We start from the raw sequence: 64918 nt of genomic DNA, 5'->3' as shown, positions 1-64918 counted from the left end.
TTTCGAAAAGTAGTCCACAGCGACGATTATGAAGCGGCGTCGACGCGGATTATGAAGCGGCGTTCAACTGCGGGAAAGGTCCCAAGATGTCTACCCCCATTTGGCGAACGGTATTGCAGAACTGACCGGATGATAAAAGGTGGCCGGCCTGCCTGGGACTCGGGCGTAAAGTTGACAGGATTCGCACGACTTTGCTAGTGCCTCACAGTCTAATTGGATCGATGGCCAATAGTAGCCGATCAGCATTATTCTTCTTGCCAAGGCCCGGCCCCCTGATGGGCAGAGCAAAGTCCGGAATGCAGCTCGGCCATCACGAGTTTGGCCTCAAAGCGGGTTAGACATCTCATCAGCGGCCCTCCATAAGACCGCCGGTAAAGGCGATTGTCGACTATCTGGAAACGGGGGCTCGCAGCTTTACTTTCCTGGCCTCTGCTCATTCTCTGGTAAGGTCCCGGTCTCTAAATATGAACGGAGGTCGGTGATCCAATCATCCGTTTCCGCATCGACCGGTATCACGGGAAGCGCATCCACGCAAGCAGTCTGCAGCTCTTCCACCCGGGCGACCTTCGATATATATCCGGAGCCTCGTGTGATAGTCGGGATAACATGTCCGCATCCGCATTCTCGGCCCGTGGAATGTGCTCGGCTATGCAAGCGTCGAACGATCCCATAATGGATAAAGCGTAGTCGCGGTACCGGGCTAGCCGTTCCCTTTTGTTTCGAAAGCGCCGGTGACCTGTCCGACGACTAGGGCTGAGTCAGTCCGGATCCTCACATGCCGAGCCCCAGAGAGCGGGCGCGTCGCAGGCCAGCTATGAAGGCCTCGTACTCCGCTTCATTGTTGGTCGGTGAGAAAGCAAGCGACAGGGCGTAGTAAACTTTGAAGCCTCCCGGGCTGGTAAGAACTATACCAGCGCCGGCCCTGCTTGCAGCTTGACCCATCTGTTGCAATTTCCCATTCCACCGGGGCATCGTCGGAGGTCACCGGGGTGGTGCTGTCACGTGCTGAACATTCTACGACGAAATCTGCTACGGCTTGTCCTTTGATGGCCGGTCTCGGCGTGTATTCGATTGCGAACTGGGTCAACATCATTGCCCACTTAATTAACCGACCGGAGGAAGTGGTCGTCCGGAGTATGGCCCCTATCGGTTGATCGGTGAGCACCCGGATCACCCGGCCTTGAAAGTATGGCGTTAACTTCTTCGCGGTCGTGTACAACGCGAATACGACCTTCTCCAGCCGGGTATACCGCAGTTCAGGGCCCTGGAGAGCGTGGCTGATGTAATAAACCGGGCGTTGCACCCCTTCAGGGTCGGTTCGGCAGAGCACTGCGCTGATAGCGCGGTCATGCGGAGAGATAAATCTGCAACTCTTCACCAGGTTCCGGCCTGGACAACACTATCGGTGAGGCCAAGTACTCTTTCAAACTTTCGAAAGCCCGTTGACACTCATCAGTCCACATGAAGGCGGATGTCTTCTTCAGTGTCTGGAAGAACGGGTGTGCCCGCTCAGCAAGTTTCGAGAGGAAGCGGCTCAGGGCGGCCAGTCGACCAGTTAGCTGTTGAACTTCTCTAACCGTGGCCGGCGGCCTCATGTCGATTATCGCTTCACTTTCGCGGGGTTCGGCTCGATTCCTCTCCTTGTCATCATAAACCCGAGAAACTTCCCGGTCTGGACTGCGAAAGTACATTTGGCCGGACGCGTGGTCATACTTATCTTTACTCTTTACCAGCATGTCATCGATGTAGGCCTCCATCGTTTTACCGATCAGCTCTCCGAACAAGGTGTTCACCATTCTCTGGTAAGTTGCACCGGCATTGCGGAGACCGAACGGCATAACTCGGTAGCAGTATAGACCGTCTGGAGTAATGAATGCTGTCTTGGCTTCGTCCTCTTCGGCCATCATCACCTGGTGATAGCCCTTGAAAGCGTCCATAAAACTTAAGAGCTCTGCGCCTGCGTCTCGTCGACCATCTGGTGGATACTCGGGAAAGGGAACGGGTCTAGCGGGCACGCCTTGTTGAGGTCCGTATAATCCACGCACATCCTCCAGGCTGGGGGCTTAGGGACGAGAACTACGTTTGCTAACCACTCGGGGTAGTGAACCTCCCGTATGTGTCCGGCCGCTACCAAGGATTTCGTTTCGGAGCGGACGAACTCTCGTCGGACGCCAGGTGCCTCTGCTTCTGCTTGACCGGTCGGGAGCCAGGGCGTACGGCTAACCTATGGCATATTGTCTGGCGGTCGATCCCAGGCATATCTTCCGGTCCCAGGCCAGGATGTCGGCGTATTCCCGAAGGACGGCGATGATTGCGGTCCGTAAATCTGGCGATAAGGCCGAGCCAATCTTCACAGTACGTTCCGGTTGAGAGTCCGATAGCGGTACCAACTCGACCTCTTCCGACGGTTCGGGACGTTCGACTCGGGCGTCTCCCTTCTTATTGATAGTGTTCACCCGGACGTGCTGGTATCTTGTTTCTGTACAGCCCGGACATAGCATCGCCTCGCCGATTGGGGTCTCCTCTGACCGTGCCTACACCTTCCGGAGTCTGGAATTTCATACATAGGTGCGGCATTGATATTATCGCGCCGAGCTGCGATATCCCCGGCCTGCCTAAGATGGCGTTATGAACGCACGCCAAGTCAACGACGACGAACTCCATGGTCACCTGGAGCACTCGGGACGGTCCCAACCTCTACGGGCAGTCGGATGACTCCTTCCGGATGGACCATTGCTCCTGTAAAACCCGAGAGCGGTGTCCTGACAGGCATTAACTGGGACCGATCTAACTGAAGCTTTCGGAAGACGTCTAGGTACATAACATTCACACTCGACCCGTATCCACCATGACTCTCTGTACGTCGACGCCGTTGATGTCTATGTTACCACCAACGCTTCGGTCGTGCAGTTGGGGCTGCTCGGCAAGTCACGATCGGTGAACACGATAGGCTCCACTTTCATCCTTTTTCTCCGGATTTGACTCATCGACTAGGCCACGTGTAGATCTCGAGCCCAGTTACGCCGGTTTCAGCAGTGTCGCCACCTTCCGGTCCTCCGAATATCACATGAATAACTTGCTTTCGAGCGGCTGCCGGAGGTTCCCTATCGAGGTCGGGGTCTTTATCTTTCTTGTCCTTATCTTTTTTGAAATCTTTCCTCCATCCACGCCGGTTCTTCTTCCTCCTTTTCGCGAACTGGGCCAATTCTCCGGTTTGTAGCAGGTTGCTAGATCGGCCAGTGGGTCGGTCAGTTCCTTCTCACGCTTCCATTTGTTGAACTCCGCTCGGACTTGACGAGCATTCCACGCGAAAACCAGGCGGACGGGTTGGTTTACGGCGTCTATGGTGACGAGAATCCGAAGAAACTGACTCTCGGCGCCTCTTCTTGGGCTGGAGGTGGCCTGGAACTTGAGGCGCTCAAACGCGACAGAGCAGGTCGACGCGCCGATGTCGGTTCTTGTAATCTAGAGGAGATCGGTCGCCTCTCAGACTGCGCCCTCCTAGCGGGCGAGTGGGTGGCTGCAGCCTCGATCGTCGTAGTATCCGGATGAGGGACCGGCGGCTGAGCGTGCAGCTGAGTGGGCGGTGCCGGCTGGAACGGGAAAGGAGGGGCATAAGGTGTCGGATAGAAACGAGGGGAAGTGGTCCACCAATGAGCGGTCGGATCAAGCGGGTATGGTGGGTACTGGTACGGTATCGGTCCGACCGGTATAGGGAATGCTTGGGGAGGGTGAATCATGTTGACAGGATCAGCCGCCGGCGGATTTATGGTATTGCTCGGGTCGCCTCTAGAGCTAAGGCGGGAACGTAGGTCGGAAGGTGCCTCCTGCTCTGGATCCGCAGCGGCAAAATAATCCATATATGGGTACATGCTTGGAGATTGAAGTTGGGTAGAACGGAACTCGGCTTGTTACTTCGGTCCCCACGGACGGCGCCAAAATGATACGGTATAATACGGAATAGAATATTCGTATTAATATATGGTAGAGTATAGGGTGGAATACTCTAGGTGTGACCGAGCTTCGTGACAGTGGGTCAGTGGCTCCCGGTCTCTTTAGCTACTGTTCAAGAAGAAATAGCCAAAAGTCCACCTCTCTACATTAAACGCGCCTTTTATAGCGGATTTGGCCAGGCCTACTCCGGTCTGGCTGCATGCAGGACGCGTGGCGGACATGCACCGGTCACGCTATCGGTCCAATGCGCTTACGATAAGTGGATGTGAGACCCCTACTTCGAATCCCGCCAGGGTTGCCGCGGCGGCCCGGAGTGTAGTGTACAAGGCTCGGCAGACTGGGAATAGAATCTAAGGGCCTGGCTGAGTCCTTACTCAGAGAGAGAGATCGGGATACGGAGACCGGATTTTATCCCTATCAAAGCTAATAGTTAATTTATCAAACATTTTTTCTACAATAAGCTAATATTATCAACTAGTCAAACCCATTACCCATCCAATCAACTAACAACTATTTACCAAATACATCATGCTTGTGCCAGGTAAAACCTCAAAATGGTAGAGTCCATGCAAACCCCATAGCTTTAGTTAAGTTGTAACAAACATATATATGTCATTTCATCACACTACATAGCTATTATTATTATTATTGAACAATTTTGTACGGAGTATTATGTAACACAAATAGCCATTGACAAATTAGACATTATAAAAATATGTTGTTGTTTTCAAAAAAAAAAAGAAAAAATGTTGTTCCTAAATACTCAAGAATACCTAATACAAGCCCTCCTCATGGGCAGAGCTATTCCCCTCTTAAGAATAAAAGAACCTACCAAATAATGGAATAGGTATATTCCTAAAAATGCTATTTCATACCCTATTTGCTCTCCTATCCAATTTTGTCCATTTCTCCATACGGCCATTTTAACAAACAAAAATTGCAGAACTGAAGATTCTTAAACTGCAGTCAGCAAAAGCGACATTGAAAGGTAGGTAGTAGGGGAACCTTTTGAAAAAGAATGTGTTTTTGTCCTATTTCACAATATGGATAAGAAAATAAAATACACAGAAAACAGGAACCGATTGATTGCTGGAAATTATACCATGTACCAGGGTCTACCTTGCATTGTGAATCTTGGTCCAAAAAAAGTTTTTCAGCTTTATATCCATAGTTGACACCGTCTGTACCTATTATGTGTCAACAATTATAAAATTATTTGTTTACATGTACAGAAACTGTTAACTGTAAATACAAAATGTGTTAAATGAAGGTACATAATTTTTATATCAAATTCACAATGCAATATGAACTTTGGTCTATGGCATAACAATTGCCACCGTATCAAACCAAGAATCAATCAAAAAAATCAAATTGGACTAAAGAATTTGCTATTGGAATTTGGGCTAATAAAATAGAGTTTATATGGGCTCGTAAAAATAACGTAGTAGCAAATCGTTATTGTGATGGTGTTTGATTTGATGTTGGGCTAGTACCCAATCGTGTTTAGGGGTTGGCATTTATACCCATTATAATTCTAGACCATAGATTTAAATGTTGATTTTTTTTATATTTAATATTCACTTTTATATACTGAGAATTCATTTTTAATATATTGTATAGTATAATAGTACATACATTAAAAATTAATTTTTTGTATATTAAAAATAAATATGTATCAACAATTCGCTTTACAATGTGGATCATTGTTCACAATATGATTTGTTTATTCTTACAGTGTCATATTTAAAGCGATATATATAGGCACACTCCTTTGAGTGAACTAGGAACTAATCAGAGCTATCAATTTAGAAAGAATTAACGGATTTTAAGAAATTAGAAAAAAAATGTAGTGGCTTTTTTTTTGTAAATAACTATAACTTTAAAATACAATAGTAACACTATAAAACACAACTTTCAATGCTATAGAGTGCAACTAAGCAAAAATATAGAGTGAATCTATTGGAAAATATAATAATGTTGTGACATTTTAATATATAATGTACCTGAGTATTCAAAACTAGTTAAAGCTAGGCATCTAAATATGCAAAGCTCTGCATCTTAAGGTGCAACTTTATGCACTCTTATTTGTAAATTTATGCACCTTAGTATTCAAAATTATACACCTTAAGTTACAAAGTTATGTAACTTATGTTGTAAAGTTATACACCCTAAGGTGCAAAATTATCATCACCTTTTTAGTCATATATGTGTTATTGGTCTTTCTGATTTTATTAGTATTCATATCTTTTTCTCATTAGCCAAAAAAGAATTGGCTATGCTGCTGTCTTTCATAATCATAATATATATAAGAGCTAGACTAATATGTTCCATTAGCCAGGCCAATCGTAGTTTGACTAGTTTCCTTGTTTATATCCCCAAAATCTATTTAGTGCACACGCATTCTAAACCCTCTTTCTCAACACATGATGAGCACACAATAAATGATATTAAACTCGTGACTACATTGACTTAGTAACACAGATTAATGAGCCAAGTTTACGAAAGCTAAGATATAACTATTTTTAGAGTTTATTACCGAAATGGTCCCTCGACTATTGCGAAATTACCAATTTGGTCCTCGACAATTTTTCATGCCCAATTTAGTCCCTCGACTTTAAAATTTTTAACCAATTTGATCCTTCGTTTATTTTACCGTTAAACATCCGTTAAATCGGGATCAAATTGGTAATTTTGCTATAGTCAAGGGACTAAATTGGTAATTTTTCAATAGTCAAGGGACCAAATCGGTAACTAATTTTTCACTAAAATGGTCTCTTGACTATTGAAAAATTACCAATTTGGTCCCTTGACTATAGCAAAATTACCAATTTGGTACCGATTTAACGGATGTTTAACGGTAAAATAAACGAAGGACCAAATTGGTTAAAAATTTCAAAGTCGAGGGACTAAATTGGACACGAAAAATTGTCGAGGACCAAATTGGTAATTTCGCAATAGTCGAGGGACCATTTCGGTAATAAACTCCTATTTTTATTATAATTGACTTTTTTTTATGATACTTTATAACACTACGTGTAGTAAGTTATACATACTATTTTTTTCTCTTACTTTGCTACAAGTACCCATAAAAAATGATTCAATTCCATGATATACAAACACTTTAAAAAGATTCAAAAATAAACAGCATGTAATCATATTTGGATTACAAATATATTGGTCTTTATCTATACCACCATAAAATTAGTCAAACTTCAAAGTGTATCCAAAATGGTACACTTTTGGTGAATTTAGGCCTAGCAATGCATATTTAAATGGTTAAGTAGGTATCTAAGTTATTCATTTATTAAATTCAAATCCCACCTTATATGTTATACGATATAGACGTTATTTTTTATTATTACTCAAGTGCAATCCCAATATGAAACAGGTTAAACCAACCAATTCCTACTCCCCTGCTTCTAGTGACAAGAGGGACAAAGAAAGCAGGCTAGGTAAAAGTAAGAATCTTATAATTATTAGTTCCACATTTCTTTTAGTAAAAGATGATGATCGTTAAAGATGATGACTTGGACATCCATTAAATTTAATTTTGTCCCTTTATAACACACACGCATACACTGATATATACACATATATAGAGATAGATAATTGACTCTATGTGCTTCATATTAAAGAATTATTCGTCAAATTTTATATTAGATAATAATCAAATTTTGTTGGCATAACTTGTGCCAAATTCATATTAGTCTTATAGTGGTAGAGATATCGAGTGCCATACATAAAAGAAAAGAAAAGGAAACAGCTCCGACTAGGGGTGAGCATAAAAGGCAAACGGGGTGAGTGAGTGGGTAGAAGTGTAGAACATGATTTTTGTACATAAAGGTCACATGTTTAATTTTTACCAACAATCTCTCAACCGAGACCCGCGAAATGTACCTAATACACACAATTGGATAGTGGCTGCAACTTTTCATTTTCACCCAAAAAAAAAAAGTCAATTTACTCAATTTGCATAAAGTGACTATGATAAATTTTTGGTTAGCTATTGGCTTATTGGATCTTAATGGTTATAAATGTAATCGATATTTAAGCTTAGGGATTTGTAATAATTGATTTTCAATTAATTACTAATTATGAAGTTAAAAATGTTAATTATTTTAATTTTTTGATCAATTATGTCTATGTTAAAAAAAATTCAATTATTAATTGAAAATTGACAGAAACCAACCACAGTATATCCTTAATTAAATTTTTGTAGCACCGAAAAGCATCACGATAAAAAATGTCAACTTATACAGTAGAGGTCATTATTGCTTTCCAAGTATATCTTGATTTCTCTTCTGATGCTACCAACACTCCATTTAATTTCATCGTACTTACCCCATAGGGGAGTAATTTTTTTTTTATTATAAAAAAATTACCATTTTTTTTAAATAAAGTACAATTTTTGAGACATTATTAACAAAAAATCATATTAATTAAATAATGGTTCGTTAGGATTTTTTTTTTTTGGGAGTAGACCTAATCGTCCAAGTTTGGTTTGATGTAAGGTAGCTATAGTATAGTATACACATTTAAGAGTGATATTTAGTTTTTCCAAAAAAAAAAAAAAAAAGAGTGATATTTAGTTTTCCCATTATAAATGCATGAATGTGACAACATAGTATTTGTTTGTTTGTTTGTACGTAGGTTGATGTTGATCTGAGTGGTTGACCCCTACAGGCTCCATCTCCATCCCAGTTACAGTATTTTAATTTATTATCAGCCATGCTTTGCTTAATTGATAGATCCTTCATTTTGCATATATATATATATATATATATAGCTTTCAAGCTAAGCTAAGACAGTTATGTAAATGAGGGATAACGAACTGATTAATTAGTGAGTAACTAGAAAGGAAATGCAAACTAATTTGGACGCCATAGCTATGCAAGTGTTTGGGTTATCATTATATATGAAAGATCTAAAAAAAAAAAGATGGAAATATTTTATAGAATAATCTAGGAAAAAAAGATGGGAGAGAATATAAATATAATAAGAAAATAAAGACTTGAAAAATGTCTTCCAACTAAAAATTTAAGAAATTTTTCGTCAAATTGAGTATTTTTTTTATTAATTAGAATGAATATTTTCTTTGACTTTATTTTCTGTAAATATCGAAACACAAGAAAATTCAAAAAATAATTTAATTTCTAGAAATTATTTTTTTCAAATTTTCAAACGGACCCTTTTACAAATTACCGATAAATAAGAATTATCAATAACAAGAATTAAAATTAAGCTATTCAATAAATCCCCGTTAACCTATACTAAAGTATTTTAACTATGTGTTCACATGGTTGTGATATGAATTCTCATTTGACTTCCGAATACAATTATTTTTTTCCCCATCAAAACAAGGCAGGATTGTGTTGTAATCAAGCAAGATCCTCATATATATCAGTCATATGTTTCCATGTAAGCATTATTTGTCCATGTTAGTTACGTTATCGGAGGGAAAGCTAAGCTACATGCAATGACAAGTATATAATGATAAATCAATATATTATATATCATCATGGTTTGATCCACGACGTTGGTGCTTTCATAATACGGTACTCACTATCATCATAACATAATATGTCTTAAGAAATTTTGGAGTTTAATTTGTTGCCTTATTGAATTGGTGGGGACGGGTGATTATGAATGATGAATCTTCAATTCTTTTTTTTTTTATTAAATTTTGAGTAATGCGAAAAATTCACAACCATTATTTAAAGATATGTCTTAAGTAAATCTCATATTATAATCTTAGTTGATAAAGAATTTATAGATAAATTAAATATATAGGTTATCTATTACTGACCGACTCAAATAAAAATAAAAGCTAATAGATTGTTATTGTTAGAGTCAAATTAGGGTTAATGAATGTTCAATTATGTACCCTTAGCTTCTCGTAAAAGGAAAGACAAAACTCTGATTGCATTTATTAATTAATTGCTTTCTACTATACAATCTTACCTACGCCCCCACGTTTTGTTTCCTGCGAGAGACATGCATGAGTGGGAAAACAATTTTATTCAATCATATCATATATATGTACACACATGTACGAGATTATATAAACATATATATATATATATATATATATATATATATATATATATTAATTGGTTGAAATAGTTGTAAGAAATATATGCATATGAATTATTCGTAGCACTCAAACAAAAAAGCACCGACAGTAACCATAATTAAGACAATCACAAGTTTTTTCAATTTAATACATGTTTGGTTCACGTAATAAATTTTAAAAGAATAAAAGTGTTATCCCATAAGGATTGCAATAGATAAGGAATATAATATAAATTATATTTCATTGTTTGGTTTTACTGAAAGAATAAACTTTAAGAATTGTATTACTGATTGATTTAAGGAATAAAAACAGAAAATATATTCAAAATGGCATAAACATCCTTCGCTACATAGTTTTATATATGCAATTTAGAGTTAAGAACTTGAGATTTCAGATTTGGTTAATATTGCGATTTAAATTGTATAATTTTTCGTATTTTACTTTAATTTTAAGAATTATATAGGTTTGACAATAATGGTAAATAGAGTATGCCCTTGTCTAGTTGTCTATTGCCGTCCCTAGTGAATATTTTCAAAATAGTATTCTTTTTTTTTTTTTTTTTTTAACAAGACTAGACTCAAAGTCATTTATAATTTTCTTTTATACTCCATAATATTTACCACTGTTGCAAAAATTCTACCTAGGCACCGATTAATCGGCACCTAGGTGCTAGGCGCTGGCCGGCCGCCTAGCGTATTACCATAATCGGTGGTCTAGGCGGCCGATTAGACCGCGTAGGCGTTGATCGCCTAGTCGGCTGATTAGCTATTGTTTTCTTCTTTTCTAATAGGTTATTATTTTACTCAAAACGACATCGTTTCGAGCAAAATAACCTTAAATTGTTCAAACTCTAGATGTTTTTTAAGTTAATATTTAATATTTTAGTATTAACTATTAAAGTATTAAATAGTTTATAATTATCAAGTTTAATTTTAAAAAATAAAAAATAAAAAATAATTTAAAAAAAATACATGGGCGCCTATACGCCTCTCGAGTGCCTAGTGATTTTTTCAAGCATGATATATATTTACTTAAAATCTCTTGCATTACAATGTTGTATACTTTACCAAGTTGTAGATTGTGTTTTGTAAGTTCTACTTTTTATATGTATAGTATAGTACCTCTAGCAAAGTATAAGAAACATTTATAAAACATAATATTGTAAAAACTTCCCATATATTTACTTATTTATTCGTTTATTTGCACAAGTGCCTCTTGTACCCTTTACAAGCTAAAAGAGTTATAAGAAATGTTTTGATATGAGTTTGGATGGGGTACTTCGATGAATAAGTACAAAAAAATAAATTTGACAATTATAAGAAAATAAGTGAAGAAAAAAATGTTTGATTAATGAATGGTGCATAATCATAATATAAAATGAACTAACCTAATGGATAACTCAAGTGGCAAGTGGGCTTTCTCTGTAGAAAAGAATTTTTGGGAGAATTCAGGTTTAATCCCCACAAGTGACGATTCCCCTGGGCCAGTTCCTATGCCTCCCAGAACGAACGCGGTGGGCCTGAACCGTTAAACAGACAGAAAAAAAATATATGATGGATTTACTTTAAAAAAATAATATAAAATAAAACACATAATATTCTTTGTGAAGTTTATCTCTCCTTTGTAATTTACATATTATACACACAAAAATAAAGTTTATCTAATGCATATCATTAGATACTGATTATAAATTTTTCTTTTATCGCTCAATAAGAAAATGAAACATAGTACTCCGTATAATTATCCATATTGATGGGACATTTGAGAGTGGTAATTAAAGGTTCGAATTTCCTAGACATATAATGTATGGTTAAAGTACGAGACAGCAAGCAGTTGTCAATAAAATAATATAATAATATATAATAGTCAATAAAATTGTGACATTTATGATGGGTGGGCAATGGGTATATGGTAATAATCAAATAATTCCACCATACCATATCTTCATAGATCCGTACCTTTATTATTTTTATTTTATATTTTTGTTTTTTAATGTTTGTTTACCCCCACACCCTCAAAAGAAATTATGAAAAAATGACAAAATATACTTATTAGTATTTTGGTTTCATATACTCTATTGTCATTAATTTATTTATTTTTTTTAAATCTTATTTGTGAATAGGTTAACAACCTTGAAGATAAGTTATGTGTACTGTGTGCATATATCATACCTACATCATAAAAATAAATATTATTACCTATTAAGGGATACCAGAAAATCATGAGTAGTTTGAACTACCCATTTGTTTGCCTCCATCAGCCATAATATTCCATGAATGTAGCTTTTAACCTAATAACTACATTTAATCATGACATAATAGCCCTAGTGTCTTTAATCACTTGGGGCTGGTTTGTTCACATTTGAACTTTCTTGCCCACCTTTGATGCTAACTTATGTAGATTGGATAACATCAAATGCGAGTGTCTTTAAGAAAAACTTCACATTTTAGAGTATTTTTTGAATGGAGTGAAACATGTCCTTGTAGTTGATATTGTCGATATGTACTGATGCTGGCAATGTTTTAATCATAATTTCATGACATGAAATTATGATTAAAACATTGCCAGCATCAGTACGCGCGTATCGACAATATCCACTACGAAAACATGTCTGCATAGCAATTTGATGTTATTCAGTCTTTTCTTGAATCTTTTCTTGAAGACACCTGCTTTGCATAGCAATTTGTTTCTCTATGGTCATAAACAATGCTACATCTTAAATTCCTACTTATGACTGGTTTAAATGCTTAATATCATTTATTATGTGCACAAAAGGATCCTTGTATTTTTCAGTGTGATTTTCTTCATAACCAGATCACTCTCCAATTCAATATTCTTGTAACATCTATTTGAACACAATAGCATACTATGATAAAACATCAGATCAGTTGTTATAATGCATTATTTTATGTTTTGTTTTGCAGTGCAATACATAATGGATATTTAAAATGACTTGAAAGGAATATTTGTTGTTTTTTTTTCTTTATAAAAGTGTTGGTGCCATGAAATGTAGTGGAGGACCTCAGTATTGATTCAAGTTAAAAGCAAATCTACTGCATGCACCACTCCTCTTTTTTAAAATCAGTGTTATCCAATGAACTTTTTTGGTACATGATAAGAGGTAGACCTCCTCAACTTTAAACATTAAAAGTTTACATTTTAATTGTGAATATTTTTTTAATGAAAAATTCTACAATCTTTTGTATTCTATAAAGTTATGTTCTCCTATATTATATACATATGATAAAATAAAGCAAAAAGTATAACTTTGTAAAATACACGCCTTTATAACATGTGATTGTAAAATTTCAAATTTCTTTATTTTTTATTTTTTATAAAAGGTACTCCATATTAATTTTATGTATATACTTGGGTACATGGATTGTGTTATTTAGTACTTGTAATTTTTTTTTTTTAAGTGTACTCATAGTTTCCATCGTCGGACAGAGTGATTAATATAATCCCCTCGTTGAATTGTAGACACCTCTTTTGGGTGGGATTGGCTTGGAGATTTAACCATACTTTGTACTTGTAATTGATCGTTATAAATCTATTAATATATTTACCTCTATGTGGTCCTTTGCGCCACAAGAAGGATTTCACCCAAAATGTATTTTCAAATAACAATGGTGAGTTTTCACATAAATCAAAGAATTAAGATGTTATACTCGTAATTTTATACTCATTAGTACTTATGGAATCATTGTGTACTAGAGTGACTTTTACTTCGTCTCAAAAAAAAAAAGAAAAAAAAAAGAGGCAACTCTCAAGCAGACACTCTCGAGTAGAGACTGATTAGATTAGTCAATTACAACCCATCATGTCACACAATATTTACATTCACAATAGTATAATATTAATCTGAATACAATATGAAAAATTCTATAATATCAATCCATCATATATACCTTGGCGTGAATTGGTGGTTTATTCTGATTGTCAAAAGGTTTGTCTTATGCCTGAGTCGTCCCCAACAAATTACTCCTACGCAGGTTGTGTGATTAGTGAGTGCTTACAACTTAAACGACACTTTGATTCTGTGTCTTTTCCCTTTGTTAGTAGATCAGATAATAAGCTGGCTCATGCTTTAGCCAGGACAGCGAATTCACAATCTGATCCTTGTAGTTGGTTTGTTATTATCCTTCTTGTATTCGACATTTGATTAATGATGCTTAATATTAGTTCTCGTGGTTTATTTTTCAAAAAAAATAAAAATTCATCATACCTAATAAAATTATGTAATGTTTTTTTTCACTCTTATAATTACCACTCCTTATTAACTGATTAAAATATGAAAACTTTTTATTGGCATGAATTATTACCAATAATACGAAGATGGGCATACATGATTCTTTATGGAATCACACTCTTCTGTGAAGTATAATAAATTTTATTTTCATCCTCTTTCGGTGATAAAAATGCAATCGTGCAGAACCGCCGTTCTTGATGAATCATCATCTATCTCTCAAAAGATCAAATCTTTAGTGGTCTTAATGCTACAAACATTTTCCATTTTACATGTTTATACCCCTTTCCCCCGCCCCACTTGTTACAGTGGAGGAGTGAGAGGGAAAGTAGCACAGTGTATCTCTGAAACCAAACATCTTTTATTTCGGCTCATTCTATAAAGACCTCATCGTTTTCTGTAAAACCTACTTTCATTGATTACCCTTTAGCTTCAGACAAGCAAATAGGAGAATGGGTTCATTGAGAATTCCCAGAAAGAATGTCATTTTCCTGTGTGTCTGTGTTCTTCTTTCACAGATTGCTCTATGCCTTTCTTCCAAGGTATATTGCCCTTGCAACTTGCATCATTCAAGAACACACTTATAATTGTGTGTTTAAGAGTCTGTGATGATATTTAAGGTTGTTTTTTTTTTTGGAAATAATTTTAAGGTGGTTGTTGTTTTTGTGAATTTTAGGTGTATGTGGTGTATATGGGAAGAAAAGGGAGTGATGATGATCCAGATGATCTTTTGAAGCAGCATCACTATATGCTGACTACTGTTCACAGAGGAAGGTAATTTCTTGTTCTTTCTGCTTCTGGGATTTTGCTTCTCTGATCATCTTTTGTCATAAAAGTTTGTGTTTTTGGTTTATCTGTGTGTTGTATTGATTTTGGCTAACTTGACTTGTGATTTTGTGAATGGACTTGTTGATGGTGCAGTCTTGAAGAAGCCAAGGCTTCTCATGTGTATAGTTATAAGAATGGTTTTAAAGGCTTTGCTGCCAAGTTGACAGAAGAACAAGCCTTTGAAATCTCCAGTAAGTCCCCTTTGGTTAAGTACCTAATTCAATTGAGAAATAAGCAACTAAGCAAGCTCTCTATGATTTTAAATAGTAAAATTTTGGTGATATATTTGTGCTTTATGTTGGATAAATGCAAAACAGAAATGCCCGGTGTGGTATCGGTATTTCCTAATAGAAAGAGGACCCTGCATACGACTCGTTCGTGGGATTTCATGGGGTTAAGTAGTCATGACAGAATGGAAATTCCGGGCTTTTCTACCGAGAACCAAGTTAATGTCATAATTGGGTTTATTGATACAGGTGACCTCTCTGTTCCTTTACTTGAACTTCTTTTGGTTAGAATAATAACATGTAGTCCTTGGCCAATGTAGAAAAGAAGAAGAGTGTTCATCGATTACTGTCATTTAGACTAGGGCTACATATACTTAATCATGGCTACGCTTGTCGTGGTAGAGGGAAAGATATTTCTTTTAGCTCTCTTTCAGGCTATGTTTATCATCAATTGTTATTGATCTCAATCTAGCTCCTTCGTTTACTTGGCTTGAAAGAAGAAGAAGAGTGTTGATTAGTTGCTGTAATTTAGACTAGGGCTGTGTATACTTGAAATAATCTTGATTCTTGATTACACTTGCTGTGGTAGCAGGTCTGAAACAAGGGGAAGATATTTCCTTTAGCTCACCGTCAGTCTGTCTCTATCGCCAATAATTATTGATCACAATCATTTTAAAAACATGGGACAGCTTAATTAGATTTTTAGTAGTACTATTTCAACCTATAGTTTCTATGACATTTTATGTTTGCACTGTTACATTATCCACATGACACCGACTAAATTAAGGCCTGAAATATTTTTTTTGAGTACTACTGACTCTGTTACAATGTAGTATCTGTTCATAACTACTTTCTCAACCTACTGAAGCACAAAGAGTCAACAGTTGCCTCCACTGAGGCTCGAACCGACTAAATTAAGGCCTGAAATGTTTGTTTAACAGTCAAATGTTTTATTGTACTATGGACCATAAATGAAATGTTCCCTGCCCGAGATTTTTGGTTCATCTCTACTATAGTATTGCTATTTTAAGTCTCAACCCTTCTCCCACGCTTTCTCCAAAACAGGGATTTGGCCCGAGTCTCCCAGTTTTAGTGATGCTGACATGCCTCCGGTGCCTGCTGGATGGAAGGGGGAATGCCAACCAGGGGAGGCGTTCAATGCATCGACATGTAACAGGTTTTTGGTTGTTGGCTTTTGCCTTCCATTTCTTGGGGATTATCGATTAGTTAAGTGAATGCGAAGTTTGAGCAATTATTGGCTTTTGTAGGAAAATAATTGGCGCTAGATATTACTTGAGTGGCTATGAAGCCGAAGAAGAAAGTTCTGGGAAGACCATAACCTTTAGGTCAGCTAGGGACAGTAATGGCCATGGCAGCCACACGGCTTCAACAGCAGCTGGTCGCTATGTAGCGAACATAAATTATAGAGGATTGGCATCTGGAGAAGCCAGAGGCGGTGCGCCTATGGCCAGGATAGCGGTGTATAAGACGTGTTGGATATCCGGTTGCTACGATGCAGATATGTTGGCGGCATTTGATGATGCAATTAGAGATGGGGTTAAAGTCCTGTCTCTATCTTTGGGTCCAGATGCCCCTCAGGGAGATTATTTCGATGATGCTATCTCTGTGGGGTCGTTTCATGCTGTAAGACACGGAATAACCGTGGTTTCCTCGGTTGGAAACCAAGGAGCTGTGGGATCAGCGACTAACGTTGCTCCTTGGTTGGTTACAGTTGCCGCTAGTTCAACTGACAGAGAATTCACGTCGGATATCATCCTTGGGAACAGAACTCACTTCACGGTAACAACAGTCTTTAGATGCGTGTGAATTTAAAGATTAACTGCGATGTTCTTATAGATCTCTTGGTTATTGGAAGGGCGAAAGTCTTAGCACTCATCAAATGAATACGTCTGCAAGAATCATTTCTGCTGCTCAGGCTTTTAGTGGATTCTTCACTCCTTATCAATCCAGGTGAAGCGAAAGGTACTTGGCTGTTTGTGAAATTTAGATATGTATCCATTGAACAATAATCTAAAGTTGTTTTTTTTTTTTTTTTTTGTGTCTCCAACCCTTTCCACTAGTTACTGCTTGGAGAGTTCTTTGAATAGAACCAAGGCCGAAGGGAAGATTCTTGTGTGCAGACATGCCGGAAGCTCAACAGAGTCGAAGCTTGCAAAAGGCTCGGTGGTTAGAAAGGCTGGCGGGATTGGGATGGTTCTTATAGATGACGCAAATAATGATGTTGCCATTCCCTTTTCAATCCCTGCAGCAACTGTTGGGAGACGGGTTGGCAATAAGATCCTTTCTTACATTAGGAGAACACGGTTAGTTAGTTTAACAGAGCTGTCAAACTGCTTTTCATTCATCATTTTTGGATGTTAGTTCTTACAGTAATAAAAGCATGATAGTGGATATGAAATTGACTTTCAATTCATAAGTTGTTCTATTTTCTTACCTCTCTATATTCACACATTTCCCTAATTCCAACAGCCAGCCTATGTCGAGGATTCTCTCTGCTAAGACCGTTATAGGAACTCGAGCTGCTCCTTATATGGCTGCCTTTTCTTCAAAAGGCCCTAATTCTGTAACTCCAGAAATTTTGAAGGTAACGCACATACCCCTGAACCTGCATTTCATGCTCAAGCTTTTGAAACGATCTTTATAGTCATGGCGCTACAGTTCAACGTTCCTGACTTGTTTTGCAGCCCGATGTTGCAGCTCCCGGTTTGAATATCCTGGCAGCTTGGTCTCCTGCAATTTCAAATATGGATTTTAACATTCTTTCTGGAACTTCAATGGCTTGTCCCCATGTAACAGGGATAGCAGCCTTGGTAAAAGCTGTGCATCCATCGTGGTCTCCTTCTGCAATCAAGTCTGCAATCATGACAACAGGTTTTATTTTTATTTTTGGTTTGATATAATGAGTGATTAAATGTATCAATAATTACCATCTATAAAGAATAACAGTTAGAAATAACCTGCATAGGCCTATTACTGGGAATGCTATTCCATTCCTGGCCTATTCCGCGAACCAAACGTGCCATAAGTTCTTTTAGATTACATCTAAAACTCATGGTTGTCAATGCAGCCACTGTTATGAACAAGCATCGCAAACCAATCACAGCAGATCCTGATGGAAGAAGAGCTAATGCATTTGACTTTGGTTCTGGCTTTGTTAATCCAAGAAGAGTTCTTGATCCCGGTTTGGTCTATGAGGCACACCCAGTGGATTACAGAGCCTTCCTCTGCTCAATCGGTTATGACGAGAAAACACTGCATTTGGTCACGGGAGACAACAGCACTTGTGATCAAACACTATCATCACCATCTGCACTCAACTATCCATCAATTGCAGTTCCACACCTCAGAAACCATTTTTCTGTAACCAGAACCGTGACAAACGTGGGGAGGCCAAGAAGTGTATACAAGGTAATAGTATTCCCTCCAAGAGGAATCAATGTGACTGTTGTGCCTAGAAGACTAGCCTTCACTCACTTCGGTCAGAAGCGCAAGTTCACTCTGAATATCACAGTGGCTGCTCCATCACAAGGCTATGTTTTCGGGTCTTTCTCGTGGAGGAACAGAAGACATAGGGTCACATCCCCTCTGGTTGTCAGAGTTGCAGGCTCCAAGAAGGGTCCTATGGGTTAGGAAGCTGAAAGATGAAGGCCATGGAGCAACTAAAGGATAATTGCAAAGAAGAGATCATATAGAAAACAATGTGCAAATGGGCAACACCATGGATTACATTAAACCAACTTAGAAGTATTAGAATACTTGTAATTATCAGATTTTTTTGTGGTACTTTGTTCTGGTTTTTGGAAATTTTGTCTCATGGTGTTTAATTTAAAGTAAACCTTAAATGCTTATATGCTATAACCAAATCATTGGACAAACAACAACAATAATAAGTTAATAATTGGAGAAAAGACATGATAAGCTCTTGTTGAGGTCCAATCAGGTCCAAACTTGCAAAAAGTAAGATTGAATCAAAATGTCTGCCAATCTTGCTAATAATAATTGGACAACTATGTCTGCATCAACGTCCAACCAGGTCATTTGTAAATGGTTTAAATCATTTGCAAATAATTTATATTAAAAATGATCAATCCTACTTAACATGACTATAAAATAAAATAAAACTAAAGTCAAGTCAAAGCTGGAGATGTATTAAGTTTTAGTTTTTATAACAAAATGATAAAATATAAGTACTCACACTGCTTCACTAGAGGGCTAGGTAGAAAAGAAAGTTGCAAATGGAGACAATACTGGATTCAGCCTCACTCATTTGTCACACAAACCAACTTTAGAAGTATTATAATACATGTAAAACAATGGATATACTTATCAAAATCTAACATTTAACTAGTGTAAAGCAGTATACTAGCGAAATGGGTAGTGAAAACCTCTTTATTGTAATTGTTGGCCATGGGACTGAATCTGCGAAGGGTCAACTAGACCTTCCAACACAACAAGCTCATCCAGAAGTCCCAACTTCTCCTCTTCGAGAGCCTTGATGTCATCTTCAACTTCCATTAACTCTTTTCCAAGTGTGAAGCTTTCCTCTTCTAGCAGCAAGTATTTTCTTCTCAATGCCCGATAGTCATCTCCTGAAGTAGAAGCATCCACTGCCTGACCTCTTTTGGAAGCCTTCTTCCCTACTTGAATAGATGTTAAGTGCGTGTCTTGCATCCTGCTCAAAGTGTCCCCTTGATTTTGCGAAATGGAAGTCTTTTGTGCAGAGGCTTTCTTTTTCCGTGACTTTGGAACTAAAGTTTCCTCAGGTAGCACCATCCTCTGATCTTGCATCCCCAAACGCTGATGGAAACTACTGCAACAAGCACAAGTTCAGATCATAAAACGGAAAAAAGGAAAAACTCTAGTACAAGCTAGAACACGAAACCAATTTCAAGATTTACAGATTACCCAGAATTCAGAAAGACAACTCACAAGGAGCCAAGGAGGTCATCCCACATTTCAGGCACAGGAAACAAAAGAAAGATTCGTTAAGAGCTCATCAATGGGTTTGCATTACAAATCATTTAGCCACAAGAAGCATTACAGGCTATGCCACAAACACTTGTTACCAAAACCTCATGAGTCCATCCCCAAACAACAACAAACATATAGAACATAGAGAAAGTAGAAATGTAGAATTACCTCAACCAACTATAAGTGGCCAGTTTTATCAACATTTCATATTCTTAGCCTCATTCTAAATCAAAAACAACCACCAGCACAATAATTCTACCAATGACTAAACTGGTTCTGTTGGCATACTTTAGTACTTAGACATCTAATCTGAAGCTAAAAGTCTAGACCAACCTAGGAGTACTCTAATTTCCTGAAGCCTTGAACAAGAGAAAAGAAACCTTTATTAATGTATGATTTGAAAGATGAAATATGAAGCACTAAGAATAACATGGCTACATCCACCTGACAAATTTAGTAGCCATCCAGAATTCCATCCACTCTCACCCAATTATTTTCACTCAAAACAAAATAAAATCTATATGCATAGCAAATTTAGTACCCCAACTAGCCATAATCAACCTTTAATCTTTACAGCCTCATTTTCATTGCCTGTGTTCTATATAGCAGCATATACATTCATACACAGTTTCCTTTCTACCCTACTAAAAAAAAAAAAAAAAAAAGGACAAGCGCCAGAAGGAAAAAAAAAATTAAAAGAGAAAATATAAATTAAAGATTGGCAGAAAACAAACATGGAGAAAGTAGAAATTACGAAATCGAATTCTGCAAGAAATAAGACGTTACCGTCAGCGTAACATTAGAGAAACTGAGAAATCGTAACTGTTAGAATTTCTGTGCAGCGAAGAGCCGAACAAGAACGATTTCTTGGGCGTGCACCTGCAGAAATAAGATCTGGGCTTGATCCATTTTACAGGCCCAATTTAATAGTTACTAGCCCAAATAAATCAGTTGGCCCGTCAATATAAACTATTTAAGGAAATATTCTTTACATCTTTTGGTTGGAGATTCGAACCCAAAGATTTTGTTTGCTTTGACACAAATTAATATTTAATAATCGGTCACTGACCTTGTGGTCAAGTGGCATGTAGTGCCCAATGAGAGGTCAGGAAAATGTCTATCGCGTCATTTTTTTAAAAATTACATCTAATTGTAAGTGAAAATAGGTGCGTGATTTTACTTGCACTTTTTACTTGCAAATGTGTACAAGATACTTGCATATTATATTTATATATATATATATATATATATATATATATATATATAATATGCATTTGAAGGGTCAACCTAGCTATATTGTTTTATAGAGAAAAATATGATACAGTGCAGAATTTGTGATAGGCATATTGAAGTCGTTGAGGCCTGCAGGTTCGTTTATGAAAATGAGTATGTGTATATCTAAGTCCAACATGCTGTAAAGATAGATTATTGTATTCAGGTTTGCAGTCGTACACAGCTAATCTTTATAGTTTAATGGCATCATATCCATATTCTCCCTTGTTGGTTAAACTGTAAAACTGCAATTCTTTCTTATTATTTAAGGTGACGTACTATACTCACGTATGAAAAACATAGGAAGCTTCCTCGGATTTCTTCTTTTGTCGCATTTCTTCAGTCGCAGACGCCAGATCAACCAAGCGTACGGTACCATAGGAAACGTATTGCAGCCAGACATGTCAATCTTAGTTAGAAAATACGGAGTAACAAATTAATTTAATAAATTTAAACTTTTTTAAGATCTTAGGTTAAAAACAATTGTTATACCATGAATACATATAGTATTATAAACCTTGATACAAAAATTTTATATCTTCAGTTAACATATTTTATATTTTTGTATATGTAAATAAATAACTTGATAACTCAACGATTGAATAGGACTAGACCAGAAGGGAAGAAATAGCCTGATTGAGACATCCCTAGTTGGCTACTTGCAGCCATGGGGGGTCCATGGCATATGATACCATGATCAACTTGGTTGTTGGCCCGATTAATTAAGGTTACTAACTAAATTCAATTCGTCGTTAGATTTACAGGTTCATTGAACATGTTCTTTAATGCACTTCTGTGTCTGCTGGCTTGGCTTGAATCGAATCACATACAAGAAACATGTACAGTCAAGGAATTCAACCAAAATTATATACATACATGGGGAATTATTCATAAAAACTAATTTATCAATAGACCACAACAACTAGATTATGTAGATCAGAGTTGACTCAAATTTTAAATATAAATATAATTTTGATTTTCATCAATAGTCGATGTGAGACCATTACAACTTGACTCATTATCTACAAAATACTTTAGCCAAAGGCACATGTCTACCATCAATTAGTATAATCAAACAAATGCTAATGTTTAACCCTCTAGGCTCTAGAGTCTAGACTGCAAAATCTAATATTCATATCCACATATTTTCAAAGAAGAAAGCTAGAAATTTCCAACTCATGTATTTAGTATATTTAATTTAACGTAACACTTGTAGTATATATATATACCATATATCATCAACTAATCATCATATTAGGTGTTGTCCAGTCAACACCAACAACAACTCGATCTATCATCAGTTGAAACTTTTCGAGATGAAATAGGGCATGGTATGCAGTACAAATTGCTCATTGTTTATCTATTGATTCTTACATATGGAGTTATAGTTTATGGCATGAATCCCATAAAGTACTCCATACGTAATAAAGACTGTTATTGGCGTGGGGGTCTAAGTCGTCACTGGGTGGTTGGTCTGTCAATATATATATACATATATGTGTGTATATTCATGTATTGAATAGGTTTTGTGTGTGATATTTTCATCACATGAATGTTTTATATATTCTTTGAAAAGTTTAATTTTACATTTTGTCTAAAAAGTATTACACATCTTACCTTAAACGATTTCACACAATACCTACTCGTCTATGTATGTTATGAGAAAAAAAATAGTGATTTCAGTCTTCAATCATTAATGTCTGTATTAATAATTCTTAATAATTTGTCCAGATGTGACATTTTTGACAATTGTTCCCTTAGCTTGACTAATTAATGAAGACTTTAATGATTTAGAATTATCAATTATAATTTTATCCTTGTTATTGATTGATCCATACATGCAATTCAAAGGTTATGAATTGAAGTTTAATGCAATTACGACAATTTGGAGGTCATAAGAAATGTTCATATTAACAATTGAGAGATTGTAATTGTCATTTCATATACATATAAGGATAAAATATCATATTTTCCTTATATTCTATTTTAGTTTTTACTTTTCCAAACAAGTTAACAACTCTTTTATTCTTTTTCATACTAGAATATTTGTCAGTATTCATGAGATTCAATTCCAATGAACTATAATAAAGGAAAATATAAACAGTTTCACATCCTTAGATAATTACAGTGAATTTGTTTGTATGGACAGCTCAATTGGTCACAAATGTGAAATTTGAAAACAATGACTCGAGATTAAGCCTCGCTAACAATAGTGTGGGGCAACCTCTCAAAGTGATGCTCTATTGGCCGGCCTTTTGGAAACAATAATTACAATGGATTTTTTCCCGTCATTTAAAAAAGACAATCAGTGTTACATGATTAATTAAGTTGAAATGATACGATTTTGCAAAATTGGGTCGATTGCCAAATTCTGCAATATCGCAAGATGTAATCAACCACAAATAAATATATACAAATGGCATGGACTAAAAAGAATAAGCATCATTCATGATCATCATTCATCAATTTCACATTGACTTGATGAAGGATGTATGATGCACAAAAGAGTATGATTCTAAAAAAAAAAAAAGAGTATGATTTCCTTTTAAGATTTTGGTTTCAAATTTTGTCAAAGAATTATTGTCGGTGTTTCATTATATGTGTCTAATTTAATTAATAAGATTTATTTGAGTTATTTATTATTTAATTTTTTATAATATTTAATTTATTTTTTTGAAACCTAATATTTAATTTATTATTAATATATAAAATTAGAAAAATTTTCTTTTTAGTTCCTCAATTTTTATATTTTAGTCATTTTAAACCTTTTGCTGTTTTAGTACCCCTAACTACTGAAGCAATAGAATCATTAAACTACATTAAAGTTTAATTAGTATATGAATATTTTAATAATCCCTTTTTAATAACCTTTTCATTTTTTATATTTCATTTGCAAAACAAATAATTAGTAACCTCTTTTCCTAATCTTTTTTTTTTCTTAAATTGTGATACACCATCTTCTTCTTTTTTTAACCTACATGAATATATTAAAATCAAGTTTACTCTTTTAATTTGCAGATGAAATATCAAATAAAAAGGATTATAATGAATAAATATAAAAAAAATTTACCAAAATACTTATGTGCTAAGTAAAATCTTAATGTATATTGCTTCTGAGACTAAAACTACAACTTATAAGGAGCACAACTGCCATGATTTTGATTTAGTCAGAAGAAAATCAATGTAACTATAACTATATTAGTTTAGGGTACCACAAAAAGTTCATATTGACTCATTAAAGAAAAAGTTTGTTTTTAGTAAGATAATGCGTGTTTCTTTCTCCTTCTTTTTGGTGTACGGTTTATAATATATTTATTTTCACTTTTTATTTCACATTAATGCAACACAAATTAATTAGCTAGCTCAAAAAAAAATTGTGTTTAAACATTCACCAAATAGTATTAACCTATTACTTTTTGAGATCTTTGAGAATAAAAGGCAAAAACCTAAAATTTGAGAATTTAAAGTTTATCCTTAACCCTATAACTCTTTCACTTTCTGAGCTTGTATGTGTGTGTGCGTGTGTATATATATGAGTGGGATTAGGCACGACTTCAGGTGCGAACGTGCAAAAGCAATTATCAATGTACTGTAAATCATTTTCAAAACCATACAGTACATAATTCTCATTAATTGTCAACTTGGTGCATTTGAAAATGCATGACATTTCATTTTAGAAATGTTTGGCTTGATTCTCATTGATTGCCAACTCTAATGCATTTGGAAATGATTGACGGTACATTTATAAATGTTTGACAGTGCATATCAAAGGTTGAGAATCAAGTAGTGCCGGTGCATTTGAAAATGTTTTACAGTGCATTTATACTTGCTTAACAGTGCATCACTGCATATTTGCTTGACAGTGCATCACTGTATACTTGCTAGACAGTGCATTTTACACATTCGCTCCTGAAGCATTGTCCGCACCAGAATCCAACAACCAACACACATATCAAACTCCAACTCATATTTGTCTAAGTTTATGATGTATTTAGGATGTTTTATCTCCATTGATTTAGAGATGTATTTAATTAATGTTGGAATAGCATTATCATAATAAAGCTAGTAAAAGTTCAAAGCACAACATATATAAAGCAGAATAACAACATATAGATGAATAATCATGAAGACATCGTATCGAATTATTGTTCCTTTTAATTAATTAATTAATTTCCAAATCGCTGCAAATAATATAATATAAAGAAAACATTCTAGATGATAAGGAATTTCTTTTAAAAAAATAAAAAATAAGATTAACATTTTACAACGTGTGTTCACACGTGATTTTCATCCTGTGATTGCCTGTCAATTTTTGTTTGCTTTCCGAGTAGGCATCTTTAGCTATTACCAGAATCATTAAAAAGCACATCTGCAAATACTCCATTATGGAAATTAAATCTTTTTATTTATTTATTTACGTATAGTAGATTTTCGAATCTCATTTCCACAACCCTAAATCCAGTTTTTTTTTTTTAATTCAGGGAATAAAGGTAATATATAATATTATAATTAATACGGAGTATTAAATAAATAATTATGGTATATTATTATTTCTTTGAGGGTATTAAGGTAGATTATTAAGAGCTGGTGAGTGGGGTTAGGAAATTATTGCTTAGTGCAGATATGAACAAAATAATTCCTTATTTTTTTATGTGAATAAAATATTGGAAGAATGAAATTTCCGCGGGCCAGTAAAGCGAAAGAAAAAGGAAGTTTTATATTATATTTTCCGTGTTAAAAAAGATAATAATTACCTTTAAAAAGTTCATTATTAATGCAAGTTGAAATATTATAACTCGACAAGGAATATTAACTTTTTATTAGAGAAATAACTTAAAATAGTATTTGCTTTCAAGAAATTTATTTTTTATGTTCAAATCTTGAGTCTAAATTCATATTCTTTTTAATAAGAAAAATATTATCTTTTGACATGATATTAAAAATTTTGATATTATTATTTATAAATTCACCCATTTTATCCAGAGTTAAAAACAAAATGTACAATAACATTGCTCTTTTATAATTCCATAATTTAAGTTAACAATAGATCCGCATTCAAGATTTTTAGTACAAGTGTTGCATTATTGTGAATTTTTGTTTGAAAAGATTTGATGACTTTTTTATAAATATAATTATTTTACCTATTTATTATAAATTGGTCAAAATAACTCTTTTTCACTCTTTTTTCTAATTTTTAAATTTAACATGTTGTTTTTAGTAATATTTTAATGTAGTTTTTTAAGTATAAAAATTTCATACACTAAAGGTAAATTAAATATTATGAAAAATTGAATTATAAATAATGTTAACTGAATTAAAGGAATAAAATGAAACAATAATGATACATACAATTTTATAAATTGAACATATTGACTCCCTAGTATCAAATAGCCATATTGGGCATGAATGGAGTATTGACAATTAATAGTCGATTTAATTTGCCATTGAACCTTATTTGAAGAATTTTTTATTTTTTATTTTTTCAATATAACGCATGTTACTCTAATTGCTTAAGAAGAATTAATGCATTCTGAATTCTGATTGAATCATAAGTTATTACTCCGTAACAGATTGTAAGGAAAATAATATTACACTTTTAGACTAAATTATAAGATGTTTATTTTTTTTTTTTTTTGTCTTTAATTATCATATTGTTGCAACATTACCCTAATTAATCAACATGGTGCACATATAATTATTTAAACGTAACGTATGGCGTTAACTTGAATAGAAATCTAATTCTTTGATCAGCTTTTTGATAAAGTTAGTTTGCATGTAATTAGTTATTAACTAACAATTAATTTATCAAACATTTTTCTACAATTAGCTAATGTTATCAACTAGTTAAATCCACTAATCCAATCAGTCAACAATTATTTACCAAACACCCGCAAAAAAAAGCTTATAATGTGTAATGTTAATATGAATTTTACTTGTTCTATTGGCTAAATCAAAATCAAAACCAAACATTCTAAACGCCGAGTAGAACGTAACATTTGAAAATTCAATTTTGAGGCTAAGAATCAAGAAAAATTTATAAGTTCCGGGCAGTAAGGTTGAAAAAGTATGAGGTTGATTAATAAAGAGTTTATTACCATAATGGTCCCTCAACTATTGCGAAATTACTAATTTGGTCCTTAACAATTTTTCTTGACCAATTAAGACCCTCGACTTTGAAAATTTTAACCAATTCGGTCCTCCGTTTATTTTTCTGTTAAACATCCGTTAAATCGGGACCAAATAAGTAATTTTGCTATAGTCAAGAGACCAAATTGGTAATTAATTTTCACTAAAATGATCCCTTGACTATAGCAAAATTACCAATTTGGTCCTGATTTAATGGATGATTAACGGCAAAATAAACGGATGACCAAATTGGTTAAATTTTTCAAAATTGAGGGACTTAATTGGGCAGAAAAATTGTCGAGGACCAAATTGATAATTTCGCAATAGTTGAGGGACCATTTCGGTAATAAACTCATTAATAAATAAGGAATTTAACGACTTTGTTTTATAATTTTCTTTAGATTTCAATTCACCAAGCACAGCACGCATTCGTGTGAAGTTTGACATTCATATACAAGACAGCAAGAAACTACTCTACAATTTAAATCCAAGATTTTGTACCATGCCTACTAAGGTCAACTCGCTAACGTTTGACCCGGTCCCATAACCTACTATACACGTTTTTATATATTTTTTGGTTTTAGGACATAATGTTAACTATTATATATATATATTTCATTAGTCTTCACACATTTATATAGCTCTGTTTAGTAAAATAGTTAGATCAGTCAATTTTGGCTTTTTTACCACAATTAATTGTTTGGTTAAATAACTTATATAAGTGTTTGGTTAATTAGTTTTTGAGTTTATTACCGAAATAGTCCCTCGACTATAGCGAAATTATCAATTTGGTCCTTGATAATTTTTTGTACCCAATTAAGTCCCTCGATTTTGAAAATTTTAACCAATTTGGTCATCCGTTTATTTTGCCGTTAAACATCCGTAAAAATCGGGACCAAATTGGTAATTTTACTATAGTCAAGGGACCATTTCAGTGAAAAATTAATTATTAATTTGGTCCCTTGACTATAAAAAAATTACCAATTTGGTCCCTTGACTATAGCAAAATTACCAATTTAGTCTCGATTTAACGGATGTTTAACGACAAAATAAACGGAAGACCAAATTGGTTAAAATTTTCAAAGTCGAGGGACTTAATTGGGCACAAAAAATTGTCGAGGACTAAATTGGTAATTTCGCAATAGTCGAGGGACCATTTCGGTAATAAACTCTTAGTTTTTTGTAACAACTTATTGCTCTAAATAGCTAAAATTTAAAAAGCTGCACAAAGCAGCTTCTTTGAGAAAATTATTTTGCATATAATCAGCTAATTTACCAAATATTTTTCTACAATCAACTAATACTATTAACTAATCAAACTCACTAACCCAATCAGCTAATAGCTATCTGGTCAACCACTATTATTTACCAACGGATATTGTAACAATTTTGATAAAGTTACTCGATCACAATAACAACTATAAAAATTATATATTATTATACGGAGCAATTTATAAAAAGTCACAACCTCTAAAATTATTATTAATGATAATTAATAGTGGTAAATCTTAGTAATTAATTATTGTCATGAGTACGTGAAAAAATCTCTCAGCTTCTTTACATTTCTTACAAAAGTCGTAACTGAATCGATTTATTTTTCTTGATATATTTGAAATGAATAATAAATAAAATTGAAGTTTTTTTCTCTGCCTAATGTCTAAACTATAAAGTCTTTTTACATATATTATAATTAAAAAGATGCCAGGTATAAATGTACACTGTAAGCTTGATGAGTAATTTAATATTAGTCTGAACAGTGATACGTCTGGCCAAATGGCTTTGACCAATTAAGTTTGGTGATTGTTGGTCAATATATTAGTACCATCTAGGAAGCTAGCTAATATATACTAACAATGTTACGCAAATAACATGTGATCAAATAAATGAGTCATGAATGCCCTTAGGGCAATGGTTCAATTCAACTTAAAACTGGCAGCACGGTAGGGTTTGAATTTCACCGCAAATAATTTGGAGATGAATTTCACTAAGTTGGTTTGGGTTGGAGTTAAATTCTTTGTACGCAGAAGATTGCGGTTCGGTGTAGTGTTTGAAAATGTGAAAAATCACAAAAGAATGATAAATCGCACTTAAAAAAAAAAGAAAAATCTTGTGTGAGGGGTTGAACAGTGGAGTGACCTTCAAGATATAAGAATTGTACTCTACCCATTCAACTATCCTTTCGGAGCGACATTTCTCTTTTTATTTTAAAAAAAATAAAGTTGAAAAATATCATACGGCTCCTTCCTTATGTGCAAACTGCAAAACATAATATCCAAAAAAAAAATTATATAAAAGCATGGTCTACAACACAATAAACTTTGCTAATAATTATGGTGAATGTAAAACAGTAAGACTATAATAATCTCATTGGATTTTAAAATTCTAACATGTAAGAGCCGGTCAGTAGATCATGTGCCTATTTCAGTACAATTTAAAAATAATAAAATTTAATATAATAATAAATGGAAATTACATTTTTAATCATATAATAGTGTGAACGCATAAATTTATTTCCTTAGCTATTAGTAATATATAAATTTTGTCAATGAAGTGACAAATTTAACCCGGATGCTATTTTCTTGTTAAAAATCTTATCAAAGTCGTCAATTCGCTAAAAATGAAATGGTTAAATCCTTAATGTAAGTAATTGAAAAAAAGTAAACTTATTCACAATCACAACTGGAAAACTCCATAATAATAATGTCCAATTTACAAAGGGTAGTACCTACAAATTCTGACACTATTTTAACTCGTCTTCTCAAGAATGCTCAAAAGTCAAAACAACTCCCAGTTGTTCATTGAGCCAATTTAATTTTATCAATACTCAAAATACAGTTCAATTTATTGATTAACCTAACAAATTTAATACTAGTATTTTTGTTTAACAAACCCCTAAGATCTATAACTCTATAAGATGAGTGGTGAAATCTTTGTTTTGATTCCTTTCATAGAGATTCCCTCCCTCCACCTGGAATTTCATTTCATTTCCTAGAAATTGCCAATGGCGATTGGCGAAGCCTCGTTCAAACTTCAACGCCCAAAACCCAGTCGCTGTTCCCCTTGGCCCGCATTTTATCGCCACCAAATCATTAAAATATAAAAAGGAGAGAGCTAAACGTGCTTCAAAGTCTCCATCTTTACTCCCTTTCATTCTCTCACTTCTTTCATTCTCCCTCCCTAGCTTAGCTTTTTCCGGCGATGGGACTTTTTCCGGCGGCGATCACCGTCATCATCCTTCTTTGCTGTTCCCAGGCCGTATTCCTGCAAGCTGAAAAAAACTACACCATCCAATTCGATAGCTTCGATCCAAGCGAAGAGCGAGTGATCAACGATCTTGAGCGCCAAAATGTCACATTTACCCACAATGCCATGCAGCTCACCCCCGACACAGCTTCAGACGACACCTTTAACTTCAAGAAAACAAATAATTCCGGCAGGGTTTTCCTCAAGAAAGGCTTCCGCCTCTGGGAAGGCTCGGGAAATTCAAGCGTGGCGTCTTTTAACTCCACTTTTCGGATCAATATTTACCCCCAAGAAGGCTCCACGGCAGAAGGGCTAACTTTCTTGATTGCTTCCAACCCAGAATTGCCCGAAAACAGCTTTGGAGAGTACTTGGGGCTCACCAATTCTTCCATAGATGGTAACTCTACAAACAAATTCGTCGCGGTTGAGCTCGATACTAACAAGCAATCCTTTGATCCGGACGATAACCACGTCGGGATTGACATAAATGGCGTTAGATCTGTAAAGGTTGAATCTTTGAGGGCTCACGGCATCGTTTTGGCCCCCAATAGCTCCAATGCGAGTTTCTACAATGTGTGGGTACAGTACGACGGGGTTGCAAAAGTTATGGAGGTTTATATTGGTAAACAAGAGACCCAATTAGGCCCCGACTCGCCCAAGCCAGATTCCCCTGTTCTAAAACTAGGTCTTGATCTCAGAGATCATTTGAATCAAGAATCGTACTTTGGGTTCTCTGCTTCCACTGGGGTTAAGTACCAACTCAACTGCGTTTTGAGATGGAGCTTTACGATTAAATACTTCCCGGAGAAGAAAGATTGGTGGAAGATTGTGGTGGGGGTGGGGGTGCCCGTGGCGGTTCTAGGGCTGATTGGGGCGGTTTGGATTGTTTGCAGGATGCGGAAGAAGAGAAAGCTGAGGACTCAATCTGCAATTCTGGGGGCGCTCAAGAGCCTTCCTGGAACTCCTAGGGAGTTTGAGTTTAAGGATTTGAAGAAAGCTACGGATAATTTTGATGAGAAGAATAAGCTTGGGCAGGGAGGATATGGGATGGTTTACAAAGGGTGTTTGGCTGGTGAGAATTTGGAGATTGCTGTTAAGTGGTTCTCCAGGGAGAGCATCAAGGGCCAGGATGATTTCTTGGCTGAGCTTACCATTATTAACCGTCTCCGCCATAAACATCTTGTCAAGCTTCTAGGTATGTATGTTTGTTCTTTGCTTCAATTCACAGATTTCATTGGTGTTCTCAACAATTCATCATNTTGTGGTGGGGGTGGGGGTGCCCGTGGCGGTTCTAGGGCTGATTGGGGCGGTTTGGATTGTTTGCAGGATGCGGAAGAAGAGAAAGCTGAGGACTCAATCTGCAATTCTGGGGGCGCTCAAGAGCCTTCCTGGAACTCCTAGGGAGTTTGAGTTTAAGGATTTGAAGAAAGCTACGGATAATTTTGATGAGAAGAATAAGCTTGGGCAGGGAGGATATGGGATGGTTTACAAAGGGTGTTTGGCTGGTGAGAATTTGGAGATTGCTGTTAAGTGGTTCTCCAGGGAGAGCATCAAGGGCCAGGATGATTTCTTGGCTGAGCTTACCATTATTAACCGTCTCCGCCATAAACATCTTGTCAAGCTTCTAGGTATGTATGTTTGTTCTTTGCTTCAATTCACAGATTTCATTGGTGTTCTCAACAATTCATCATGATTAGACAACTAGGATGTCTTGAATTTGCCTTAAACATTCATCTGTTTCTTGTTTGTGATTTGATGTTACGTTTGGGTTGTTAGATAGTTCTGTTTGTGCCAAAACATTCAATGAACTGAATTAGCTGCCTTAGATCATGATGGTCTTTACCCAACAGGGCGGCCCACCTTAGAACTTAGAAAAACAAGAAAGGTTAGAAATTGGCCGTCGAGTAGCTCAATTGGTTCTTGAGTGGTAGATTGTGGGTAAGATCGTAATATTGAGTCCTGACAGTCGCAGAATAAAAATTTCACCTATTATGGGGTGGCTCAGTTCCTTGTGGGTACTGGCCCTGGGCACTAGTCCTCCCATCTAAGGGACCGAGCTACCTTGATTTACCCCTACACAATCCCGTTAGATCGGAGTGGGGAATTTCTCCCTTTGTGGGCAAAAAAGTTAGAAATTTACCATTTTACTTTTACTCCATCATTAAACATTAATTCAATCAAGGAGTGGGGAATTTCGCCCTTTGTGGGCAAAAAAGTTAGAAATTTACCATTTTACTTTTACTCCATCATTAAACATTAATTCAATCAAATGAATTTATGATATAGTTTGGAGTTTTTTTGGGGGGATTAAGATTGCTTTTAGGATAATTTATTTATGTGGTAAACTAAAATCATTTTCTTTTTGTTTTGGAATAGATTCGATTCCATTTTTTTTTATTTATTAGGTTTATCTCTAAGTCCTTGTCACCAAAAAAATAAATAAATAAAAGTTCAGAAAGTGGACATTTTAGCCAGCAAGGAAGAAGTCATTAAGTATGTACAATGATTGTCTATCTTTATGATGCATGAAAGATATTACAACCTAGAGTGGTCCAAAAGCAAGGAAGATTACTTGGGCTAATCTAGTTGAATGTAAAGTGTTGAATAGACCTTTGAGCCTGTCTTTACTGTGCATCTGATTTGGATAAACACAGACTTTTAATTTATATGTATCAAAAACCAATCCACTATGTTTTGATGCTGACATATACGACTTTAAAATCTTTTTAGGTCATATGCATTTATGATGTTTTTCTGGTCTAAAATAGTATGAATTGACCCTTAAAATGTCTTGTATGGTGACTTTTCAATGCACTCCAAAGTATATGAACCTATAGCAGTGAAGTTGACATAGAAACCAATCATCAATCAAACGTTTTCAATAGGGGTGGTTGCTTAGTATGCAATTTCCTAGCAAATTGCATAGAATATTTTAAGGTTGACTTTTGCATAGCTGATAGAAAAACATTTTGTTATTGTCAAGAAAAGACAATCTTAGGAACTGGATTTATGACCAAAGATCTTGTGGTCTAGTGGCACCCGGTTTACACTCCCAAGGGAGTGGGTTCGAGCCTCAGTGGAGACCACTGTTGACTATTTGTAAGCTTCAGTAGGCTATGAACAGATACTACACTGTAATAGAGTCAGTAGTACTCAAAATAAGGAACTGGATTTATGAAATAGGAGTTTAATTATTGGGATGTTTTCACAGGGTGGTGCCACAAGTATGGGAAGCTACTTTTGGTGTATGAATATATGCCCCATGGCAGCTTAGATCAGCACATCTTCTCCGCCCCGGAAAAGGATCCGTTGAGTTGGGAACTAAGGTATAAAATCGTGTCTGGCGTGGCCTCGGCCTTGCAGTATCTCCACAACGAGTTCGAGCAGAGGGTGGTGCACCGTGACCTCAAAGCCAGCAACGTGATGCTAGACACCAATTTCAACGCCCGCCTGGGCGACTTCGGGCTAGCACGGGCACTTGACAACGAGAGAACCTCGTACGCTGAGGCTGAAGGGGTGCTGGGCACAATGGGGTACATTGCGCCCGAGTGTTTCCACACGGGCAAGGCCACGCAGCAGTCCGATGTGTATGCTTTCGGGGCAGTGGTTCTGGAGGTCGTGTGCGGGCAGAGACCCGGGACCAAGATTGGCGGCTTCCAGTCCCTCGTGGACTGGGTTTGGTACCTGCATCGCGACGGGAGGATCCTCGAGGCAGTGGATAAAAGGCTGAAAGAAGATTTCGTCGTCGATGAAGCTAAAAGGCTTCTGCTTTTAGGACTGGCTTGCTCTCATCCTATTGCCAATGAAAGGCCAAGAACATCTGAGGTTGTTCAGATCATATTAGGGTCAATTTCAGTCCCTTATGTGCCTCCTTTCAAGCCTGCATTTGTGTGGCCTTCCATGGCTCCCATTGACATAGATTCAACTGAGGCTGAGACAACATCTATCACAACTTCCCAGTTCAACCCAGGATGGACTCCACATTGTGTCAGTACTGGGGAGATCAGCACAGGACACTCTGATTCCTTGGTATAGTTAAAAATTTGTGAACAACTATAACCAATGGTGATTTCTCTTTTCTTTTGCTTCATTTTAATTTTCTTCCCGGCTGTAATTATTTTTGTCTTTGGAAGTCATAAGATTTCCATTAGTTTTTTTTTTTTTTTTTTAAAGAACAGATATAAATATGGCTTCGATTCGTTTATTGGAACAAGGATGGCATAGGTAGAGAAACCAATGTAAATTCTTGAATGTGAAAATTTTAAGTTTTGTTTTTTTAGCTTTTGGAGTGCTAGCTACGCTTAGAGATGGTATAATAGAAGACTTTTTTTTTTTTTTTGAGTCAAGCTTAATATATAAATTCTATATTTAGAATTGCTAAAATATATTGGGTCCATCAGTCTGACCTATCACATAATAAGGATAAGTTTATATGCGGACCTCTCAGGACAAATTAAATTATATTGTGTGTCACTGTCATGATAGATGTCAGCTCAAATGCGATCAGATTTTAAAGTGCAGTCAGTGTGACCGTACCATTAAGTATGTAAAAACGTACTAATAATGTTAGGAAACACATAACAAAGAAATACACAAATGCACTATAAAACGCACCATTAGGTATGCATAAACATGTCACACAGTGTTTGGAAACGCACTGTTAAGTGTGGTGAAGTATGTCGTGTTTTTTTCGTGTGTGCAATGCATTTTGTGATGCGTTGATGCATTTCATTGTTCTGCATTTCCTAACACAATTGATGTGTTTTTGCATACCTAATAGTGTGATCACACGTTAAGGCCTTGTCGCACTGGAACTTGGTTTGTATCATGAAAAATGTTCACTTTTAATATACTAAAAGTTCATTATTAAGTATTATATATAAATATAAACATTTAGTATACTAAAAATAAACATTCAATATACAAAAATGAATCTTCAATATACTTAAAATAAAAAAAAAAATTTACTTGGGCCAATATACTGAATCTTCGGTATATTTTTGCAAAAAAATATATTAAAAAAATTATGTCAATGGTTCACAATGTAATGATTGTCTCCTTGGGTCATGGGCCAAGTGGGTCATAGATTGGCCTGCTATACTTATCAGGAAAAAAAAGGGTCAAAAAGGCACATGTACTATCATTGATTGTTCATCTAGCACCATGAACTAAAATATGGTTCATCTAGGTCATTATATTCCTAATTATTTTTCATCTAGCATTTTTAGCCTATTTCTAACAAGTAACACATCTAATTTGATGACATGAAAAAATAAAATTAGAAAAAATGATGACATGTTATTTATATGGATGTTTTAGATGATTTCTACCATATTTCATTAATGAAAAAAATAATTTATTGCAATGAAATAGGGTAGAAATCAAAATTGTTATATAAAATTTTAACTACATGAGTGTATGTATAGCGGGGTATTCATTATCGTTCGGCAATGAGATTTCATAGAAATCGATATATGAAAATTAAATTATTTTTATAATAACTTAAGATATATTGTATTGGGTAAATTTTATTTTATTTTAAAAATAAATTAATATTTTTGGATTTTTGGATAATTGAATAACTTAAGATATTGTATTTTTGGATGATTTCTTGGAAAGAAATAGGGCAAAAATCAAAGTTGCTATATAAAGTTTCAACTATAGTGTACTGTGTATGTATAGCGGAGTGCACTGTATATGTATAGCGGGGTATTGAGTATCGTTCAACAATGAGATTCCATGAAAATTGATATATAAAAATTAAATTATTTTTTTTAAAATAATAAAATTTACCCAATATAATATCTTAATTTATTATATTTAATTTTAATATATCGATTTTCATGTAATTTCATTGTCGAACAACTTTGAATATCCCACTATACATACACAGTTGTGCAGTACACTGTAATTAAAACATTATATAACAACTTTGACTTCTACCCTATTTCATTGCAAGAAATCATTTTCTTCATTAATGAAATAGGGTAAAATCATCCAAAACATTCATATAAATAACATGTCATCATTTTTTGATATTTTATTTTTCCATGTCAACAAATTAGATGGGTTACTTGTTAGAAATGGGCTAAAAATGCTAGATGAAAAATAATTAGGAGTATAATGACTTAGATGGACCATATTTTAGTTCATGGTGCTGGATGAACAATCAGTGTTAGTACATGGGTCTATTTGACCCTTTTGCCAAAAGAAAAACTTCTTTAACTTTTTTTTTTTTTTTGAAAATAACTTTTAATTTTTAAAAATCCTGAAAGACTTAATTACCAAAATTACTAAACACAAACCATAAACACGTACATATGCAACAGCAAGTCCAGTAGTAATGTTGTGCTTAAAATTTTAGACATACTTACCAAGAATTTAAATACAATATTGTGAAGTTGTAGATATTATTTTAAGTTTTGTAAGATTTTATTGATCAAGTTCTCTAGTGTAATTTAAGAAGACTTAACCTTTTGACTTTGCTTGTTTGTTTCAAAAATGTTAATCTTCTAGTTCTGATTTGTTATCAAGAAAATCAATCTTCGAGAGTTTATTGAGTTTTACTATCTAAAGAGATATTTTTAAAGAGGTTAAATGTAACTTTGACAATTGCCCAAGAAAATTAAAGGAGTTAAAAACTCATAAAAATTGATTTAATTCACTAATGGACCAAAGAGGTTAGAGTGAAGTTAATTTACTTCACTATTTGTTACTTGAATGTTTGACTATAGAATTTCACAGTGAAGTTCTTATCTCATATGGACCAAAGAAGTGATTGACTCTATTGGTATTAGATTATTACGGATTATCTTCTCAAAATAATAAAAAAAAAAAAAGATTATTACGGATTACTAGTAATTTACACGTGTTCATACTTAGTAGTTAAATTGACATAGAAATTTTACCTTTATTTTTGTGGCTCTTTTTCAAGGAAGGTCACATGATAAAATTCGAAGTCAATATTACTCAAAAAAATTGACATAGAACCGTATCATCAATCAAATATTTTCAATAGGGACTGTTGTTATCAAAACAATTAATCTTCAAGAGTTTATTGAATTTTATTGTTTAAAAAGATATTTTAAAAGAGGCTAAAGGTACCTTTGACTATTGCATTAAAGAGATATTTTAAAAGAGTTTAAAGGTACCATTGACAATTACCTAAGAAAATTAAAGGAGTTAAAAACTCACCCCATGGCCTAAGTACTAAGGCGGTAAGGCCTACTACGCGCCAGTAAGCCTATAGGACCTCAATACTAATGGTTATACCGTGGGGTACACCTTACAAGGTGGACCTATCACAATTTACATCATAAATGTTCACAATTGAAATTGTGAACATTCAATTGTAAACATTTCGTATATAAGTTAATACCTCCAATGGTCCTCCGACTCTTCGAGTATTAGCGATTTACCAGTTGTGATTCCTCGACTTTTAAATGGCATCCAATGGTCCTCCAAGTTTTAAAAAATAATCACTCGTGGTCCTAATTTTTAAAATAATCCGAGTTTAAAATGACCACAAGACGTCCTAAAAAATGATAAAGAGTTTCAAATTAACCATCCATTGTCCACTCAAGAGGACCACAACTAGTTAAATTTTAAATTAAAAGTTGAAAAACCATGAATTGTTAACTTGGACCACGGATGGTAACAATTTGAAAGTTTAGTACTAAACGTGACAAAATCAACATACTCGGATGACTTCAGGGTATTAACTCATATATATATATATATATATATATATATATATATATATATATATATATATAATTGTCATTTTTTACAGAAATTTGGTAATATAAGTTTGACAATTTTGTGCAACCTCACATAACTTCCACATGGCTGAATTTAATATCACTATTATTATCTATTTTCTTAACTTTACTTGCAACATAAGTTTTTCTTTAAAAAAAAATTATACAAATTCTTAACTTTTTTTTTTCTGTTGAATTATCTTGTTGTAACCCAATTGATCTTTTCAAAAAATTGTAAGAAAAAAATATGCTGAAGTGTTTTGATTCTTGTCCGTGTTTTTGTCTACACCCATACAAAATTTCCCAAGAAACCCTAGTCCTTCTGAAATAGTAAAATTGCAGTTTCCATATGCTCATTGCCTTAGCCTTAGCTTCATCCAGCATTTGTCATCTAGCCTCATGGAGAAATGGCAATTAAGAACATCAATTTTTATTTTATTATTTTCTAAAATTTTGGCAAGTTGGTTTGCCCAAACCAACTCAATTTTACAATGGGTTGATGATTTCTTGGTCTGTACGTCCTATCCAGCAAGTGGTGAGTTACATATCGACCCATATTAATTAACAATATTATTATATTAGAGTTCTTTTCACTTTACTTCTTACGACAACTAATTTTAATATTATAAGACAATTTATTTATTTTATTGGCTAAATTAATTAAATTTCAAATGTCCATAGAAAAGTCAGAATTTTGAAGAAGCTAATTAAGGAAAAAAGTGAGAAATTCCAATAGGGTTTGATAAAGTAAGAAGTTTGAATTTACAATATAACATTTCTTGAATTATTCTAATAAATCAAGCATTCATCTAGTCTAGACTCTAGATCTAGAAGAGAAGAAGATTTGATATTGTATGAAATGTAATACGTTGACTTTCTTATACATAATTATTTGTTGCACACGCAGACACGCTTTAAGGAATTTGAAGTTGAAAAAAAAAAAAGGCTTATGTTGTCTTATTTTGCCTATAATACACTATTGCTTGAAATTTTAAAACATACTAAAAATGAAATGTGAATATTATAGAAAAAACTAAATACATAATACGAGATCACAACATACTCATACGACTAGCAAATAAAAGAAATTATGAAAAGTTAAATTTCATCCGAAGAAATATCAATTCAAACTTGTAAAGTCCAAGGCGTAAATAATGAAAATTCATCGCTATATAAACAAGAAGTAAAAGTTTCATGTGAATGTTTCGAAGTTCGTGCCACTAATCCTTGCTCAAATCTTTAATTAGACATTCTTTACACGATCCTCACAATCACAATCTACAAACCACTATCCATCTCCCCATGATAAATGCATCATAGCTTCATAGAATCGTAGTTAGCTAAGTGCAATTCCAACTTATTTGTAGATGAAAAGGATATTATTTACAGGCAATTCCAACCATATTAGTCGTCTAATTGATCAGACTTGATAACAACAAAACAAAACGAAATAATTGAGCAAGTAAAATAAAATAAAACAAAATACAAGTCAATTTGATGAAGGCAATTTCATGGAAACTCCTATTTCCTCACATTTCATTTCCAAGAAGTATCTATCTGCAGCATTCTGCCTAGCCAATACCATTCAAAGCTTATCTAATATAAGTATAAAAAGATGGCAATGGTACTCATTATAAAAAATTTTAAAAGAAGATAGATAAAGTTAGAAATGGGATTTTTCAAGATCATCTTCATCCTCGTTCTTTGCTGTTCCCAGTTCATATTTTCACAAGCCGAAAAAAACTTCACCGTCCAATTCTCAGACTTCGACCAAAACAATTATCCCGACAATCTTCATTTCCTTAACGCAGAAATCGACAGTAACGCCATCCAAGTCACCAAGGACACCGCCAACAACCGCCAAGTCTTCCAAGTGATAAACCAGTCCGGCAGAGCGTTTCTGGACAAGCCTTTCCGGCTTTGGGACGGCGACAAATCAGAAAACACAAGCAGCGTCGCATCTTTCGAGTCCTATTTTCGCATCAATGTTGCACCCCAGAACGACACCGCCGGAGAGCCACCCCCTAACAACACGTTAGGAGGGCTAGCGTTCTTGATTGCGCCGAACATGGACTCGCCGCCGGCCAACAGCTCCGGCAAGTTCTTGGGGCTCACAAATGCGTCAACAGATGGGAACTCCACCAACCAAATCATAGCCGTTGAGTTCGATAATAGTATGCAGGATTCTGATCCCGATGATAATCATATAGGGATTGATATCAACAGTTATACATCCAAAAAGGTTCAATCTTTAACACCTCTAGGCATTATTTTGGCCCCAATTAACGACACAGTGTTCTACGATGTCTGGGTAAAATACAATGGGACTGCAAAGGTTATGGAAGTATACATTGCTAAGCAAGAGGATCCAAATGGGCAGACAAAACCTAAGCCGGGTTCCCCTATCCTAACCTCAGAACTTGATATCAGACAGTATTTGAATCAAGAATCATATTTCGGGTTCTCAGCTTCGAATGGGGCAGGATATCAGCTCAACTGTGTGCTGAGATGGAACTTTACAATCACTTATTTCCCAGAAAAGAATGATTGGTGGAAGATTGGGGTTGGGGTTGGGGTGCCTGTGGTGGTGGTGGGGTTGATTGTGGTGGCTTGGTTGGTGTATTTAGTGCAGAAGAAAAGGAAGCTAAGGAATCCATCTTTGATCTTGGGAGCACTGAAGAGCCTGCCTGGAACTCCAAGAGAGTTTAAGTTTAAGGAGTTGAAGAAAGCTACAGAGAATTTTGGTGAGAAGAATAAGCTTGGACAGGGAGGATATGGGGTGGTTTACAAAGGGTGGTTGGCAGGTGAGGGTTTGGAGATTGCTGTTAAGTGGTTCTCCAGGGAGAGCATCAAGGGTCAGGGTGATTTCTTGGCCGAGCTTAGTATTATCAATCGTCTCCGCCATAAACATCTCGTCAAGCTTCTAGGTACTTTCAGGTTTCCCAGCTTAAACCAGACTAATTATGGTTTGTTATTTGTGTTTTTGTCATGATTGTCTGACCTAATGGTGTTTTCGCAGGATGGTGCCATAGGCATGGGAAGCTACTATTGGTGTATGAGTACATGCCCCATGGAAGCTTGGACCAGCACCTCTTCATAGGGGGTGAAACGGATCCGTTGAGTTGGGAATTGCGGTGTAAAATTGTGTCGGGCGTAGGCTACGCCTTGCAGTATCTCCACAACGAGTTCGAGCAGAGGGTTGTGCATCGTGACCTTAAAGCTAGCAATATCATGCTCGACTCCGGTTTCAATGCCCGCCTAGGCGACTTTGGCCTGGCACGGGCGCTTGACAACGAGAGAACCTCGTATACTGAGGGCGAGGGAGTGGCGGGCACAATTGGGTACATTGCACCCGAGTGTCTCCTCACGGGCAAGGCCACTGAGCAGTCTGATGTTTATGCGTTCGGGGCAGTGTTGCTGGAGGTTGTGTGTGGACAGAGACCCGGGACCAAGATTGGCGGCTTCCAGTCCCTCGTAGACTGGGTTTGGTTCCTGCATCGCGATGGGAGGATCCTCGAGGCAGTGGACAAAAGGCTCAAGGAAGATTTCGTCGTCGAAGAAGCTAAAAGACTTCTGCTGCTAGGACTGGCTTGCTCTCATCCTATTGCTAATGAAAGGCCAAGAACATCTGAGGTTGTTCAGATCATACTAGGCTCATTTCCAGTGCCAAATGTTCCTCCATTCAGGCCTGCATTTGTGTGGCCATCAGCACTGCCCATTGATATAGATTCATCTCAAACTGATACAACAACTATCCCAATTTCCCCCTTCAACTCAGGATGGAGCCAGACCAATACAGAGCACACAAACTCCTTGGTATAGTTAAATTTATGAACTATCATCAATGGTGTATTCTTTTTCCTTTTCCATTCACTTTTCTTCCCTATAGTTATATTTGTTATAGCCAGGATACATAGGATTTGCACTAGTTTTTCTTGGTGTGATATAGGTCTATAGGTAGCTGAAATGACTCGAGAGACCTTGTGACCTTAGTCAGTAAAAGATCACAAGAAGATAAATCAGCCTAAGTTGTCTATAGTTAACCAGCTCTTCGAAGTCAAACTTGTAATCTTATGGTTACAAAGTCAATAGTCTGACCAACTTGGTTAGGGTTCCCGAGAGCTGAAATTCTTCTTCCTTGTATAGTTTAAATTCTTGAATGTTTGAGGCAACTGCAAATTTCTGCACTGTTACAACAAAATTCAGTATAATAACTAAGAAAGAATTGACAATTTTCTCATTTACTAACCCCAAACATGGTAGGTAGAGGAGAGTCATCATCGTGTAAAATATTAAATATACACATATCATTACACTTCTCTAATCTATCTAACAACAAAACCCTGGAGAGCAACCTGCCCCATAAGAAATTAATACAGACAAGGGGTTGGTTCATCTGCTACCTTACAAATGCCGGTTTGGTTAATCCACTTCACGTGCAGTGTATCGCGTTCTTCCCAACCAGCAGTTGGTAACCAGAAACGTGGTGTGTTTTACATGGAAACACGGCCATCGGTTTTATCCTTGGTAGGTCTCTCTTCTCGGATCTCCTCCAAATCCTCATCCTCCCCCTTCTGCCCAGCTTGCTCCTTCCAATACGCCACTAATCTCTTCAAACGTTCCACTTCCTTGGACGAAACGTTCTTGCTGGGATCGTTGATTATAGACCGCACTCTTGATGCATACCTGAATAGCATGACAAGTAGAGTTAGTGACACAAAATTACATCAAGAATATATTTTTTGAGTACTACTGACTCTGTTACAATGCAGTATCTGTTCATAACAACTTTTTCAACCTACTGAAGCACAAAGAGTCAATATAGTAGTCCATAAATATACAGAGAAGGGTAACGTACGTCAAGGAGTTGTGAGACTCATCCAAGTTTGATTCAGCGGGAGATATGTTGACAAACATTAGCGTTTTGGCGTTTCCACCAAGTGAATCACTCATCAACATGGTTAGCTTGTGGTTTCGGTAAGGGATGTGTTGGACCCCAGAAGACAATGCACTAATGACATCCCCAAGTGCTGAGAGCGATTTGTTAATGCTTTGAGCTTCCTTTAGCTGTTTACCAGAAGAGCCCGATTTTTTCACTCTTTCAGATCCAGCAAGATCCACAAAACTTAGCTGCATCAAGAAACAACATTGAAAGAACCATAAATGACATATATTCATAGTTATAAGGGTGTACACTGGGTAAACCCCGCCTTGTGACCCTAGCTGGCAAAGGACCACAAGGAGGTAAACCAACCTAGGTTACCCATAGCTTATCGGCTCAAACCAAGAAGGCTGAGATTCAAACTCGTGACCTTGTGGTTATAGGTTTGCATCTTTAGCCATCTTGGTGGGGGTTACCCCCATGTATCAAATAATTATTTCAAGAACAATAGCAATCATTTTTCATACCTTTCCCCTAGCAATAGTTTGTGTTTGAAGATTTGTACTTTCGATAATAATAGAAAGAATCAAGTGAGATCTAGAACTCTGTTCGTTCATAAGGGTTCCAGTTGTATGACGCTGCTCAGATCCTCTCTGAATAATAGCTTTTAGCTCCTCGTATGTCGAAACAGCTACAACAGACACATTCTCCACAACAACCATGCCCTGTTTATTAAAGAAAAAAACACATATCAGAGACAAATAAATATATTAATGTGATTACGGTCAAAATAAGTTCCCAATTAACAGTCACCTTCGAATCTTTTTTTATTTCCAGTTTCAAACGATTTGCAGACTTTGGTAGGAGGAGGTCTACCAATGAATCTTGATACAATTCCACCATGTAAGTCTGCATTGTTCAAAATAACCGGTAAATGAATCATGGTACTTTCACATGGAACAAAATTGCGTGCACATAAACAATATTAGGAGCACCAAAAAAGGTACAATAGAAAAAGCAAAACCTAGCATACAAACTTCAATTCATTAGAACTTAAAACCTATTACAAGTAGGTATAGCATCATTATATAGTGACTAGTAGCTCTAATTATTAATCACATCAAACTATAAAAACCTTACATAGCATTAGAAAATGTGCTACCTTCAAGGAAAAGGAGAACTTGTTGCTATCCTGCTTGATAATTTTAAAAAGTTCAGAGATAGTTCTTGGTGTTAGTCCGGGATTTCTATCAGATCCATAAATTGTAAATGTCTTCCCGGAGCCCGTTTGTCCATATGCAAAGATGCACACATTGTATCCATCAACAGCAGATTGCACCAAAAACTGCATCAATTCAAGGTTTTAAAAAAATGTTAAAGGAACTAGGCGTATTAAAAGATTTTTTTTTTTTAAAAAGCCGTAACCCCAACTGTAAAAAAATTTTTTTGAGTACTACTGACTCTATTACATTGTAGTATCTGTTCATCTATACTTTCTTAACCTGTTGAAGCACAAAAAAGCCGTAACCCCAACTGTAAAATATTTCTAAATATGTGAATGACTCCAAATTTTCTTATGCTTACCTTTGTATCTTCAAATACATCTTCTTGAGTAGAGTTTTCGTCAAAAACACGATCATATATATGTTGTTTTCTCTCATCTTTCCACAAATGTTCGACAGTGAACTCATCAGCACTTGTGACCACATTTCTTTCCTTTGCACCAATTTCTTTGTCACTAAGTGGCCTTAATCTACAGCAGACTCTGATTTTTCCTTTCATATCTGAGATATTTCAGAAGGCACTTGCTCTTCTTAGTAAAAACAAACACCAAAAGTTTCTAATTTTAGGTTAAGCCTAGAACTAGTCAATGGTATAGTACCTTCTATCATGTTAAAGTATCTTTTCCTCAATAGTTGTTCCTCTCTATAAAGTCCTTCCATCTCAGCCAACTGTGCCCCTTGCATCTTCAAAATTGCTGCAGTTTGCTCATTCTTTCGATCAATATCCTGATAGAAGCATAATATGTTTAGACTTTAGACTATGGAGGAGTCTAATACACGTAGGATGAAAAGCATAAAAGAGTAAATAAATACAACAAAGTTTAGAAGGCTAAAATAAAGTCCTCAAAGGTCGTAATTATTAGATTTATTACATCAAAACATAACTGCTTACAAAAGTTTAGAACTATAAAATTGTTACCTCTTTCATTTCTCTCAATTCCTCGAGCTCCTTTAGATTATTCTGCAACACTTCCAACTCCCTGTCCTTTGCTGCAAGAGTGGATTGTGCAACTGCCAAATCCTGTTTAACCTCTTCCAGTTTATTTTGAAGCTCGGAAACTTGAACAGTTAATGCCTTGCATTCATGTTCAAAGTTTTTCTGAAAGGTTTCAAAATACATTTAAAAATCAGATGAGGAAAAAAAAAAAACTCTTTCATGTAATACTTTAAAAAATGTAAAATCAATATAACAAGAAAGAGAGATAGAGAGTACCTCATCAGATTTCTTCTTTTCAAGCCTTGAAATTTTTTCTTCTAATGACACTTTTTCATTCAAAAGCTTCCTCTTTGTTTCTTCTGCAGCATGCAACTCCATGAGTCGTGCTTTCAACTCATCTTGGATCTTGCGTAAGACCTATAATTGAATACAACTTGTAGCTTATTCACTGATATAAAATTTTCCACTCCATAAGTTGAATGAGAAAGGAAAGTAGATTGGTTGACTTTGCAGATGACAAAATATATTTAGGATTTTTAAAAAAAAAAAAGTTCTTCAAAATAGACATCAACGCTATACCTGATTATTTGCTTCTACCAATTCCTTTCTGATATTGTTCTCCAACCCTAGAGGACTCAATTTTGCAAGCCTCATTTCCATGCTCTGCTTCTCTGCTAACGTAGCCTACCAAAAGATTTTTGAGATCAAAAGTTGATACATTTGCATGGCATCAAAATTTACTGTTCTCAACCATAACTACCTGAAGTTCTGAATCTTTTTCTTCAAATAATGATTTGAATTTATCACAATCACTAGCCACCGCAGCTAAATTCTGCTTCTCTGATCTCAAGCAATCTTTCAAGCTTTCCAGCTCTTCATGTATTTTCAATTCTTGATTTTCTCTTTCATTTGAATCTTCCAGCAACTGTAAAAGAACTCACGACCATGAGTGTTGCGGGTAAAATGAGAAGAAAAAGTATAATCAAACATATGCAGATACAAGGAAATTGCAAATGAGCACACAATCCACACACCAAATCACAGGCCAAAAACTCAGTTACTAGATAGTGGAAAAAAGAAGAGAAATAAATTGTCAAAAACCAATCAATTTTACGTCCAAACAAATTCAAGTTAAAGACCACACATTCCCCACCACTACAAACCAGATAATTCATTAAAAATAAGCCATGGATAAAGACAGGACATCCTAGTTAACCATATACTGGTTAAGTTAGGAAAAAGAACTCCCATAAAGTGCTTGAAGTCAAAATTACTCACTTCATTGACTTTCTTTTTGGATTCTTCAAGGGCTTTGGTTAAGTCCTGAATACGTTTTTCATAAACATCCATGTTTGGAGTCTTGGAATTATTTGAAAGATCTCCATTAACCGAACCATTTGAAGCAGAGCGAGTTTTAGAATAGCGGCGTAACATCACGTCGTTGATATGTGTCTGAAGGGCAACACATATCTCCTCTCCCTGCATTATTGGTAAAGAGCCAAGCCACATTTATTAATGAGGCAGAAGAAAATATCATTTATGAATGCATCTTATAAACACTTAATTCAATATTATACTCTCAGACCTGCTTAGTTTCAAATTGAAATATATGTAAGACACCAGCAACTCTCATCTTAAAGAATACAGCGGCATTACTGCTACCAAATTGCATTATGTCCCTTAGCTCAGCTGAATGCAAATATTCCTTTGGAACTGGACGGAAAAAATGAACCTGCAATGAACAAGCAAATTTATCAATGAAAAATTGGAGGCTGAAAAGATTACATAAAAACAAATACATTCATGTGATACACAATCTCAACTTGAAAAGAAACACTACCCCTCGCTTGTTTATGCCCAATATAATTCTTCCTGGCAAGAGTCCAATTGGATCATCAATCTTACGAACAGCAAAGAAAACTGAATTTCCATAAGGAAGAGTCCTCAAGATCCGCAAAAATTGTTGCCTGGCATCGTCTTTTGTCAGATTTTCCTGGCATAAGATGAGCTTCCTTCATAAGGAGAACAGAATGTGTAATTGAAGTTCAAAGCATTGTAGTCCGTATCTACTCAAAAAGTTCTCAATAACGGTAACATAGCAGAAAAATAACTCCTAGGAGGAAGTAATGTGTCACACAAATAAAAGTAATAAGCAAAAATAAAAGATAAAGAAAGCCAGAACAGAACTCATAGGAAAAAGCAATGTGAATGGGCCAAGCCATCTTTATCTCTACCATATTTACCACTTCATACGTACATATGTATTTTGAATACAATAATAATGTTCTATTCTTTCTCGTAAGTCGTAACAAGAGGATTTGAGATATTCATGAAAGGATAAATGAATAAATCATACATCATGTAATGCTGACCAAGGACAGTAATGAAAATGACATATGTGAAAGCAGGAAGGAAACTTATATTCATTTTCCATAGAGTAACTTTTTGCCATTTCAAATGTAAGAGCTCAAAGGTTTTACCATTGACTGATAACGAGAAATGATGTCCAAATCCCATTCCCTCTTTGCACGAGTAATTGCGATTTGTCTGGGTAGAAATCGCTCTAGCAGTGTTCGCCAATCACTAGAAATTACATAATTTCAAAAAGTAAATAACAGATATATTTACTCATTGAGAAAGACTTCAAGAAAAAGATACTAGACAGGTTGAACATTATACTGGGGCAAATTTAGACTTGAGAAAGAAAGTGTAAGAAAGCACTTGATCAAATCAAATGAAGTATATAGTGACAAAGCAAAATACAATTACAAAAATGCAATAGCGTGAATAAGAGAAATAATTGAAGTCAACGAAAATTACTTACACGCATGACTCAGGGCCATTAACAAATCCAATTTCAACCAATATTTGCAAAGCAGATAGCTTTGCAGCATCATCCCTCCCAACAGGATAATTCCCCAGTATATAATCATGTTGTAACTGTTAAAATAGGCCAATTCTTAAAATGCACGAGAGAAGTCAGATCACTGAAAGTAACCAATTAAAAGTGAATTTACTTGAACATAAGACAATTGCATGAACATTTGGTCTGTTACAGCTTCATCTGACTCCCGAAATAACTTCTTTTTGAATACCAATTTGCAGTGCATGATCTCTCCTTTACTCTTGTCTTTGGATGCCTTGAAGTCAGCAAGTAGATCTCCAATATACATGTTGTCATCTAAACCAATGTACTCCTCTGCATGATAAGAAGATGCTTTTATTACCATACAGAAAATTTTGTACATAAATAAATTATTAAAAAAACAACTAAAACATGAAGTGTAATGGAGTCAGCAAAGTGTACCATTTCCAGGATCTGGTCCTTTAGAACCAGTAACAACCTTACGGCACTCAAAAAGGCTAAAGCCAGAAAATGTTGACAACTTAATTATCCCCGCAAGCTCCTGAAATGCATGTACGTATATGTGAGAAAAGAACTTGGTCAACAAAAGATCAGCGTAGTTTTAGCAAAAACATCAGCTTTCTTAATAAAGGTACAGCATACAAAGTGAAGCATCCCATGCATCAACACATGTGAGGTTCCATCAATTCATCTTCCAGATTTTATACCCCCAAAAAGATTAATTTTTATCCCATATAGTTTTGAATGACAGGTAAAACAATGCAGCATCAATTACTTTCCACATTCGGTGTACGGATGAGTCACAAAACAAATGAGGTTGAAATTGCATTCATAGCAACAATTTAGTTTTTAACTAAACTACACTAAAAGATTGAATCCAACCAATTAGCTAATCTAACCCATGGCCTTATAAACTCATATGTTCTCTCTTATTTTATCAATGTGGGACTCTTAACATTAACAATTGAAATTAAATTGGCTACATGAATTTAAAGCCTATTAACCAAAAATAATTATCAAACTTACCTAAAGAAGTCTAGAAGACATAAAGTTAACCTTTTAAAAGAGGTGAAAAAAGGAAGTCTATAGGACATTGTTTGGGACAATACTCCTCGATTATGGCCTACTAAGACACAAGTCTTCACATAGAATTACATTGTCATATAAGAAAATTCAGAATCAGTATTCTCGATGAAGGTTCAAATCTACCCAGAAGGCAAAGAGTCATGCCAAACAAAGTCTCAAATTGTCTAGTCAATTTATTTCATTTTCCTTATACATTCGACCAAAAATAAATGAATTCATAAATATTTTAGGGAAGATACAAGAATACCTCAACAGCGTCAGTAACGGTTGTGGCCATGTCATACGTAATTTCCTCGAAAGTTTCATCCAAGAAAAACACTATTGTTGTTAGCTTTTTTCCAGTCAATAGAGCTTCAATCTCTTCCCGGCCAGGAATTGTGCGTCTAGGTCCAGCTTTAACAGAGCGTGTCAAAGCATTTAATGTGTTCAATGCAAAGACTTGGACCTCAGAATCAGTAGTCGCTCCATGTGCCACAGTATGAATATACTCTGATAAGTATCCACCAATTTCTTTGCTAGCAGGCATGCAAGATGCACAGAGGTACATCAGCTCCCATGCCTTAATCAAATATTGCCTATATAGGTGAACACATTACACATCACCCGCATTAAATTGAGAGCTAAAAGTAACATCAAAGAAGACTAAGGAGGAAAATCAGTTTTTCTTCCTCAACTAAACAACTTGATATTCAAATACCTATCAGGATTCTTTCTTGTTTGCTTTGAAATTTGTGCAAACAGTTCATCTCGAAGCTCAGGTCGCTTCAATGCCAGCTTATATAGTTTGCCAATAAGCTCAATTTGTTCATCTAAGCTTATAGCAATCACCCGATCAGAGGAGTCAACTCCCATATACTTCAAAATGATCTGAAAAATCTTAACTGCCCTAGTAACAAGGTCTCCATTTATCTTCAAAACTGATGTCGGGATAGTTTCCTGGCATTTTAAGAATTGTCCTGAATTAGGGATTGCAAAGCAAATCATCACATCTTAGCATCTAAACTCATGTCCTTACCCTTTGGAAAGAGAGCATATCTTCAAATGTGAATTTTTCTCGAACTTGAGGGCCCACGGATTTTTTAGAAAAGAAACCGCGTTTTCCGGCAGAGTGAATCTGCTTTTGCATAGCCTTCAGAAACACCTCCACCTATAATATGCAGAATAAGTTCAAAGAAGATTACAAGGAAGGTTTTCCCATCACTCATTAGGCTAACAAAAAATAAAGCAAAACAAAAAAGACTTTCGTTTAGTTTGTAGACAAATATCTCACCTGAAACTTATCAATATACGGTATGGCACCGGAAAGTTCACGAGAAAGATCTGATGAAAGTGCAGTTGGTGTGCTGCAGGGTCCCATGCGATGCATTGTAAAACAGCAATGAGTTAGAAAGATATGATACATTAAAGAAATTTTTTTGCACACCTTCATTGCAGCCATCCAGTCAATCATGATGCCAATATACAAAAATCTAGTGACAATTGATAAAGCAGAACTTACAATGGAGCAAAATTTGAACCATCACTATCATAATCCTCCTCCCTTGAAGTAGCAGAAGAATGGTGAGGAGTTTCATATCCATTACTGGAGCCAAAAGAAGACCTGCCTGACCTCATGCTCTGAGCCATAACTGGTGGCATATCAGAGATCATAAAGCCTCACTCTATCTAACTTCTCTACCAAGCATAGCCTTCCTGCCTTTCACTTGAACAGCACTTATCCTAGTGCTTCTGAAAACCTTTCTATTCTCTACTGATAAGCAATAGCTGATTTTTCACTGAAATAGAACATAAATTAAAGAATATCAACCCACATAACTTGGTTTCAAAATCAAGCATTCATTTAACCTCCAAATATGCAAAAAAAACTAAAAACACATATCCGACAAAATGTAATCAACCAAGCTCAAAACCTCAAAATTTAACCAAAAATATGCCAGAAGATCAGCATATTGACCCCAGTATTTCAAACCTACTCAGAGAAATCGAAGACCAATCCCCAAGTAGCTATCCCACGAGTAAAAATTTCTCGACTAGACAAGACACATTGAAGCCCAAGTACCAGAGATCTACAAAAATGGAAACTTTAAAACTGGCAGGAAGAGTTCACAAAAATCAAACCCAATATGAACCCTCCAGAATGAAAAGAACAAACCAGATCAAAAAAACGCAAAATGGGTATTAAAGGGACACTTATTTATCGCAAAAGAAAAAAGGGTGCATAAACATTAGCTCAACTCAAACATTGCCGTCTATATCTAAGTCTACACTCATTATTCACACATACATTTGTGATGTGCTGCGTTTACATTAGCAGAATCAGAAAGAAGGGGATTATACCTAAAGGAAGATTGCTTTCCTTATAATGAAAGATCAGCACCAGAAATAAAAGAAGAAGAAGTGGAGGTGGAGGGATGGTGAGCCTACTTGGTCTTTGGAGTGAAGGAGGGATAAAGAAGATGCAGAGAGAGAGAGAGAGAGGGTCACGAGCACTTTTTAAATAATTTCAAGATCTCAGACATAAGTTTCTATATCTCTCTTTTATTTTGACTTCAAAGTTGAAATATATCATTTAATGTAATAAAATTTAAATATATGCTTATGTAGTTATGTTCTTTATTTACTCAAAGCTATTAAAATTTATTTGTATATTTTCTATTTCGAACAATAAGTATTTGCAGATGATGTGTTCATACACACGTATAGTGTATTATGTATATAGGAGCGGAGCCAAAAAATTTATGTCAAGATGACCAAAATTACATACAAAATTTACAATGTCAATCAACATTAATATTGATTATACATAATATTATTATATATATCAAACATAATTATATTATGTATTATTGATAATAATTTTTAATGATAATTTATGTAACAATTGGCATCGATGTCAATCGATACTTCAAATTTTTCTACCTAACACAAAATATATGCAATAATAATTTTGTTTGTCATTCTTTTATCAAATAAAAGTTGTCATGTTTTCGTTGGCAACATTTTTTTACATAATTAACTGATATTCATTTTAGTAATTAACTTAATATTCCAAAATTTAAGGGACGATGACGAATTTCAAAATCACAAATTAAAGAATCAATATTAAAATTAATTTTTTCAATTTCAAAACTAGTTTTTGAATTAGCAAATGTACATCCTAAAAATGTAAATACATAATATAACTAATTAATTACTTGATTCTATTACAAAAAAAATTTACTTGATTTATTTATTTTTATTTGGAGAATTTAAACTTCAATATATATTTTGGGTTTATCTATCTATATATATATATATATATATATATATATATATATATATATATATATATATATATATATATATATATATATTATTTATTTATATTAAAACAAATGTGTCATTTTTCCGCTCATTTTAGATATAAAAAATTGCTTTAAAATTTGAAATCAGTCGATTACAATACTTAACAAAATTAAATTATATTTAAATTATTAATACCTTAAATTCGGTATATACATCTCTTACCAAATAAAGTCATTATTGATTTATGTATACATGTAAATATGTAATGACTTTATTTGGTAAGCTTTATATATATATATATATATATATATATATATATATATATATATATATATATATATATATATTTTGTCATAAATTGTTATAAGATTAGAAAATTATATATTATACCTGTTGTCATAAAAGAAATTAGAACTTTGTTTTTTTTAAAAAAAAAACAAAATATATTTAAATTTTCAGGCTATTTTCATTAAGTTATTGGATGTTGGTAATGACTAAAGTTTATTTACAATTAAAAAATAAAAACTAAAAGATGAAGTTCTAAAATAACTACAATGAACTAATTGTGGTAGTATATTAGTTTCTTTAAAAAAAAAACGCTCTTTAAGTGTTAATTTAAAATATTAAACATGTCACTCGTGTTGGAATAGTTTTTGTAATCCAAAATAAAATTGTAATGGTCTTATTAATAAATATTAATATCACAAAATAAATTGTAATAGTCTTATTAATAAATATTAATATTGAATCGTTATTAATGTGAATGAATATTTGGCACACTAAATTTTATTCTGCAACGTTGGTTAAGATATCTTATTTAACTATTTTAAATTAAATTTTACTTTTTGATTGCTTTTCTTTAATGTCTATAATAGTGTTAATTTTGTGTACAATTATTAATCAACTGAAGAATTTTTAGTAAAGACTAAAATTACATCAAATAACATATCTACATCATTTGTTAAATATTATATACTTTTAAATCATTCATTAACCTTTAAGGTTGGGTCACTTGTGATGTTAATGAGAAATATTGACCACACGCTTGGTATTTGCAATGATACTCAGTTGGTTATAATGAAATTAGCTTACCATGTTATAGAAGCACACATATTGGCAAGGACAAATGCTAACACCAATGCACTAATAGTTAAAATGACTATCACTTCATCAAACCCAAGATTGTTGTCAAGTTTGACAGAATTGATGTTTTCCTATGCAATGACCATTAACAAAAGTGAGGGTTAAATACTATTGAAGATTGGCTTGCTATTATTCTTCATGGTTAATTATATGTGGGTATGCGATTGCATCAAGAGTGAGTAATCCAGATGGGCATCGATTTTGTACTTCTACTACTAATTTAGTTTACACAAAGGCATCGGGGGCCAATATACCACAAGGTCATTGGTTGACAATATCTAGTTTAATATATATACATAGTAGAATTTTTAAAAAAAAAAGTTATTCGTAATATAATAATATATACATAAATATTAATTTATTAATATTTTTGGATAGGGTATGGTAGGATGGGTGGATGGGGGGAGGCCAAGGCCCCCTACCCATCTAGGCACCTCCGCCCCTGAGTGTATAATGTAAAAATAAATTATACAATTATACAATGATTGATGAACTGTCTCACATCGAGCTAATTGGAGAGGGAGAAGAGGGAAAGAAAACTGAATATGTATTGTGAAATGATAATTGTTCAACTGACTATCAAAGGGAAAGCTGAAATGTTATATACAAGGCAGTAAGCAGTTGTAACTGCAAGTAACAGTTAGCTAACAGCTAGTGAACGGCTAACAACTAGTGTGTGGCTAATGTCAAGAATGCCCTTAACAGGATTACTTCATCAATGATAAGAAAAATAAAAGCCAAAACTTTAAATAATAATTATGTATTTGAATTTGACTTTTTTTTCGGATCATAAATGAAAAATACCGAGACAAACAAAATTAGTTATTATGTAAGAAACCCTATCTTAGCCCACTAACATATATGCAATCGAGCATGATCAAGCATTCGTAAATTATGAATTTATCAGACAATTGTTCATGCAGCTCTAAAAATAATAAATGAGTACAAATTATGATTTTTTTTAAATCACCTAAATTTGTATGATTATGATATTGAGCGGATTTAGATTTTTTTGGGGCGGATTATTATCATCCCATCCTAGTAGGATTTTGGTAGATCAAAGGGAGTTGGGTGAATACGTGAAAAAAAAAAATGTTTTGGTCTTTTTTGACTATGAGTGAAAAAGTTAGGGGTTCTCTTGACAATTTCGAGCTCAATATATGCGTAGTAGTTGTCTTATAGTCCTTGGCCAAGTATCTATATTTCTTACTCCCTATCATTATAGAAGATACTAATGATACTATGAGAAATGGTCAGATATGTCATTATACTTTGAATGTGTAATTTGATATCTCAATAGAATCAATTCAATCAAGGGGTGGTGTTTATGATTTCACGTGCATTTATTGAAAGAATATAGTGTAAATAGGGCACCTAAGTGAATCTTATAAAGTGAAAATTGAAACAGTGAAAATGATACGTAGTAGTTCTTTTGAGATAAATTAAGTCAAATTTTACTATAATTTAGAATGTGTTGGTACATGTATATTATAATGATAGAATAACAAATAGTTTGTAGATTTTGTAATGGAGTGTAGAGAACTCGTAGAGGTAACGACTACACTAGGAAAACATTGTGTGAGGGGCTCGACTGGAATGGTGTTGGCAAAAATTGAACTCATGACTATTAGGGACGAGAATAATGATTCACCCACTCGACTATTCATTTTGGGATGTGACACCAATCTTTAACTTTATATTTTAACTTTAAAAAAATAATGAAAGTGAAAAGCTACAATGATACTCTTTTTTAAACTATATCCAATACAATTGTGTATACACACATGCATGTGCATGATGATACACGATGTAGAAGGCACCCATGTTGATTCATACATACTTTAAAATTTTTTAATATATTTAATTGTATTGGTGTGACATTTTCATACTTCACGTAACTTTCTTTTTGTTTCACTAGTATCGAAAACTACATTATACTTCCTTAAACAATCAATCAGTAATGCTTAACTCATGCAATTTGTTTTACCCTTACTCAATACTTTGATTTATGAGAAAATCACAATCACTACTCGAAAATGCGCTATGTGTAAGCGCCTTGTGACCTTAGTCAGCAAATGATCAACCAATAAGAGCAATAAACAACTTATACTGGGAGTTAAACTTGAAACACTGTAATTACCAAATCAATTGTCTGACCAACTTGACTGAAGTTGTTAGACTACCTGAGTAAAAGAATTGGGTAGGAAGCTAAGCAGTGATACCCTTGGGTATACGACAGATGCATGAGGTGTGATTCAATTCGTACTAAAATGGCATATGAAGAAGTATCGTATAGGAGCAATACAAGTGATAGGGTGGTCATGTGACTCACTTGCTACCCTTGAAAAGGCCACCTAACTGTTCCTAATGGGATAAGTCTCTCTCTATATATATATATAAAAGAAAAATCTAAAGTGTTTATCAGCATTAGTACTGATTGCATCAAATATCATCGGTTATGATTAAAAGTGAAAGCACAATATTTATATTGTACTTAGTATAAATTCAAAGCTTTTTAAATTGTTTTCGTACAATTGGCACCATATGTAACATTTTATTTGGGTGGGGTTAATTCCAGATATTTTTAAGAAAATTAATTATGAGGTGATGGCATGGAAAAATCCATTTAATTAGGAAATAAATGCAATTTAAGACAACAATTGTCAATTGTGTGAGGTGGTGGCAGGGGAAAATCCATTTAATAATTTATGAAATAAATGTAATTTAAGACAACAATGGTCAATTGTGTGAAGTTGGAATTTACGTATTTTGCTGCACAGAGCTCAGTGCCGGCCATGCCGGCTTCATCATCTTTTACAACATTTCATCCGCCAATATAATTAGTTTTTTTTTTTTAAAGACAAGATCTAATCGTTGCGATCATAATATGAGAGTTTTACATTCTTGTAACAGTGGTTCATTATAACTTGTAAGCATAAAACGCTGGTCTTTTCACCTAAGAAACGTTGGGTTATTGTGATTTAACCTCTCAACAATCTTTGTAGAGTCAGATTGTGAGCCGTTGGGTTACTGTGATTTAACCTCTCTACAATCTTTGTAGAGTCAGATTGTGGGGTCTCAGAACGAGAAAATTTTACCTTTTACAATTAAATCTGTTAATCAATTGTATTACAATCAGATCTTTTGATCCCCTCCACCCCTCCCAAAAAAAAATCTTACAATTGAAGGACAACTACCAACAGCTAAAAGTTAAGGGGCGTGGGGGTTGGGAAGAAATTAGGCAAATACTAGGATTCCTTCAAATCTTCAATGAGTAATGTTTTTATTTTGTGTGTTGCTCCGTGTCGGGTGGAAATAGAAAATAAAAGAGAAGAAACAACCATGGTTTTATATCCCTCATTAGGGAGTAAAAAGTGGAAGAAAAAAAAAGAGGACCTCTAGTATTTGTTTTAGCAACGAGCCGAACCAAGAAGGTGAATAAGTTGTTGTTGTTGGGAGTCGGACTTGTAACCTTGTGATTATCAAGTCAACAACCTAACTAACTTGGTTGGAAACTTGGAGTTGCTTCCACCCATAGTATAATTTTGAGACAAATAAAAGAGGGAGAGAGGAGTAATATATGATAAAAAAAAATTAATTTGATAAAATCAACAAATTAATATGGATTTAATTTGGTTAAGGTTGTGCCTGCAAAGTTTGACTCTTACTCATAAAAATCTGACTTAAATTAAAGTTCTTTAACATAGCGCAATTTTCAACCTTACAGTTGTATTAACATTCCATTACTCGAAAAAAAATGTCGTGACTTAAAATTCTTTAACGTAATTCAACCTATAACCTTATAGTTGTATTAACATTGTATTTACCGATTCCCATTGCTAGGTTATTTTAATTGAAATATGTAGAAGAAAGACATTGACAAGTTGGGAGCAATAGGTTTGATTGATTTGATGCCAATGGGCATGCAAAAGCAAAATGGTTTCATTTTTGAAGTATATAAGAGGCCACATGATCTTTAACGTACCTGTACTGCTACAACAGTCCAAAGACAAAACTAATAGCCTGCAATGACTCGGTTAGGTTAGATTATACTAAACAAAGACCCTTTCATTACCACAAAAAATCTCAAGTCTTTTGACATTTTGTGGCATAACTTAGTCTAAGCCGCATCATTATATCGCAACAAAATCAATTTATTTTTGTTTTGGTGATGAAGAGGTCAATCATATATTCAGTACACCCTTAAACCTGTCCATGAATATGATTGACAACAAAAAATTAACCCAAAAAAAAAAAAAATCATAAATTGGTGTATGAAGTGAATTTTTTCATTGACACATCATGTACTATGTAATATGACTCTTTAAAACATTATGTCCCCACAAATTGATGTAATGGTCAATCATGGTAGTCAAATGCACAGCTGTTGTTGCCTTGGTTCACTGTCACAGGTTAGAATTGTTTGTCTGGAAATATGCCACCTGCTTAAATGACCACTTTGCCATCTGCCAAGATGGTCATGTATCAACCAAATCAAGAGTTAACCAGGATTCCAGGGCATTGCTAGATAGAAGAAAGAAACTAGTTATCTGGTATTTTCAAAACATTACATAGCTTGCTTCCTTAAACTAGGAATTGCAATGGTTTCAAGTTCTTAGTCTAGATCAAATCTGATGCTGGGTACTTGAATTCAGTAAAAGAAAATTTAGCTCCTAAGAAATGGTTTCAAGAACACTACACCATACAAATGGGGGCATAAAGTTAATAGAGTCTGGATAGATGGCATCATAAAACGTGGAACATGTAGGGAGGAATCGAGAAAAGTCACAAAATACAACTCAGTACTCGAGCGAACCTAGAGATGGAAATCCAGACAGGTGGTCTCGTCCATCAGCGCCACTGCCATGCATCCTTTCGATTGTGTTTCGGCTAAGGGATTTGGCTTCTTGCTTCCCCAGCTTCTGCACATCCTCGGGAGAAAGGATTTTGATATACCAGACATTGTTCACAAATGCCCTGAAAATATCATTTATATTAGCATTCATAATGCCGTTGCAAGGCCTTTCAAGATTCTAGATTGGTTTGTATTAAATAAACATATGGAATCAGGTAGCAAAATAATTGCCATGGGAAACCCCCAAACATGGCATTTAGGAAGAGAGGTCCAATGAAGCATAAGTGAATAAGATTTTAGATAGAAACCTAGAGATTTTACAAAAATTAATGTTGTAAGCGCTTAATAACTACTTACTCCCAAGGGTCGTCTCCAAGAAGAAGTACATCATTCTCCCTGTCAACAAATACAAGCTGCCAGCCTGATCTCTGCGGGTCCTCAAGTAACCCTTCAATCCCGAACATCTGAGCAAGTTCCTGTCGTAGCTCATGATAGCTGCTTATTCGGGTGATATCCAATGACCTCCCAACATATCCTGATTTATAAACCTAAATAAACAAAAAGCATTAGCTATTCAGGGGATATCTAATTAAGATGTCCGATTCATGATTATAAGATCAGCACCTTGACAAATGTACGAGGGGTTGATTGATCATCTTGTCCCGCACTGGACACCAACTCAGAAGAGTCTTGCACATAACCATATGGAGAATTCTGAAATCCAGAAGCCCCTGATGGTAAAGAGGACACATCTGCAACAACTGAAGTAGTAACACTTGATAATGTAGTAGGAAGGAGAAGTCCAGGAGAGTCTATACTAGCACCAAAAAAGGATTGATTGTGAGCATCTACAGCACAAGTCTCCTGCTGACTAGATGCCTCTTTCCCAGGATATGATGGGGTTGACACTGAGTTGGAACAAGTGCTGATATGTGAGTTGGCAAATTTTGGCAACCAGGACTGTTGGGGTTGGTGCTCATTGAGTGCAGACTGACCAGTTCTTTTGAAATTTAACAGATTACTACTCCCTTCAGGACAGAGGGAACCCAGCATGGATTGCATGCTTGAAGGAGAAACTGGTGGCGCAAATTTTGAGTTTGTATCTGCAAAATTTGTTTTCGAAAATGATGGAGAAGGAATATTTGACAGTGGCCTTTGCTGAAGCTGGTCATGTGAGACAGGGAAAGCTTCCTGGTAAGCATGTTGCTGGGCCGGTTCCTCTGTCTGACCACTGGTTTGCTGTTGGGGATGCCTTTGCAGGCTATCTGATAGCATTTGGGTTTGTGCAGGTAGCATGTGTGAAGACATTGGTTGCTGGATTACTTGCTGCTGCTGTAACAAGGGATTATGGCTACCTGAAGCTTGAAGATATTGGACAGGCTGTTGAAACTGCATTAATTGCTGTTTGAACAGATCCGCACTTCCAAAATTTTGCATGCCTGCCGCGAGCATAGCTTGGTACTGCTGATTAATATCAGTCCGGAGCATTGCTGGATCAACTCTCTGTTGCATCCAGGGAAGCATACCAAAAGACTGAACATTCAGGGATTGGGGTCCTCCTTGCTCGCCAATTTCTCCTCTTAGCCATGTCATTCCATTAATAACTTCATTATTGCTGTCTGCAACAAGATCAAAATAAATGACATTTCTGCAGCTGAAACTGGCCTTTGACTTAAATTAAGATATGTACTTTTCCATAGGGGGCACAAAAAAGGGGGTGGTGGAATCTTGTTATAAAACTCAGATTTTTTGCATTCCACAACAGATTTTTTTTCTTTCTTCATCCTCCTTTTAGGGACATGGGTATTCACACTACGTAATAAGAAGAGAAAATAGGAGCTTATTTATCTACCCAAGGAGTCAAAAAGATGTTTTAATTAATAAGGTAGAAATTATGATCCTGCAGTGCTTCATCTCAGTTAGGAGGTAAACGGTTGTGAGCAAACTTTTAGTTTTATATTGTACCTTGAAAAGACGAGGGTCCTGGATACCAAGGCCTTTTTAGCCTAAGGGGAAATAACGATGAGTACATGGGAAAAGTAGTCAAAGGCTCAATCTCCCATAATGATACCCTTGGCTGTCTTTCACCTGCAGTTGACTCATCCCAACCGACCTACACATTATCAAAACAATTAAGAAGTCAGCATGCAATGAAGAGTGCCATTGTTGAATCATTCTCCAATGGAAGGAGAGACAGTCCAACACTTGGAATTTGACTAAAAGTCAGTGCCTAAACCAAGGACCAAAACAAACATCACAGCAATGATGGGTGGAGAAGAAACACAGAAGTCATAACTTTTCAAAGGCATACTATGCATGCCAATAGATAGTACCTTGACAGACCGCCAGTGAGAGTTTGCCCAGCGAACAGGATCCAAGTCACCAATGCCAGTAATTGTTCCCATGTATCTGGACAATGCAATCATGCACTTATCAGGGGAACTTTCAATGGTTAATGCAGTAGCAAAATATTAATTTATAGATATGGCAACCATAGAATGCCATTATCTATAGCATTTAGGTGAAGCATTTTATGACAGAGTAAATCCATTACGTCTGCCTTCAAAAACAAGCATCAAGCCTGATATTGAACATTTTATCTGTGTCAAGAGTGTTATGCATTGTGTCCCACTGCTAAATCATGTTATGAAAATAGTTGTAAACAAGTATTTAAAAAAATTAGGCTTGCCTAAATGTATGGAAATGTTACTGCTTATGATAACTATAAAAACACAAATATTAAAGTTAGAATGTGATAGACGATAGACATCAGAGACTTGTAACCATACAGGACAAATGTCTCATTTCCATATTTTACAGGGTACATAACTCTATAGTGGTAACATGCAGATTCATATGTGCATAAGCAATGACTACAGCAGCAGTTTTTGCATGCATAATCACAAATAATGAGAAGGAAAATAAAACAAATCCTGAAGATCAATATAATGATTTAGGGAGAAAACAGTATTAAGGAAAAACAAGACCCTATAAATACCTCCGAACACTTGATTCTTCTGTTTCAAATAGCATCCTAAAACGCATTCCAACAGAGATACGGGTGTGGTATACAGCTTTAATGTATTTTGAAAGAGGTATGACAAACTCGGATGGACTAGCCCTGACAAGACAAGGGAGTAATAGAAACAGTGAAGAATTGCTCAGATATGAAATATATTAGTAACATAAAGTAGATTTTCCTACCGTGGGTTGTAAAACACAGTGAAACAGCTATTGGTAGCTGCAGCATGAGCAGCAGCAGCTAAGAGTCCAATGTGCATACTGTCACTTGACAGAACTGATGATGGCATTACCGTTTGTGGTCTGGTAGCACGACGAATTCCCAGCAGCAGCTGATTTTTCTCATTCCTGAAACAGAATCATTGTGATACCATGATCAGCAGAAAGCAGCAGCAGATCCAAAGTTCAGATAAAATAAGCAACTTGGAGAATCAGTACAAGATGATGACAAAGCCAAAGAGTACCAGATGAAAAGAACAGAATCTCCAGCAACAAGTCTTTTGGCACTGACAAACACACTCCAGCCAGTAGTAAGAAGATGCCGCTTGGGCTGCCCTGCATATGAAATAAAGTGAAAAGCATTCAGTGAGAGCAAGGGGGGCCAGTGTTTTATTTTATTCTTTGAGATAGAAGCAAATGATAAAGCATTATTTAGTCTAGCATAGAGAGACTTAGCCATGATTAATTTAATCCAACTTTATCAGATGAACACCAAACCAAAGGCTGAAAACAATAGAACAATTGTGACACGAAAAGAGAAATAATAAGCAAGAAAAACAATTACAAACATTTGTTTCCTATTTCCTTGTCTTTTTAGAGAAAAGGTTATAGAACACACTGAAATTTTAATCTTTTGATTCTGTGGCTTTACCAATATCTCTTTAATTCTCCAATTGAGAGTAAGATGCTTGATTCTGTAGGACCACTTCTGACAGAAGAAGCCCTATAAGAAATAACTTGAATAATTGACATAGAATACATGCGAATATATCTGTAAGGGCACTTTTCTTGGCCCATCCATAATCAGTTCCGCTCACAGCTAAGTTGTTTGCCTCAAGGCACAGAAGTACAAGCTTACAAGATTGGTTTTCCCACCTTTACTTAAATCATTACAGTTCTTTGATTATTCCTGTGAGACACAAATAGATGTAATTAACCTTACTAAATACTGTATAGTGTTTTGATCAAAATGCAAGTCAAGTACATATATTTACCACCCGAATGGTGTACCAAAGCACGAAAGCTTTGGAATTTCTTTGATCAGTCAAACAGTATCAATTGATGGCTCTCACTAATAACCCCCATGCACACGCAGACATGACACAAAGTTTAGCAACCTCAAAAGACTACTACATTAGTACAATACATGTCAATAGTTGGACCACTCTGCCCAAAATAAAATTTTAATTCATAATTTACCTCGGAAAATATGTCTGAACTTCCATTCAACATCATGCAGATCCCTTGCAATGAGTTCTTGGCAAGGTGGTGTCTGCGAGAAATCCTGAAGGAACCGATATGAAAATAAGAATGCCATCACAATATATGGTGATACTTCAATCAGAACAACCAAAGCACAAGAAAAGTTATTACCAGAGGAGGGAAAACTTTCTCTGCAGCTCGACGAGGAACAGAGAAGCCACCATGAGTGCTAGTATCACTTGCTGTAAGCGTCTTGCAAAAATAATTAGTGGGCTGCTTGCTAGGAATTCCCAACTCAACAGGAAGATATGTATCTTTTTGTTCCTCCTGAGGGCACAAAAAGAAAAAGAATTCAGCACCCAATTTATAGAACTAGAAGTTGCTTTAACAGTGCAATCCATGAATGAGTTTTGAGATGATTCGGGGAGTACCGGAGTCAGAGGTTGCAATGTCATTTGAGCATATACTTCATCAGTTTCAACATCTGCCTGAAATTCCACATATTAACATTTACAATAACCAACAGTACATCCACGGCACCTGTCAAGTAATCCAAAACAAACCGAAAAAGACGGTTGCTGAACATACATGCATTGTGACATTGTGGAGCTGGCAGATCAACTGTGGTGGCAAGTTAGGATAATTGGGTATCTGGCCATCAACTTCTTTATTAGTTGTTGCCGCAACCTGGAAGTCAATTCCAACAGGGGACCATCACTTATTTAATACAATCCAATCCAATCTCTCATTATCATGCAATCACTACATATATTTCTGCATGTAAAACAAAGGTATTGGTGGAAGGACAAAGACCTGTTCACTATGACCCTGAGGAAAGTAAACCACCCGACTCCCCACTGTGGGAAGGCACACCAGAGGACCAGCACATGCATGCCATAGCTCTGAATTCAAACACTTGTTCTCTCCTTTCACAATCCAAGAACAACAGAGATCCAATCAGCAGAATAATTCAGTCCATTAACAAGCTTGTTGAAGTAAATAATAAAATAAAAAGAATCATAATGACCAAAAAATGAAAAAGGATGAGGAGAAAGAGAGTGATAAGGATATATAACAAAAGCCTAAGCACAAAAGAAAAAGGAGAATTTGGAGAGAAAAAGAGCTAGTAGAAGTAGATAGTAGATAGTAGATACCTTCATGAGGCTGCTGACCCAATCCTGATGTTGAAAGCTTCATATTTTTCCTCCACCCCCTATTATATAAATGTTTATAATATGTTGTACACGTAGTATAATTACCTTAATTATAATTATCCACTCAGTTATAGCGCAAAAGATTAAGATCCCGGCTTCCAACCCTCAACAACACCATCTCCATCTCCATCTCATCAAACCCTAAACTCCCAACCAGATTCACCCCCCTGAACCTCGCGCCAACGCCCCTACTGAACCCCATC

General features: G+C 35.3%; 6 protein-coding genes and 1 long non-coding RNA gene across 13 annotated transcripts in view; 3 read left to right on the top strand and 4 right to left on the bottom strand.

Moving 5' to 3' along the window:
- The first annotated feature begins 14514 nt into the window (after positions 1–14514).
- LOC116013433 (subtilisin-like protease SBT3.9) lies at positions 14515–19153 on the top strand. The gene is made up of 11 exons (XM_031253183.1): positions 14515–14815; positions 14950–15047; positions 15195–15292; positions 15419–15577; positions 16394–16505; positions 16597–17128; positions 17205–17299; positions 17410–17652; positions 17819–17933; positions 18034–18220; positions 18417–19153. The coding sequence occupies exons 1-11, from the start codon at positions 14726–14728 to the stop codon at positions 18977–18979; spliced, it is 2292 nt and encodes a 763-aa protein (XP_031109043.1). The 5' UTR covers positions 14515–14725; the 3' UTR covers positions 18980–19153.
- LOC116013435 lies at positions 17658–18448 on the bottom strand. The gene is made up of 2 exons (XR_004097247.1): positions 18307–18448; positions 17658–18202 (listed from the first exon to the last, which is right to left on the bottom strand). It is a non-coding gene; the product is annotated as an uncharacterized LOC116013435 (long non-coding RNA).
- Positions 19154–19471: 318 nt separating the features above from the next.
- LOC116013434 lies at positions 19472–21165 on the bottom strand. 7 transcript variants are annotated; one of them, XM_031253187.1, is made up of 2 exons: positions 21107–21165; positions 19472–20159 (listed from the first exon to the last, which is right to left on the bottom strand). In XM_031253187.1, exon 2 carries the CDS (start codon positions 20135–20137, stop codon positions 19739–19741), a length of 399 nt encoding a protein of 132 aa, XP_031109047.1. In that variant the 5' UTR covers positions 20138–20159; positions 21107–21165; the 3' UTR covers positions 19472–19738. The 7 variants fall into 7 exon arrangements, with proteins under 7 accessions (XP_031109047.1, XP_031109050.1, XP_031109044.1 ...); XM_031253190.1 differs by having other exon boundaries at positions 19472–20156; positions 21107–21155; XM_031253184.1 differs by lacking the exon at positions 21107–21165 and adding an exon at positions 20489–20962.
- A 9585-nt stretch (positions 21166–30750) lies between these two features.
- On the top strand, positions 30751–35212 carry LOC116013677 (probable L-type lectin-domain containing receptor kinase S.5). Its single transcript, XM_031253564.1, has 3 exons — positions 30751–31792; positions 32226–32589; positions 34173–35212. The coding sequence occupies exons 1-3, from the start codon at positions 30917–30919 to the stop codon at positions 34994–34996; spliced, it is 2064 nt and encodes a 687-aa protein (XP_031109424.1). The 5' UTR covers positions 30751–30916; the 3' UTR covers positions 34997–35212.
- A 5130-nt stretch (positions 35213–40342) lies between these two features.
- LOC116014211 (probable L-type lectin-domain containing receptor kinase S.5) lies at positions 40343–42900 on the top strand. Its single transcript, XM_031254214.1, has 2 exons — positions 40343–41648; positions 41741–42900. Exons 1-2 carry the CDS (start codon positions 40391–40393, stop codon positions 42541–42543), a joined length of 2061 nt encoding a protein of 686 aa, XP_031110074.1. The 5' UTR covers positions 40343–40390; the 3' UTR covers positions 42544–42900.
- Positions 42901–42943: 43 nt separating this feature from the next.
- On the bottom strand, positions 42944–52247 carry LOC116014209 (kinesin-like protein KIN-14E). Its single transcript, XM_031254213.1, has 24 exons — positions 52113–52247; positions 51274–51550; positions 51046–51118; positions 50791–50922; positions 50473–50711; positions 50023–50350; positions 49131–49230; positions 48841–49022; positions 48648–48763; positions 48304–48406; positions 47664–47816; positions 47409–47555; positions 47102–47302; positions 46584–46748; positions 46403–46507; positions 46100–46240; positions 45806–45985; positions 45486–45612; positions 45188–45387; positions 44766–44948; positions 44417–44512; positions 44131–44328; positions 43580–43851; positions 42944–43407 (listed from the first exon to the last, which is right to left on the bottom strand). Exons 2-24 carry the CDS (start codon positions 51423–51425, stop codon positions 43215–43217), a joined length of 3786 nt encoding a protein of 1261 aa, XP_031110073.1. The 5' UTR covers positions 51426–51550; positions 52113–52247; the 3' UTR covers positions 42944–43214.
- A 6485-nt stretch (positions 52248–58732) lies between these two features.
- The window catches only part of LOC116013310 (auxin response factor 8-like), a 6646-nt gene continuing 460 nt past the window's right edge, over positions 58733–64918 (bottom strand). The window contains exons 1-14 of the mRNA XM_031252987.1: positions 64656–64918; positions 64315–64427; positions 64090–64188; positions 63933–63989; positions 63673–63828; positions 63499–63583; positions 62544–62634; positions 62263–62427; positions 62057–62179; positions 61392–61467; positions 61024–61171; positions 59683–60677; positions 59416–59606; positions 58733–59180 (exon numbers count right to left, since the gene is read on the bottom strand). The exon at positions 64656–64918 is cut by the window's right edge and continues 460 nt beyond it. Coding sequence (XP_031108847.1) covers positions 59003–59180; positions 59416–59606; positions 59683–60677; positions 61024–61171; positions 61392–61467; positions 62057–62179; positions 62263–62427; positions 62544–62634; positions 63499–63583; positions 63673–63828; positions 63933–63989; positions 64090–64188; positions 64315–64427; positions 64656–64698 — 2520 coding nt within the window. The 5' untranslated portion in view covers positions 64699–64918 and the 3' untranslated portion in view covers positions 58733–59002. The remainder of the gene's footprint in view (positions 59181–59415; positions 59607–59682; positions 60678–61023; positions 61172–61391; positions 61468–62056; positions 62180–62262; positions 62428–62543; positions 62635–63498; positions 63584–63672; positions 63829–63932; positions 63990–64089; positions 64189–64314; positions 64428–64655) is intronic.

Source organism: Ipomoea triloba, chromosome 3, assembly GCF_003576645.1.
Source record: "Ipomoea triloba cultivar NCNSP0323 chromosome 3, ASM357664v1".
In the NCBI taxonomy this organism is placed as follows: Eukaryota; Viridiplantae; Streptophyta; class Magnoliopsida; order Solanales; family Convolvulaceae; genus Ipomoea; species Ipomoea triloba.
Note: the sequence above shows the minus strand (reverse complement) of the source record. Positions and strands in the feature narration are given on the sequence as shown.

Coding starts and splice junctions, on each gene's coding strand:
- LOC116013433 (XM_031253183.1), top strand. CDS start 14,726: ATGGGTTCATTGAGAATTCCCAGAAAGAATGTCATTTTCCTGTGTGTC. Junction 17,934..18,033: donor TAACTCCAGAAATTTTGAAG/GTAACGCACATA, acceptor CTTGTTTTGCAG/CCCGATGTTGCAGCTCCCGG. Junction 18,221..18,416: donor GTCTGCAATCATGACAACAG/GTTTTATTTTTA, acceptor TTGTCAATGCAG/CCACTGTTATGAACAAGCAT.
- LOC116013434 (XM_031253184.1), bottom strand. CDS start 20,523: ATGTTGATAAAACTGGCCACTTATAGTTGGTTGAG. Junction 20,160..20,488: donor GCCACTTATAGTTGGTTGAG/GTAATTCTACAT, acceptor TGCTTGTTGCAG/TAGTTTCCATCAGCGTTTGG.
- LOC116013677 (XM_031253564.1), top strand. CDS start 30,917: ATGGGACTTTTTCCGGCGGCGATCACCGTCATCATCCTTCTTTGCTGT. Junction 32,590..34,172: donor ACATCTTGTCAAGCTTCTAG/GTATGTATGTTT, acceptor ATGTTTTCACAG/GGTGGTGCCACAAGTATGGG.
- LOC116014211 (XM_031254214.1), top strand. CDS start 40,391: ATGGGATTTTTCAAGATCATCTTCATCCTCGTTCTTTGCTGTTCCCAG. Junction 41,649..41,740: donor ACATCTCGTCAAGCTTCTAG/GTACTTTCAGGT, acceptor GTGTTTTCGCAG/GATGGTGCCATAGGCATGGG.
- LOC116014209 (XM_031254213.1), bottom strand. CDS start 51,425: ATGATCTCTGATATGCCACCAGTTATGGCTCAGAGCATGAGGTCAGGC. Junction 44,513..44,765: donor AGTTCTCCTTTTCCTTGAAG/GTAGCACATTTT, acceptor TGAACAATGCAG/ACTTACATGGTGGAATTGTA. Junction 43,408..43,579: donor GAGTCTCACAACTCCTTGAC/GTACGTTACCCT, acceptor CATGCTATTCAG/GTATGCATCAAGAGTGCGGT.